Source organism: Ruditapes philippinarum, unplaced genomic scaffold (genome assembly GCF_026571515.1).
Source record: "Ruditapes philippinarum isolate M1 unplaced genomic scaffold, ASM2657151v2 ctg3144_1_1_1_1, whole genome shotgun sequence".
Classification (NCBI taxonomy): Eukaryota; Metazoa; Mollusca; class Bivalvia; order Venerida; family Veneridae; genus Ruditapes; species Ruditapes philippinarum.
Window position 1 is genome coordinate 65,427 of NW_026861601.1, and position 72,089 is coordinate 137,515.

A 72,089-nucleotide genomic window follows, 5' to 3' on the forward strand; every position below is an offset into this window, starting at 1 on the left:
ATAACTTAAAATATAAACATATTATATAGGGGCAACTAAATTTAGACACATCATCAACAACAACAACAGATAAAAACGCATGTAATGCACTGCTGTATAAAGTTGAAACATTAATGACCAACAGGCATTCATAAAACATCACTGTCGTCAAAGGGGTCGAATTTCGTCTTTGACAATTTGCATGTATTAGCCTGTAGATACAATTAATGCAGTCCATGGCTCAGTAATTATTATATTAAATGCCTGATCATATTCAGCTACCGATCGAGGCGTTGCACATTGTGACTGCTGTATGTAGATCTACAATGTTATATCTAACTAGATATATAGTGTCTACATATATATAATTCTAATCTATGTTTTTTTTTATTTTAAATAAATATTCTAATATTCGTAAACAGCTAGCAACCCTTATTCTTAGCACATATCCAAGGCCAGGCCTATGTATATGTGGAATCACGGCTGTATATATAGTCTAGAACTTTTGCATTCATAACGCGCGTGATATATTTTCAATTAGTCTTTTATTACTTTCAAACGGGGCATAGAAATTCTGTTCAAACAGAATTGTGTTGAACAGAATTGTGTGACATAGATTTCCTAGCTAACTCAAACGTTCAAAGTTTATAAAATGAAGTAGTCTTGATCACAGGATTTCATGCGTTTTAAATTTAATTCACATATAAATAGAATAAGAATGTATACATGTACCTCTGGAGTCAATGCTAAGCTATTGTCATTTTTATATTCAATTAAAAAATATAAACACTCGATTTGATTGATTTTTCATGTATACCCGGTATACCTGTACGCCAATAAACGAAAACTTACCCACAGGTATATTAGACGTAATCCGTATCAATTAACGGCTACGGTTCATTCGCCAGATCAAAGCGCGCCTAGCAACCAATCAAACTTCGCCAAACAGTTATGTACATGTTTGCAAATATGGCCGCCTCTGTGTAGCGGTATACGTCAGTTCGGTGATAAAATTCAGTATTAACATACGTGTATATCTTAAAAACTGTGAAAAAAGATCGGATAACAGTGCCAAATTAATTCAGATTCCACGATGAGTGAAGGAGAGAATGTTAAAGTGGCTGTCAGGGTGCGACCATTCATATCCTTTTTTTTTATTCGTTAATTGATGAAATCGGGCACCGGCTAATGCAATTAACGTAATGAATATTCGATCTTTTGCACAGTTGCATGTTAATAAAATTGTTGCACATTTTATCAAATATGTGCATTGCTACTTTTCATGTTAAATGAACAGATCGACTGTTTTGTGTATGGGAATTTATTGAATTTTTAGTAAAATTTTCAAGTGGTGACGCTGGCATGACTGAGCTTGTTGTAATGAAAAATAATTGGTTTATTGTATGAGTACTATACACACAAATGTTTGAAGAGTAAAGACCAGTACTCTTTTTGCATTATCATGATGGCTAAATTTAAACTTTGCAGTGATGTGAAATGGTTAATATTTTTTTCAAAGTATGAAAATAGGGCTATACATTGTACATGAATAACCTGGATTAGACCCTGGGGTCAAAATCAGTAGTATATCTACATGTACATAGAAGGCTCAGTCTTTATTGATCTGTCAGTCTAATATTTTTTGAACAAAATTCTGAGGCATTTTAATTGCATGTAATAATCATACTAATCAGTTATTATTTTAAGATATAACAGCATTTACTGTATCATTTCCAATTATTATTCAGAACTTAATTACAATTATTCTAAGAGAATGGAAGCTGGGAGCAAAATGTAAATGTTGTCATACTTGGCAGACATTAAATTTTATACGTATTTCCCAGTCAATTTATCCAGGGCTTTCCTTAATCTTTTCGGGTAAGGGGGGACTTTGACTAGGGAAGATGTTTTTATTTCAGAGATTGAGACCAGGTGACATTTGGATTTTTCGAACCTTTAGCAAAGGCTCTGTCTCAGGGGACAGTTAAATTGTAACATAGGTCTCAACTTAAAGACATATCTCATATGTCACCCATTCCGGCGCCAAAATAAAACCACTCTATTGCCCATCTATCCCCTGTCTTTCCCTGGGGATCGGGGTGGAAGCATTGGTTTAAATTGATTAGTTCAATATATGAAGAAAGTACTTGGAAGCTTTTCAGACTATTTTGGATTTTGATGCAATAAAGATATCTTTTTGTAAGAATTTTGTTTGCAGAATTCTCACAATGCCACTTTTTATGGGTGGAAATTCTGAAACTTTTGTGAAATCAAATTCCATCCTAGTATTCCATGAGATTTACACAGAGCTGCTCACAATTCTCAATACTGTTACAGTACCAGGCTATTGTTAGAATCATGATCAAATACTGTACTGATAGCTCACAAGTCATAATGTCATTGCTAATGCTAAAGAAATAGATTTAGGAATGATGGTCTTGAAAGACACTTTTTGGCAAGATTTCCAGAATAAATCTCATTACAAATATTGAATTTGTGAACCACCTTGCTGGAACAAACAATGATTAGCCTATTCCACCAAGAGCCAGGCCAGCTTGCACATCAGCCCCATCTGACCAGACTCTATACTGTTAGCAGACTGACATTGATCATTCCAAAATTTATGATGGACAGTTTCAAAAAACTAAAAAAAAAAACTTGACAAACCTATTAGATAAATTTAGCAAGTTGACTCCTTATACCTTTCTGGCTAAATACTTGAGGCATTTTGGATCCAGAAAAAATTAACTATTGCTCACTGAACGAGCTTTTATAGTGTTATACCCAGGGTAAACATATACATATCATTTTACTTATTGCATATATCCCTCCCCTTCTTTCACTGCCCTTGTGTCTTCTCCCATTTTTAAATTGGTGCCTTCTTGGTGCCCTACAGGTGTGCCTGGATTGTGTCAGGGGCTGTGTTCTGTGAATGTTACCTTGCCTTGCCTTGTTGATATTTATTTTCATTTTTTTATATACATGTAGATATTTATATTTGCTGCCTCATTTTTCTCTCAGCATGCAGGCTTTATAATATACACAACCATACAATTATATGTTATATTCACTACATACACAACTATATAATTGATTTCATTTGAGATACCTGTATTAAATGAATTGTATAGATTTTTTCTGTGGGATATATACAGATACTTCTCATTAGGAATATCAATACTGTCATAGAGGATTACCGCTTGTTCTCCTAAATAGCTTTCATCATAAAACACTGCTAATAACCATCATATTAATCATCACTTCAACCCTTGCTTTGCTGAATTTTTTAAATGGACTTGACCAGTTTCTATTTTTGGAACAGTCCATTTTCAATTTTGGGGATATCTAGAGTTAGCTAGCAGGATAATTAATACACCACTGACTATTCATTTGTCTTTTGTGTGTCTATGTAGAGAATATAGATACTCAGGAACTTGGCATATGTTTGTTCCTGGGGTAAAAACAAACTTTTACAATTTTTAAATTAATTAATATATATATCGATGATAAGCCAAAAGCTTTGACCATTCTATTGTGAAAGATGGTTGATTAAGCTATAACTGAGAAAGTTTGTACCATCAGATTAGATGGGAAAAACTCACATTTGCTTAATTCTGGATAATAATTATTCTTTTAAAAATTAATGGATCAGATGTCAAAACCCCATACCCATATAAGTGAACTCTCCCACTTTTAGGGGGAGACTCCCACTTTTTGTAGCCATATTATCGATGATTTTTCTTAAAATAAGGGGTATTTTCACAAATTAAAGAAATCTCCCTATTTTTGATGTAAGAACTACCTTCTTTGTTTATTGCAAATTCTAAAATCTCCCTCTTTTCAAAGAAAAATCTCTCACTTGATCATCAAAAAAAGTTCAAATGTATGCCAATACCTTGGTATTATATTTTCTTACCAATCTTCCAGCAGAAAAATTAGGATTGAATTGATTATCAGACACTCATACCTGACTGTTCTATTGTCTTTCTATAGGTTGCATCCTATGAGAAAAAATAATTAAATGGTCATATAGGTAGCTGACCATGTGTTACTATAAAGATGTAAATGTGAATTGGTAGATAATTTAATATTAAATATATTAGAATATCAGACTGAATGATGTCCCAACACCTCTGAACTGCGACTACATCTGTTATCATAGTCATGCTACAGTTTTAAAACATATTGACCTGTTAGTTACACTTGTTTATATTCCTTAACAACTGTCCACAATGGGCGTGAGAAGGAGCGCAATGCCACCCTTATTATTGAAATGAGTGGTGCTCAAACTAAAATAACAGACCCGTCTGGTGCGAATGAGGAAAAGAAGTTTACATTCGACTTCAGCTATTGGTCACATGATGGCTGCAAGGATGACGGCTCCGGATATTTTGCACCGGACACTTCCCATTCCAATGGAAAGAAATTTGCAGACCAGGTACACAGCAAGTCTTTTTTATGAATCTGTATTTGTTTTTATTCCTTTGTTTCAAATTTTTGTTATTCTTTTGGTTATTTGAAATCAATTTCTTACAGATCAAATTGTCATAACTCTTTTGTGTGATGTGGGTGTAGAATTCAAAGAAGTTAATGGTAGACCTAAGTTATTTCTATATCAAACTATTGATATAAGTTCAAATATGTTTTAGGCCAATATGCCTTAAATTTACTGTAGTGATATTACCTTGCATAAAATAGGAGCCGAACTGCAGAACATCTAAGGTCTATTCCAAAATGACATAACTGACCGAAATCCCTTATTAAATCTTGAAATTTTCCCAGAAACCGTTATAGGATTCTTCAAAACAGGACAAAACTTTTAGGCATTGAATGGCATCTTATAAAACATTATTTATAAATAAGTTGCTCATCAGTTTCAATGTGTTTTTTTTTATCTCTTTTGCAGCAAAAAGTGTTTAATGAACTTGGTGTAGGTGTACTGAAGAATGCCTGGGAAGGTTACAACTCAACATTGTTCGCCTATGGACAGACAGGATCTGGCAAAAGTTGGTCCATGGTCGGCTATGGAGTTAACAAAGGTGAGCTTTGATCTTGTATGACCCAAGATGTTCAAACATAAATTGCTTGACCACAAAATCTGCTCTAAACCGAGGTAAACTCCCCGATTTTGCGTAATTGACTGGTGATGTTAAAATTTTGGAAATAATTGTTAAAATGAGATATTTGGAGTTAGATTACAAAATTTTAAGATTCAGCTCTAGACAGTTATAGAGTATAGTATATTGACTAAATATTGACTGTATTGCTAAATATCTCAATGGCTATTATTTATATGGAAGGTACAGGGAAATCATTTGCAGCTAGCTTTAAAACTTAACCTGCTGAATTTGAATAATGGATTTTTCCTGCTTTGAATTTGGAACAGTCCATTTGATTTTTAAGGGATTTTGATAACAAAATACAAAACCTGAACTACAAACGGTTAATAATTGAGCTTGGTCAGACTGGCTGGTTCAGCTGTATACTGGTGGCAAAGCCTGCATGAGTAATCACTGTCTATTCCAGCCTGATAAAAACAAAAATCTTTTGAGTGTTGAAATAAAATTCCTTTACATTTTGATCAAGTATCTCTTTCTTAGTAAATACATTTTCTTGCACAATCTTACTACCGGTATTCTTTGCTTTATGTTGTGTTATAATAATTATGGTATGTGGTATAACGGCTCCACTTGTGTCACTTTAAATTATCAACTTCTTCTCATGCAAGACAGTGAGTCTGTTAAAGATTATAGCAGAAGTTCCATTTTATTTTTCATTTTTATTTTTTTCCCCAGGTATTGTTCCTCTGTACTGTGACATGCTTTTCAAGGACATTGCCAAGAAAAAGGAAGAAGGTGCAAAAGAACAGTTTGAGGTGAGAAAATAACTTGCATTTTTTTAAAAATATTTTGCAATTTCAATTTTGTCAATGTTTATGACTGTTTTCATAGGAAAATGCAAAACAGAGTTTATGCAAGGAAGGGAATGGAATAAGTTATGTTGTTAGATGTGGTGAAATGATGCAAATTAAGGTTAATAAAAGTTAAGTTCCAGTAATCAGTTAATGAAATTTGGCATTTCTAATTTTGATATTTTGCTATAGGATGTGTACCTTACTCTGCAGGTGTCGCAACACTTGCTTAACCTTTGTGAAATGGATCAGCCAAGATTCAAATTTAAAACAGTCTATTCAAAGTTAAAGAAATTTTAAATTCAAAGTACAAAATTAAGCTATCAGCTTTATACAGCCTGGAAACATACATGTGAACTTTTTTGGATGACCAAGTGGGAGATTTTTCTTCAAAGAGAGGAAGATTTTAGAATTTGCAATAAACAAAGAAGAAAGTTCTGACATCAAATTTCTTTAATTTGTGAAAATACCCCTTATTTTAAGAAAAATCTTAGAAAATATGGCTGCAGAAAGTGGGAGTCTCCCGCTAAAAGTGGGAGAGTTCACATGTATGCCTGGAAAGACTGCACAGTTTGTGGCAAAGGTTTGTCAAGTTTGGTTCCAGAAGGTTATGGTTGCTTTAGTGTGAATTTGGAAAAGCTCCTTTATCCACGAATTGATAATAGTTAGCATGCTGGTATAAAGTCACTAATATGAATTATAGAGCTCTTTCTAATAGATGTCTCATGGCTCTCTCAAATAAGTCATTGCCCTGAATGTGTTTTTAATAAAATATTACCACATCTTTTAGGAAATTATCAATTCTTTATAGGTACAATAAACATTTCTTGTTTTATTACAGGTAACATTCAGTATGTTGGAAATTTACAATGAAAACTGTAGAGATTTGTTGGACTCCAGTGGCAAGAAAGCTGCTCTTAGAGTCAGACAACATCCAAAATCTGGATTTTATGGTAAGTCTTTTTGCATATTCTGATTTGCTTTGAGAGCACCTTGATATATTAATTCTTGATAGGCTATATATATATTGATTGGACTTGACCATCTTTCAATTTGTCATAAAAAAGTAAATCATTTTAAGGAGCTATTTGAAGAGAAGAGCAAAAAAAAGCAGACCCATCATCAGATGGGAAGGATGTGTTGGCTGATCTTGGTCTGCACTGGTCACAGTAAAACCATTTGCTTCCAGCAGACTAAGTGTTAATTTTATAGTACTGACCTTCTTTGATTTTGGAACAGTCCATTCAGTGTAACCCTTAACTTGCTGGAACCAAAATGGAATAGCTGTGGCCACCAGTAGGGAGCCAGGCCAGCCTGTACATCTGTTGTACTGGGATGGTGTACTGGTCTGCCATTTTAGCTGTTTAAGCTCTCTAGAGAGGTAAAGGTTTATCTAGAGTTAATCTAAAGGTTAACCAGAATATCTGTAAATAATTATTGACTAATGCTTTAGCAAAAGTGATAAAATTAAAAAAGAAATGTCATTAAATTTTCAGTATTTTGTATTATTTAATACTAGTATGTTTCAGCTGACAATTAGATCTTTTGGACCTGTGTAGAATAATAAATGGTTAACATCAAGTCATTTAAACCCTGTCAGCAGCAAGCCATGGTTTTCTTGAGCCGGAAACACTTTTTGCTTAGTACTGGTTGGATAAAAATTGCATAAAGCCTGGTTAGAATACAAGGATGTGCAGGTTGGACTGGCCTTGGTCTATATTGGTTATTGCTTGGCTGATGTTAGTGCTCTGGGAGTTGATCTTTTAAACATTTGGCACCATTACACATTTAATGATTCTGCGATACTGGTTTTCTTATGCATGCATATTTTTGTGTTTACACAGCCGATGGTCTGAATGAGGTGCCAGTTGGTAGTTACGAAGAAATTGAACAGAGGACAGCTGAAGGTACACGAAACAGAACTGTTGCCTCAACAAAAATGAACGCCACCAGCAGGTAAACATTGCCTTATCTATTTAATGTACACAATAAGCCTTTCACAACCTACTGATGTCCATTTACATCACATTTCAGGCTCCTCACAACACAGATGTTCAATTGTAGCATGGATTTTCATTACTGTACACTTCAAGCCCCTTATACAGCCTGAAAGTTCATTTACTGTACACTTTAAGCCCTTTACAGCATGAATTTTCATTTATTGAAAACTTCAAGCCCCTTACATTTAAAACAGCATAGACATAAACATATGAGCCGCGTCAAGAAAAAACATAATGGCTTTGTGACCAGCATGGATCCAGACCAGCTTGCGCATCCGTGCAGTATGATTAGGATCCATGCTGTTCGCTTAAAAACCCTATAGCAAGTAGAGAAACTGATACTGAACAGCATGGATCCTGATCAGACTAAGCGGATGCGCAGGCTGGTCTGGATCCATGCTGGTCGCAATCGCACTATGTTGGTTTTGTCTGGCACAGCTCATATTGTACAGTTCAGGCCCCAATATGCACAAACTTTTATTGTTGTACATTTCTACCACTTACAGCATAGATGTTAATTTGCTTGACATTTCACATCCCTCACAGCATGTATATTCAATTGCAGTACACTTCGTGACTTTCATGACATAATCATCATAATTATCTTGTACATTTTAGTGCTATTATAGCATGGATGGTCATATAATGTACACTTTAGGCCCCTTACAGCATGTTCAGTCGAAAAAAATCCAACTAACTCATTAGTGTCTCTTCTATTAAGAATCTGAACTTTATGCTCTGGCATAGACTCATTTAGACTGTAGGTCTGCGTCCATCAATAAAACTGGAATGTCTCCTTATGAGCCGCAATGCTTTTAAAGTAAAAGATAATTATTGAGTTGTGTAATAGGATGATGCCACCTTGTTTTGTGAAATTAACATAAAGGTAAGACAAATAATTGTCTTGAACCCATGTCAAAAATATTTTTGTTACCTGCTGTGCCCTGAGACCTTTAAAATTAGACAATATCTATACATATATAAAATCAATATTATACATGTATATTTCTTTACCTCTTATATTATTGTGTTAAATTAGTTTTGTTACAATTATCACATTTGGCTGTTACAGTGGTAATGGACTTTCAATGTGATAGGTCATTTAAGTGCTTTGTACTTAATGCACTAGACAGTTCTAATAGCTGGTACAGAGTTAGTAAATTAATCATTTGAAATATCTGAATCTGACAATCATTTCTGATATGAAATAATTTGATAAATCTTTTATCTGTGACTTAATCTTACAAATATTTCATGTTTTGTAACAGACAGATGTATTTGTATCAGAGAAAATGCAGGTCTGTGTAGGATTCAAACTCATGGCCTGCCCAAAAACAATGTAAATATAACCTCGACCTATATGTCCCTGCAGATTTCACCATGTACATGTACAAAATAAATGCCTTCATCATATTTTTAACATTTTTATAACTTCTGCAGTAAATCTGGATACTTAATTGGTAATTTACTGGTTCACACTGTCCTGGTTCAGACTGTCGCGGCCAAGGTTGAAGCAACTTTTAGTACAGAGCTACATTGTGGACAGAAATTCGGATCTTAATTTAGTTATTATAAGTGAAATCTCAATATTAAATGTGTTATTTTCTTTGCCAATTCAAAAAACAAAAATAATATTTACCATTTAAAACCAGTACGCCTGTGGGTCATTTAAAAATACAATTTAAAGCATTAAATGTGATATTTTGATTAAAAAAATTGCCCTGGTCATTTTGAAATACAATTTAAAGTATTTAATCTGATATTTTGATTTTTAGCCCTGGTCATTTTTAAATACAATTAAGAGAATTAAACGTGATATATTGATTTTGCCCTTTAAACGGAAAATTTTTTATTACTTTTTTTTTGTAAGCTTGTACGAGTTGATGACGTGTTAAGCAAAGATTATTCTATAATCTCTAATAAATAGATCTTTTGTTTGCATTGAGCCTCTATTGTTCAAATATGCACTGGAATAGAAAAAATGTACGCAATAGTGAATTATATACGCGGCTTGTAAATGTATATATAGATCCGTTTACCTGTACGGGGTTTATTTGTAACAGTATACAGTCGTAGTCCCATGGTGCTTGTAAATATTTTGCCAACAGTATTACAGAATATTATGGATACGGTCACGACTACATATATACCAGGGGTTAAAATATATAATATGAAATATTAGTGTACAAGGCTTTAACAAATAATGTTATATGTACTTTAAGATTGATTATTGGCAGATTTTTTCTTTATATATAAATGAAGTTTAAAAATGAATCCTTTATAAAGAAAATTGTACATAGGTCATGAAATTTTCAAATATAGGTGTTTGGGAAGGGGTGATTAAGGGTTTGGGTAGTGTGTGGGGGTATTTTTTTTTTTCCTTCGTTAAAGCCTTTCATCAATACTGTATGTGCTAATATAATATAATTATGTAGATAAAGTTGCTATTTTTAGACATTTACTGATAATATTTTTTATGCTTATTTCATAAACTTGTAATGTCACTAAAATATAAAAATCATACTTTGAGACACAACAGTATTTTTTTTCAATATTGATAAAGTCTTCCTTGTCATTGTATTGGCAACACACATTGAATGTTTTGACAACATAGTTGTGGAATTCACCTTGTGATTACTGAATTAAAATATAGGACATTTTTACCTACTTAAGATTGTCAAATGTTGTAACTTTTTCACATTGATAGGACAGAATATTAAACAGGCTTTTCTATGTGTGTGACAGGTCTCCTTATAAGCATAGTGGTAAGAGTCACAGACTTCAAACCACTTGTCCCTCACTCCTTTAGGTTCAAATCCCACCAAAGACTTTGAAGGTTTTTTTTTCTTGCAAGAAATTACTATTCAGCTACTTAATATGCAAGGTTGGCACATGTAAATGTCAAAAATATTGCACCTTGACAAAACGCAGCTTTTCGAACTTCCGCTGGAAATACTCAAAATTCACTCTAATGGCCTTTACGTTGATGATGCGACTTTATAGGCAAACATGAGACGAAACCAACATGAAATATCTTTAAATTATAGAATATTGAATATCTGTCTAAATTTGTTTTAATAATGTATGCTGCCTGTAAAAACATCTGGTTCTTTTATCACCAAGCAAAACTGAAATATTAATAACAGCTTAATTTGACTTAAAGAGAATGCATTGATTTTTTTTGTCCAATGAAAATAACAGAAATAAGCTCAGTATTGTTTATCTGTTGGACATTCATAATGTATTGAATAGTCATGAAGTTAACTTGATATCTCAGTAAAAGGGATACAATTCCGTACTTGAACCAGTTTTAATTTGAATATACTTTGTAATTGATAAATTCAACAAGTGTGAAAATAACAGTTACATATGTGAAAGTTTAGAATTTCGAAAAATAATTGCTTTAATCACAATTTGAAATTGTAAAAAGGGAGATAATAATTTAGAAAACATCGCTCCAATAAAATAAAATGAAGATTATCTTTATCTATCTATCTATTATCTATTTAAGTGATGGTATTATGTCCAAAATTAATTTGATATATTATATTTTGTTGAAATTTAATTGCAATATGCTTACAAAATTTCAATGTTGTTCTAAGTTATAATTATTATAAACCAAATTCCTATACCTTTAAGTTAATCAGATATAATGATTTCATTACTTAGGGTACATAGGGTTAGTAGGTGACAAGTTCGAGACCAAAGGGTGGCACATTTCTGGAGAACATGTTTCAAATCCTAAAAGCACTGCACTGCTTAAAACAATTGTTTCCTGTAAAGAAGTTGTCAATTGCTTGCCAGTTGTTTGTCAGTTGTTTGCTGAGAACTGATTAATTTTTGGTACTGAGTGCTCAGTGTAAATAACTGCATGTATTTTTGTGATATATTTATGGAAAATTAAAACGGCTATTTGACAAGTTAACACATTTTACACCCATTTTCTTATTTACGTTATCAAGGGTGACAAACTCATTTATTTTTACAGATGAACAAAAGATGTTTTGCAGAAAATTCTGATAATTAAAACCACAGATGCCATTTTACTTTGTGTTGCTATTTCCATATATGTTACATGTAATTATCTTCCTAATATACATTCAATTACAGCTTTATATTTTAGCTGTTCACATGTATGATTCATACAATTGATAATTCTGTCCGGATAATTGACATAAAATAATTATATTTATAGATACTGTATTAACAGTTAGTGTGATATTGAAGGTTGGTCAATTTTGTACTTATAAAGTACAGGTCTAGGTGATACTGCTAAGTTTTGATAGATGAACAAATTAAAAATGCCCAAGTAAAACAAAATTTGTGTGAAATGACAACATGTTGAATTAAAATATATCATCTGTGTGAATGCATTGAATATTATACCTGGCAACTGTCTTTTGGCAAAAAAAATTGGCAAAATTAATGAGATAAAGTTTAAAGTTTAAGTCCTATCATTTAAAAGGCAATAATTTATTCTATGGAGATTAACCATTTGCATGTTTGTATGAATTTTTTTTTTAATGTAGACTACATTCTATTCTAAGTACATAAATTTTATATCAAAGCTCTTGTATTAAATAAAAAAAGAAACTACATAGGATTTTAAATCCAGAAGAATTTAAATGCCAGGCATGTTTAAAGCCATATTTCAAATACGGTAAAGAAGTGGCTTATGTATGAAAAGCGGGAGGAAAAAATCTATAAACTATACAATACTCTTATTCATGACTTGTCTTTATAAATTTACATGCAGAAATTAGAAAGCATTAAGCAGAACGCATTAAAGGAGAAACGAATAACCCCCACATACTACGTGTTAATCAATAACGCAATAATAAACTAAATCTACTTGGTATGTCAAACACTCCAATAAAGTGGTTGTTAAATTTGTACTTATATCTGTATGAAAGTTTGAACATGTCAATATGAATAGTGACTTAGTTTAAAGATATTCAAATCAATTTATTATGATGAAAGCTTGAAGTTTGTTTGAACAGCTCTCGAGACTGGTTTCTGCTACTTACCAGTTCTGGTGTCATATGAAAAAACATAGTTGTGACCCCATAGGGCTTGAACCCATAATCCCTTCACTCCTTGTAATAGGGTTTCTAAGCAAACAGCATGGATACTCAGATCAGCCTGCCCTGATGCACAGGCTGGTCTGGATCCATGCTGGATACAAACACACTATGTTGGTTTTGTCATGGCGTGACTCAAATACATTGTCTCTTTCTTTCTGTGGTTTGGTGCCTTTTGTCTACTTTCTACTAAATCAGTTGTTGCCAGTTTGAATCCCCTGGCAAGCAGGATTTTGTTTTTTCCAAACATATTTGCATCTTTCTTTTGCAAATTTGAAATGTTTATAAATCAACTTATACAAATTCAGTTGGGTCAGGTATACTGGTTAATGTGATAGCATTGCTAGTGTTCTGAATTTCACTTTAAAGGACAATTAATTAAGCTTTATATAGTGAAATCTACTACATGTACAAAGATTACAAAAACTGTAAAATCATGCAATGTACAAGAAAGCAGGACAAAATATTTGATGACAAAATATTCAATTACCATTTTTAGCTGGTTTTACCATGATTTAACACGTGGTCAGTCTGCTTTATTAAAAATTTACAAAACAGCATACTCTGGTCAGATTTTTATCAAGACATAAAACACCAGTCATAGACAGCCTAATAGGTGTTAAAGCTTTTTATTTCTTTATTAGCTTGTATTTTTTGAGAGGAAAACTCAAGCTATTATGATTGCTGTGTACATGGTGTAGTTGTTGTGGTCATCGCCATGAAAAAATTAAATGTAGCCCATTATTCAAACATTTTTAGCTCGACTATTCGATAAGAATAAGTAGAGCTATTGCAGTCACCCGAGCGTCGGCGTCGGCGTAACCACTTATGTTAAAGTTTTTGTAATAGTTCAAATATTTTCAAAGTCCATTGACATATGGCTTTGAAACTTTGCACATTTGTTCACCATCATGACCCCAACCTGTAGACAGGAGAAGGTAACTCTATCAAGCATTTTGACAGAATTATGCCCCTTTTTCGACTTAGAATTTACGTTAAAGTTTTTGTAATAGTTCAAATATTTTGAAAGTCGATTGACATTATGGCTTTAAAACTTTGCACACTTGTTCACCATCATGACCCCAACCTGTAGACAGGAGGAGGTAACTCTATCAAGCATTTTGACAGAATTATGCCCCTTTTTCGAGTAAGAATTTGTGTTAAAGTTTTTGTAATAGTTCAAATATTTTCAAAGTCGATTGACATATGGCTTTGAAACTTTGCACACTTGTTCACCATCATGACCCCAACCTGTAGACAGGAGAAGGTAACTCTATCAAGCATTTTGACAGAATTATGCCCCTTTTTCGACTTAGAATTTACGTTAAAGTTTTTGTAATAGTTCAAATATTTTCAAAGTCCATAGACATATGGCTTTGAAACTTTGCACACTTGTTCACCATCATGACCCCAACCTGTAGACAGGAGGAGGTAACTCTATGAAGCATTTTGACAGAATTATGCCCCTTTTTCGAGTTAGAATTTGCGTTAAAGTTTTTGTAATAGTTCAAATATTTTCAAAGTCGATTGACATATGGCTTTGAAACTTTGCACACTTGTTCACCATCATGACCCCAACCTGTAAACAGGAGGAGGTAACTGTATCAAGCATTTTTTTTACTATCAAGCACTAAGAATAGTCGAGCGTTGCTGTCCTACCGACAGCTCTTGTTTAAGTTATCAACATTAAACTTGAAATACTTGCTTTATATTATCTTGACAAGGTGTAGACATGGGGCATAATTCTGAAAGCTATATTTTTTGGAGTTATTCCCCTTTTTAACTTAGAATCTTTGTCAAAAGTGGTTATTTTAACAGATGAGTATTCAGACTGCATGCAATGTTCTTAATTTACCTGATATAGAATTTATTCTCTATTTTCAGTCGTGCTCACACCATTGTATGTATCAAGTTCATCCAGAAGTCAGTGAATGATGCTGGAGAAGAAATGGCTAAATCTTCTGAGGTCAACTTGGTCGATCTTGCTGGAAGGTACCGTACTATGTTAAATTTCAGTCAGAGTTTGTCATGGCATAATAATTTATGATCATTAAATATTTCATGTGTTTACAGTCACTGCAAGGAGTAAACTGCCTTGTTTCAGTACATTTTAAAAGCATTTGAGTGACAAAATTTTCCATTTGTGAAATCTAAAAGTTGTAAAATAAGCTTTATTTGGTAAAGATGAGTCTGTTCAAATGTAAGATTGAGAATTTTTTATAAGATTTTAGAGAGAAATAGAATTTTTTATTGATTGGAAATTGATTCCTAAACCAGGCATGTATAAAGAAGAAAAATCACATTGTTTCTGAAGATTTCCCCCAGGTAGCCTCTAATATTACGATCACACTTTTTTCCAGTGAGAGAGCTGAAAGTACCGGTGCCACTGGTGACCGTCTCAAAGAAGGTGCCGCTATTAACCAGTCATTGTCCAGTTTGGGTAACTGTATCGCAGCTCTTGCGGACCAAGCTGGTGGCAAAAACACACGAGTGCCTTACAGAAACTCTGTACTTACTAAACTGTTGAAGAATGCCCTTGGTGGAAACAGTAAAACTATTATGGTGAGATTTTATCTTTAATTTCAGGTGTTTAATGATTAGATTAAAATCCAATAAATTGAAGGAAATATGTTCGCCCGGTTTTTCATTTAATTTTAGTACAAAAACATCCTCAATGTTATCATTTTTGATTTCAAATTACTCAATAGTAAAGAGACTGACCCAGGTAATTCTTACAAGTGCCAACAATATAAACTTAGGCAAGCTTGCATATCTGTGAATAGGCTGTATTAACCTTGAGTACATTTATTGCTAAATTTAAACGTATTTTACATTGCACATAATTAAAACATCCATGACTTCTTGGAGACGGGAATCAAGATGACGTCAATGTATAAATCAACGTCACTATTGCTTTACTTGTATATTATTGAGATAATAAAAAGATAGAAACAAGACACAACGGAAGCTTACATTACTGTACCCCACAAGAATATTGTCCAGAATTATAAAAGAAGTGGCTGTTGATTATACATGTATATGTTCTATTTATAGATTGCTGCGTTGAGTCCTGCTGATATCAACTATGATGAAACTTTGTCCACCCTTAGATACGGTAAGTCTTATATCTGACATTGCAATATAGGCATTTTACCTCTTATTAAAGGAACTCTTCTGAGGTCTGAAAACTCTAAAAGCATAAAATTTGAGTTTCGTTAATAGATCAGCTGGGTCACTTTAAAACAGAAAGATAGAAATATACTCAGAAATAAATTGAAAATCATATTTTTGTGCTATTCATCGCCAGATTTGAGTACAAAAGTGTTGCAATACTTATTTTTTACTTGAAAATCGGAGTGAGCAAATTTGAAATTTTGCAGACAAGTTATTGGTCTAGACCTACATTGAAAGAAACATTTAAATCCAGGAAAATTATTTCCAGTCTAGCCATGTCAAAAAACCTCAGTGGAGTCCCTTTAAGTTTTAAGATCCTCGTATAAAGTGTATTGTTCTTACCTACAAAAATATATTTCCAAAGACTATATTATGTAGGAAAATTATTTTTTTGAGATACCTAGGTGTCTTTTTAATATAGAACAGAACATACACTTTATTATGCCCCCATTTCGAAGAAAAGGGGGTATATTGCTTTGCACTTGTCGGTCCGTCGGTCCGTTGGTCCGTCGGTCCGTAGACCAAATGGTTTCCGAGTGATAACTAAAGAACCCTTAGGCCTAGGAACTTCAAACTTGGTATGGTGATTGGTCATGACCAGTAGATGACCCCTATTGATTTTGGGGTCAAGGGGTCAAAGGTCAAGGTCACATTGACCTTGTAAGCAAAAACGGTTTCCGATCAATAACTAAAGAGCCTTAAGGCCTAGGAACTTCAAACTTGATATGGTGATTGGTCATGATCAGTAGATGATCCCTATTGATTTTGGGGTCAAGGGGTCAAAGGTCAAGGTCACATTGACTTTGTAAGCAAAAACGGTTTCCGATCAATAACTTAAGAACTTTAAGGCTTAGGAACTTCAAACTTGGTATGGTGATTGGTCATGATCAGTAGATGACCCCTATTGATTTTGGGGTCAAGGGGTCAAAGGTCAAGGTCACATTGACCTTGTAAGCAATAATGGTTTCCGATCAATAACTAAAGAACTTTAAGGCCTAGGAACTTCAAACTTGGTATGGTCATTGGTCATGATCAGTAGATGACCCCTATTGATTTTAGGGTCAAGGGGTCAAAGGTCAAGGTCACATTGACCTCTTGGGTAAAAACGGTTTCTGATCAATAACAAAAGAACCCTTAGGCCTAGGAACTTCAAACTTGGTATGGTGATTGGCATGACCAGCAGATAACCCCTATTGATTTTGGGGTTAATGGGTCAAAGGTCAAGGTCACATTGACCTTGTAGGTAAAAACGATTTCCGATCAATAACGAAAGAACCCTTAGGCCTAGGAACTTCAAACATGGTATGGTGATTGGTCATGACCAGCAGATGACCCCTATTGATTTGGGGTTAAGGGGTCAAAGGTCAAGGTCACATTGATTTTGTAGGTAAAAACGGTTTCCGATCAATAACTAAAGAACCCTTATGCCTAGGAACTTCAAACTTGGTATGGTGATTGGTCATGACCAGCAGATGACCCCTTTTGATTTTGGGGTTAAGGGGTCAAAGGTCAAGGTCACATTGACCTTGTAGGTAAAAACGGTTTCCGATCAATAACGAAAGAACCCTTAGGCCTAGGGACTTCAAACTTGATATGGTGATTGGTCATGATCAGTAGATGACCCCTATTGACTTTGTTGGTCAAGGGGTCAAAGGTCAAGGTCACATTGACCTCTTAGGTAAAAATGGTTTCCGATCAATAACTAAAGAACCCTTAGGCCTAGGAACTTCAAACTTGGTATGATTATTGGTCATGACCAGTAGATGACCCCTATTGATATTGGGGTTAAGGGGTCAAAGGGCAAGGTCACATTGACCTTGTAGGTAAAAATGCTTTCAAATCAATAACTTAAGAACCCTTTGGCCTAGGAACTTCAAACATGGTATGGTGATTGGTCATGACCAGCAGATGACCTATTGATTTTGGGGTCAAGGGGTCAAAGGTCAAGGTCACATTGACCTTGTATGTTAAAAACGGTTTCCGATCAATTAACTAAAAACGCTTAGGCCTAGGAACTTCAAACTTTGTATGATGATTGGTCGTGACCAGCAGATGACCCCTATTGAGTTTTGGGTCAAGGGGTCAAAGGTTAAGGTCATGACCAGTAGATACTTGATAACCCTTATTAATTGTTTGATCACTGGGTCAGAAGTCATAATAACCTTATCACATGACTAATTGGCTGCTGATAGGGGGCATACATGTTTTACAAACATATCTTGTTACTTTTAGAAATGAGCCAGCATGATAATAATCAAATGGTCAAAATACATTAAATATACAATGTTATTGTTCATTGATATGTTGATCATAGAGACATGTATTTGTATTATGTCTTGAATTATTGAAATGAACAAAGCAAAATTCACTAGTTGAACTAGACAATAACCATATAACTTTTTATGCCCCCGGGCATATAGTAATTGAACCTTCCGTCAGTCCGAGCAGACGAGAGCTACATTATGAGGTTTAGGTTTATGTACAGGCACTCTGTATGGGGTTCATTCCGTAGAGACATGTATTATGTGGTTAAAAATGCTCTTATGGGGTTAAAAAAATTTGCTCTTGTGGGGTTAAGAGATCAAAGGAATAACCCCACAAACACGTCTGCTAAGTAAGTCCGTCCGTCTGTCCGTCTGAGGTTAACCTAGAACGGCAAGTTGGATTTTTCTTAAGTTCTACCTGTACCAATGGCTTCTAAGTTTACACACTTACTAATCAATACAAAGTACATGATCTGGGCAAGTTACATAACTCTGGCTTTCATATTTACCAAGTTATTGCCCTTTTCAGCACTTAGAAAATGAATAATGGTTAACCTAAAACGGCAAGTTGGAAATATCTTAAGTTCTATCTATACTAATGACTTTATAATTTCCACACTTACTTATCAATACAAAGTACATGATATTGCCAAGTTATATAAATGTGTCATCCATATTTCCCAGTTATTTCCCTTTTTTCACTTTGAAAATAGGGCCTTGTCTGGTTAACCTATTTCGGCAAGTTGGATTTATCTTAAATTTCTCCTAATTGCTTAATTTGTTTAATGATATCTTTCATATTTAGTAGGTGGATACCTTTGATGGTCCTCTAATTTTTTGTGGAGTTAGCGGTCTCTAGGGTCAAGGTCAAGGTCACTGGTCACTGGTTTAAAAAATAAATATAAACATTTTTGCTCATACAGCCTTTATTTTTTAGTTGATGTCTTAGTTTAATACAAACATGCCAAGGGAGGTCCTCCTTCTTTGGGTGTAGTAAGGGGTCATTTGGGTCAAGGTCAATGTTACCACTGTCAAGGTCACCAATGTTAAAAATAGATTTTTACATTTTTACAGGTGTATTGACCTTATTCTATAGACAGATGTTATTTATAATTGATAGAAACATAAACTTTGATGAAGTTAGTGGTCAGTTGGGTCAAGGTCACCAGTGCTAAAAATAGATTTTTACACATTTGCTCATACAGCCTTTATTAAGTGACAGATATATTTTATATTTGGTAGGAAGATAACTTGCATGGTATTCATCCTTTTGATTGGGGTACGGATCAGTGGGTCAAGGTCACTTGTGCTAAAAATAGATTTTTACACTTTTGCCCATACAGCTTTTATTTATTGATAGATGTATTTCATATTTGGTAGGAAGATAACTTGCATGGTATTCTTCCTTTGGATGGAGTAAGGGGTCAGTTTGGTCAAGGTCACCACTGCTAAAAATAGATTTTTACACTTTTGCCCATACAGCCTTTATTTATTGACAGATGTATTTCATATTTGGTAGGAAGATAACTTACATGGTATTCTTCTTTTAGATAGAGATAGGGGTCAGTTTGGTCAAGGTCACCAGTGCTCAAAGTCGATTTTAAACTTTTGCCCATACAGCCTTTATTTAATGACAGATGTATTTCATATTTGGTAGGAAGATAACTTGCATGAAGTTAAATATTTTTCAACTTCACAAGTCAGAGCAATGACTTGGCAACTTATATTTTTTTACAATTACAAAATCCCATGACTTTGTCAAGCTAAGCTATATAACTTGTGTTTACAATTTTTTGGCAATTTTTCTGTCCATAACTGAGTGAATGGGTAAACATTTTTTGAAATATTGCTACTGACAAGAATCTGAGCCGGGGGCATTTGTGTTTAACAAACACGTTCTTGTTTATAATAATAATACAACTAAAAATACAGTAGTAGATATTCTAATCTACTTATTATTGAAATAATATGATATCATTTATCTACAGCTGATCGTGCCAAGCAGATTAAATGTTCTGCCAAGGTTAACGAGGATCCGACTGCCGCACTGATCCGAGAACTGCAAGAAGAAAACGAAAAGCTCAAGCAGATGTTGGCAACAGGCAAAGTGGACGTGTCTCTCATGGAAGGGGACGATACTGCTGACATGACTGATGAAGGTTTGTTTTTATATAGATTATCTCCCCTTCAAATAACAATTATGAACTAATCAGAAAGGCTCTATACAGGAAATGGCTGTTTATTTTTACCTTCATCATCTTTTATGTTTTATAAGGTTCATCTCTTTAGCAACAACTTGCAATATTGTTTTGCTGAATAACATCAAACAATTCTTGCAGTACCATTTTCCTTTGCAAATACCCAGTGACGGGCATTTTCTATGCCTTTTATACAGATTTTGGTTTTTTACATAACTTTTTTATTATTTACTTGATATGTATGTATTTCCTTCAATGATTTGAGTATGGCAATTGAAAGAATACGATATAAATGTTAAAATGAAATTTTTTAGAGAGAGCCGCCATGAAGAACGAGCTGAAAGAAGAATATGAGAGTATGTTAGAGAAGAACAAGAAGGACATGGACAATATGGAAGCTGAATTCCAGAAACGTCTCGAGGAAGCCAAGCTCACGGTAAGTTATTTAAACAACATGGAGAGGTGGCCTATTGACTAAAGTGTATACCTTTTAACTAGAGGATACTTATGTTGATGTGCAGTAAAACCAAACAAAATAAAGAAACAAATATATATTTAATACAAGTACTGGTGAGTTCCAGGAGGCAGGCTTGAGAAAGGGTTAATTATGGTTAAATCGAAGTGTCTGGCTTTCATCCTTTCAAACTTTATCTGAACCACTACTGACTTTACTTATAGGCCTTTGAGCACAATTGTTAAGGTTATGACTTTCAATTATTATTTTTCCAACTTTATTGTGGCTTGTTTTTCAAGAGCACATTGAATTATTTTGTGTGAGGAAACTATTCATCCAGCTTATGGGGAGGTTAACCATAATACCTAGATGTCTGTAACCTTCCTTCTAAATGCATGAAGGAGCTTAATATTCCCCATGATAATCTTCATCTTATAATGCTAATTTAAGTTTGACCATGCGAGGGAACTGGTAATATTCTTATTCCATTACTATGAAAGTTTCTTGTTTAACTATTTTATCAAGAGTTGTATGTATCATAATATTATTATAGAGTGACTATGGATCTATAGCTGAGATTAATGAGAAGAAGAAGAAGCACCCACATTTGTATAACTTGAACATGGACCCACAGATGACTGGTAAAATTATACATTTTATCATCGAGGATGACTGTACAATCATAGGAAACGGGAAGGGTGAAGGAACCGACCTCACTCTAAGAGGTGGCAGGTAAGGGTCGGTCACATTGGTTAATTGATGTTTCATGTTTAACTACTTGATGTTTTATGTTACACTAATTAATGTCTGCACAAAGAGAAAAGATAGTAATGAGTACCTTTTGCAGGGTCAGGGTTAAACTTGCCGATATCAATTCAATTTGCACCCATGGGTATGGGTTCGAATCCTGCAAGGACAGTTTAATTATTTTATGTTGGAAACTTACTCTGCTAGTGTATTAAAAGGTTGATTTATAACTGTGTAATTAGCCAATCCTGTAATTATATAAATAGAAAGAATCTGAGGCCATCAGGCAATCAGGTCACCTCACTTAAGGTGGAAATTTACGTTGTGACACTGTTTTGCCATTTTGACTAAATAGACAGTCTCCAGAACCTAATAAAAAATATTTTTAATGAATGACATTTATTTTTTTACAGCATCATTGATATTCACTGTAAGATCAACCATAAAGATGGTGTGTTCACACTGGAGACATTCCCGAACGCTCGTACATTACGTAACGGTAAAGCCGTCACAAATGAGACCAAAACACTGAAACATCATGACCGTTTGGTGTTCGGTACAACCCAGTTTTTTGTGTTCGCAAATCCCTTGGATACCTCTGGATGCAAAGTAGAAGAACCGACATTTGAAATGGCCCAGGCAGAGATTGCCACGAAATCTGGTGGATTTGACATGTCTGGTGCAAACAAATCCAGAGGTTAGTCAAACTATATACCCATGTAAAGCTGTTGTCTTGCTCTGTGCAGAGATCAAATCTTTCATCCAATATATATAGATCACAATTGTTTATTCCAGGATTAATAATATCTGTCATATGTTGCGTTGGGCGGGTTCCCGAGGGACAGATATACCGATCCAAACCGCAAACATATGTTAGATATTTTTTCTTGCATATTCTGCCATATTATTTCATATTTAAAATGGTTTACCTCAATATGATATATGTTCATGGAAATTAAAGTCATTTCATCCATAACTATTTTCTTACAATAGCGTATGAACTTACAACTTAAATAACAACGGCGAGATGACGTCATCCTAAGCACATATTTCTCTTCTAAAACGACGTCATTTTAAAGCGGTTCATTCAAAAAGTGCGCTAAAATGACGTTGTTTGGCACGCGACTCATCTGGCACCCCCCCATGCCAGAGGAAATTTTCGGCATGGGTAAAACTCACGGAAACGCCAGTCTGCTATGCAAGAGTAATCCATCTTATCTAAATGATATAATAATGTATAAACCTAGAATGAATTAGATCTTGAGCCTGGTTGCTACAAATTAGATTTTGACCCTGGATCTAATTGATGTACTTTGTATGAATTAGATTTTGACCATGTATCTAATTGTTTGATAAAAGATAATTATATAAAAATGAAAGTTAAATATAATTTTTTATGTACACCTTTAATTGCAATAAATGTAATATAGCATTTTGTATTAATATAAAAGTTATTTATGACACAATGCCAGGACAATGTTCATTCTTTACTGATTGATTTCAGAGGAGGCCCTTCTTCAGCAAGAGTTACTGGAGATCATGCCAGCTGTTGAGGAAGCAAACAGTGTATCAGAGGCTCTTGGTAAAAAGAAGAGATTTGATCTGATGATTGTATCTCCCGAGGCTCGAGGGGAGTTAAATGGCAGAACAGAGGTTAGTCAGGATGTCTTCATAGCAAAAAACAAGTCATTTGGTGGCTGGGTTGGGATGGGAGTAAACTGGTAGACAGGAAACAGGTCCATTGGATGGCAGGGTTGGGATGGGAGTAAAATGATAGACAGGAAACAGGGTCATTTGGTGGCAGGGTTGGGATGGGAGTAAACTGGTAGACAGGAAACAGGTCCATTGAATGGCAGGGTTTGGATGGGAGTAAAATGAGAGACAGGAGAGGTCCATTGGGTGGCATGATTGGGATGGGAGTAAACTGGTAGACAGGAAACAGGTCCATTGGATGGCAGGGTTGGGATGGGAGTAAACTGGTAGACAGGAAACAGGGCCATTGGATGGCAGGGTTGGGATGGGAGTAAACTGGTAGACAGGAAACAGGGCCATTGGATGGCAGGGTTGGGATGGGAGTAAACTGGTAGACCGGAAACAGGTCCATTGGATGGCAGGGTTGGGATGGGAGTAAACTGGTAGACAGGAAACAGGTCCATTGAATGGCAGGGTTTGGATGGGAGTAAAATGAGAGACAGGAGAGGTCCATTGGGTGGCATGATTGGGATGGGAGTAAAATGAGAGACAGGAAACAGGGCCATTGGATGGCAGGGTTAAGAAAGAAGTAAAATGGTAGGGACAGAGAACAGGTCCAAAGTTGATTCAAAGCCCCACAAACCACAGGTTTTTTGTTTGCCAGTGAACTTCACTTGGACTAGATTTATAGTACATAGAAGTCAGTAAAGTCAAAGGAACAGCTTATCATGTATTAATGAGAAATAGCATGTGACTTTTACATCAAGATGTGTAACCTAAGTTATGTGAAATAATTCAGCTATCAATACCTTTACTGAATTCATGCATTCACACAAATTTCTCAAAAACATGAAACCAATGCTACATTTTGAAAAAGTAAATGATTTAACAATATCAAAAACTTAAATATCATTTATTATTTTCCCCATGCTGATGTTAAGATATTTCATTGACATTTTCTCGTATAGATATACATGTATCTTATCAGTTATGAATGAAAATTGTGATAGTTTTCAGTTAGTTACTTTAACTATAACAATGAACATTGCTTCCTGGTTGCTAGGTAACAATTTTGGTTTCTATGGTTACAGGTGATGGTGAAGATGACATGCACAGACACAAAGCATGAATGGATTTGGGATAGAAACAAATTTATTGACAGAAAATGCATTATGTCTGAAATGATGGACAAGTATGAAGATGGGCTTGAATGGCAAGTTCCACAGGTATGAAACTTACTTAAATGAGTAACTACAGCCAAAGAAATTTAATTTAAAGCACTATATTTATTCTAAAGTTTTATATTTAACCCAAAGAATTGAAGAGCAAGCCAAAGATTTAGGGCTTGAAAATAATAAGACATTTCAAAGCATTGCCTTGATTCCTCAAATGATTATCTCTGTTTGCTTACATCTTAAATCTTTAAACAATATAATATATGAAAGTAATTTGAATTATTTATTAAATTTACAAATTTTTATTTGTTGTTTGATGTATTTCAGGATAAAGATCCATTTTATGATGATCCCAAAGCAGATTTCCACATTGGCAGTGTTAAAATGTGGTTACAATCTGTGTCCTATATGGTAAGAGCTTGGTCAATTATCTTCTTAGTGTATATCCCTTACTGAAAATGTCACATTTTAATCTCTGAGTGTTGACATTGTCTTACATAAGTGGAAAAGAATTCTAAAGTACTTTTCCTAGAAGCATCTTAGCAAGAAATCTTCATGGACAAGTGATGCAAAGCCAGTTTCTGCTTTCTTCCAAGAGAATTCCATTGAAAATATTTCATTCTCTACAGATTTGAGATAAGAAATATTGTACTGATGTGAGACCAGAAATATTGCCAGAGAGACTGTATCATAGCTTTTTAAAGCTCATGCTGTTGTGTTTAAAGCTTAATGAATACATTGTATTAATTTATAATCAGCAAGACTTTAGTCATGTTTTCCTTTGCCTTCCAATGCTCAGTCAAATGAATTAATAAAGATTAATTAACCACCAGCAAGGAGGCAAATTTACTCACCAGGTTATGTGATATTGGTGGAAATTGGTTTCAAACTTGTTTGCTTGTATTTCAGATTGAGTCCAATGAAACTCTAGATGTCACAGATTTTAAAGGTTCCCCTGTTGGCAAAATGAGTGTAAGTATTTAAGAGCTTTTTGATTCTATTAATCATTCATTACCAAGACCTTTATAATTATAGTAAATTGATGTTGAAACAATATTTTGCTATAAGTATATTTTATTGTTTTATCTAGAACTTTATAAAGCTCATCAAAAATATAGTTTTACAGTTAGAAGCATACAACAAAATGTGTTGTAGAGTCTTAATTATGTTTGTTTAAATAGCATTTCATAAAACATGGTGTGGAGTGGAGTTGTAAAGAGCTTTCTGTTGATACTCATTAAACAAAGTATTAATTTGTAACAAACTAAACTTTCAATAGTTTATAAATAATTTGAGTTAGTGTCATTGTTTAAATTTATTATCTCCCCTTATCAGATTGGTGTTTTCCCATGTGATCCTAAAGGAAAGGAATTCACAGAAAAGGATGATAAATTTGTTGAAGATCCAAATGCTCTTGTTGGCAAGAATATTGACTTTAAGGTGAAGATTGTCAATGCAAGAGGACTACCAAACAAATATACAGTAAGTTTGGAGTAAATTTGAGAATTTATTGCGAGAAAAAAAGTTTTCTTTCTTGACAAATTATCGTTTTTCTTGTTGTTGTTTAATAATTTGGATATAATTGTTGTTAACATTCAAAATCAGAGAAGTAATTGATTATATATTAAAAAGAAAAAGTATGCACTTGTGATGAAGGATGTATTTTCCATGTCATTTCAAGCATATTGGCACATTGCCAGTAGGCCAGAAAAGTAAAAACAGGTGCAATTATGACTTGAGAAAAATACTGTGTGACATTGCAGAGGGGCCCTCTGTATTGTAAATACCTCTTTTCAACAACAGTATCAGTTTTTTCCTAAAGTTAGATTGAGAACAAATGCAATATCTCTAGATCATAGTTTCAGCTATGTCTCCCAAGGGTGTTGCTTTGTTGAGGTTGTACTGTAGGTTTTAGTCAGTATGGCAGCATTAAAGAAACTCCAGTAATGTCCAAAAGCCTAAAAGCTAAAAAATTTATTTTCTTGCATAGATCAGCTGGGGCACTTAAAACAGAAATACATGCAAATGATAGTTAAGAAATATACCAGGTTCCCAGTATAAATTGAAAATGGTATTTTTGTTAACCTTCTTAGTTCAATTCACTTTTCAATTTTTGGTCATTTGTCAAAATTTGAATAATTATTCTGGAAAATGGAATGAACGAGCAACGATTTGAAATTTTGCACACATGTTTTTGGTCTAGATCTACATCAAATGGAAACATTAATCTCCAAAAAATATTTTTAGGCCCGTCATTTCAAAAAAACTTGGTGGAGTTCCTTTAATAACATGGTGTTTTATTGGTCTGACTTGTGGCTTTGGCATTACTCTGTTGTAGTAACAGACAAGAAAGTCATATGACCATACGAGCACATGCAATTTGACCAGCCTTCATACTTATGTCTGAAATACTTTATCATGATAACGACCAGTTTTAAAAGGGATGTCCAACAACTTTATTAAGGTAATTTAGCAGGTTAGTATTTTAATGAAAGCAAAAGTGCCCAGTCTGCCTTGAGTAAAAAAGCATATCACCAGTTGTAGCTATTATATATGTAATATATAAACTATTATATAATTTTTTTTTCAGGATGTCTACTGTAAATATAAAGTTTATTTGGAAGACAAATTCACACAGACCAAAGCTATCAAAGATACAACTAACCCGGATTTTAATCATGAAAGAGTGGTCTCCATGCAAGGAACTCAAGAGGTAAAAACAAATTCTTCAAAAGAAATGAAGGAAACCAAAGTTCATTTCTTTTATTTGATTTTTTACTAAGAGATTTCATTACAGTGGCTTCTAATTAAAATGTTCTGGTCATGTATTTTACAATTTTAGGAATGTAATATTGGCACATAATTTATAGTTGTGAAAGGGATATTAATCAATTTTGTTGCAATGAATTTTACCATCAGTATAGTTACCATAGGCTAGCGGCCTTGTGGAAGTGTGCCTGCCATGACTGTGTCATGATTGGGTCTGATCCTTGGCTAGGTTTTGTTACACAATCTCTAGAGTGGGGAATTTTTAAGAGGGGAGAGATTGTGTAGTGATAGTGTTTGTCTCTCAACCAGTACTGGTTAGTTCCAGGAAGTGAACTTGAATATGGTTCAAATAAGTTTAAAGCTTTCATGATAATCATTCTAGAATAAATATGTGAATGTTATAGAATAAATACATGAATGTTGAAATTGTACTAGTACCTGCTTCTGTTAAAGGGTTAATAAGGTTGAGTTTCAAGTCATTCCTGTGTTTTCAAAAATTTGAGAAGATAGCCTGTCATAAATTTTGTAAATTAATGCATATATAGCATGGTATATTAATTAAACAGCACTACAAAAATGGCACTTCTACAAATCATTCCTGAGGCATGCACATTGCAGAATAGGCATATAGCAGGTAAAGTTAAAGTCATCCTAAGTTCCAGTGATGATTGTTTGACCTGTCATGACAAACTCGGTAGATTTTATATTTAGAGATGCTAAGATTCCACAGCATATGCAAATCTCCAGTTATGTCTTTGTAATAAAATGTATTTGATTTTTTTTTTCAGAATGTAGATTTTTTGAAGACAGGTGCATTTATTGTACAAATCTGGGGTAAACAGAAAGATCAAAAACCAAAGGCAGGTAACAAACTCAAGATGGCTGCTGCAGGAGGACAAGGTTTACATGTGGTTAACACAAACCAACAGGTGAGTAACTGTAGTATCTTAGTCAGTGATTGCACTGAGTAATGATTAAAGAAATACTATGCTCATCTTCGGGTATAATCATTTTATTGCAGAAATGTATAGAAATCTTGTATATTCTTCCTGAGTATGACTTATCTTAATAAGTGAATGTATGAACTATGCTTTGGAAGCTGCATTTTGTATAACTTGTCAATTTAATTTGGTGTTTTCTTATAAAAACTGCCAGTTTTTTAATGACACTATGTAATCACACTGTGATTACCTGTAGTGTGAAGAGTTTAAAATGTAACATATTTATTATGTGTGTTCAAAGATGGTGTTTTTTTTTTTTCAAATATAAAAATTTAATTTGAGCATTATCTGGCATTATCTTTACCAAAGTCAAAGATTTTTTATTACAATTTTCGGAAAAGGTTTTGGTATCTTATACTAATAAATAAAGCTTATAAGGGTGCTATGATTAAGTGCTTAAGGTCATTGCCCGGAATCACTTGTCCCTAAATTACTGATTTGGGTTTGAAACACATCAGAAAAGACATACATTGTACATGTGGCACATTTTACTTATAAAGATAGTTTTATTTATTACGTTTCATCTTGCAGAGATTTGATCCAGAAAAGGTGAAATACATGATGGAAGTCACTGCATTGAAAAAGAGACAAGAAAAAATGGAGCATAAACTTGTGAGTTTATTATAATGTATCTATAATTGCGATAATTTATTGTAATAAATAATTTCTTACTTTACTTGAAAATAGGAAAATAAGTGAATTTTAGTTTCCCTGTAAAATTGTATTATCAAATGTTAATTATCTAATTGTATGTAGACATGGGACATAATATAACAGCTCTCTATGAAACACTATATTACAAGCTCACTTTGTAACACTATATTATAAGCTCACTATGTAACACTATATTATAAGCTCACTATGTAACACTTTATTACAAGCTCACTATGTAACACTATATTAAAAGATCACTATGAAACACTATATTAGAAGCTCAATATGAAATAATATATTACAAGCTCACTATGTGACACTATATTACAAGCTCACTATGAAACACTATATTACAAGATCACTATGAAACACTATATTACAAACTCACTATGAAACACTATATTACAAACTCACTATGAAACACTATATTACAAGTTCACTTTGTAACACTGTATTACAAACTCACTATGAAACACTATATTACAAACTCACTATGAAACACTATATTACAAGTTCACTTTGTAACACTATATTACAAACTCACTATGAAACACTATATTACAAACTCACTATGAAACACTATATTACAAGTTCACTATGTAACACTATATTACAAACTCACTATGAAACACTATATTACAAGCTCACTATGTAACACTATATTACAAGCTCACTATGTAACACTATATTACAAGCTCACTATGTAACACTATATTACAAGCTCACTATGAAACACTATATTACAAGCTCACTATGAAACACTATATTACAAGCTCACTATGAAACACTATATTACAAGCTCACTATGAAACACTATATTACAAGCTTGCTATGATTGTAACACTATATTACAAACTCACTATGAAACACTATATTACAAACTCACTATGAAACACTATATTACAGGTTCACTATGTAACACTGTATTAAAAGCTCACTATGAAATACTATATTACAAACTCAATATGAAACACTATATTACAAACTCACTATGAAACACTATATTACAAGTTCACTATGTAACACTGTATTAAAAGCTCACTATGAAACACTATATTACAAGCTCACTATGTAACACTATATTACAGACCCACATGAGAAAAATGATTGAGGTAGCTGAGGAGCATCAGAAACGTAAAGTATCAACAAAGTTGATCAAGGACATTTACAATGCACCTACCAATGACCAGGCCGAGAAGTGTATAGCTCTTATACCTCTGGAGAAAGGTAGGAAACAGTGGTAGGTGTCACACCAGCCAACCTCGTGCTACCAAACTAGAATTGATTACAATATTTTAACAAAACAAATTTTGTTAGACTTGTTGACAAATCTCATGATGGAGTAGAAAAGGGATTTTTTCGGTCTTCCAACATTAAAACTTATACTTTACCATATTTATAGTGCACAGACAGTCCCGCCGGGATTCAGGTTCAAATCATTTTTGGGACATTTGATTTCTTCACGTAAGCAAGCTATCTGGGGTGGGCTAGATGATAGAAAGTCAGTTGCGATATTCGGTGCTTGCAAGTGCCTTACATACAATGTAGTGCCATATGACCTGTACAGTTTTGGTTTGACTTTAAAGAAAAAAAGATATTAATAATATCTGTTACATGTTAAGGTTTGGATTGGAAAATCAGACAACTTTATTTAAGTAATCTAGCAGCCATGTAATGTATTGATGAAATCAAAACTGCCCAGTCAGTGTGTGAAATTATCTTCCAAATATATTTTAATATTTACGTCATGAAATTTCTAGCATGGGTAAAACTAATGGACACACCACTGTGATATGTAAGAAATTTAGATCTATAACAATACTGACTTGGGGAAAAATAATTACAAAATATCATTAGAAGTGGAAAAAATAAGCAATAAGAGTTCTAGATTGGTAGCATGAGTGTTTCCAAGCATGTCTATAGTGAGTTACATGCATTGGAAAGTTTTAATCTCTTATTTTTATATTTAAGAAAAAAAAATCTGTAGAGCTGGTAGGCCTACCAATCAAATTTCAATATTTTTACTATTTCTCCAACAAAATAATTATACAAAATTGTACATTGGACTGATGTTTCAGCTGAATGATCAAACCTACAAGAGTGATAAACATTAATAAGATAGTACAATAGCAGTATTAGAAATTGAATTGATGAATTTTTTAGAATTAAGAAAATGAAATATTTATGACAAGCAATATGTTAAACATTCATTTATTTTGATAACTCTGACTTAAAAAGTGATAACTCTGGCTTAAAAAGTGATAACTCTGATTTTAAAAGTGATAACTCTGATTTAAAAATGATAAAGCTGAAACTTAAAAATTGATAACTCTGAAACTTAAAAAGTGAGAACTCTGGCTTGAAAAGTGAGTACTCTGATTTAAAAAATAATTACTCTGACTTAACAAGCTGCTATTATGTGGTTAACATATTTCAATTTTTTCTTGGTATTGACTTTTAGATTAAAAATCAATTTTTATTATTGAGAAATATTTCTGGTTTAGATTCGGATGATGAAGATGGTGACGGGGGAGGAGATTGCTGAAACAATAAGGAAACCAATTGGCTCTGGTTCCCCCTAATAAACAAGACAAACAAGATACACAAGGAACCGATGGTAAGAAAAAACATAAGAGATCAGGATCAAAATCTTCTCACAGCTCTAGCTCCAGCAGCAGCTCTTCAGATTCCTCCGATGACGAGAAAAAGAAGGCAAAAGGCAAAGAAAAGAAAGTATCACCTAAACACAGTGCGCAGAAACAAAAACGTCCTTCAAGTCCCAAGAAGAAATCAAGTGCTTGTGTACTTCTTTAAGTTTAATTCCATAATTATTTTCTGTTCATCTTCTTGATGATGAAGTTTTTGTCTAAAATTAAAATACGGAATATATTTTTCATTGTTATAAGAATAATTCACTTTAGTCTTAAAATGATATGTAACTGATAGAAACATATCTTTGTTTATTCTTTATTGACCACTTAAATTTAACTTTTAAAGCTTTGGGGTTGTTTTTAGATATTTGACTTTAATTTATCAATGGTGAATCTTAGATTTTTGCTCCAATGTTATTTACTTTTACAAATAAACAGTCTTACGGTTCTTGTTATGTCTTGTTGACGAAATCTTGTTGGTTGTGTTATTTTGTATATAAAACTTTAGATAGTGACCTTATGGGGTAATTATACTCAAACTGTATCAGACATTAATTTAAAATGCTTTGTTGTGCGATGAAAATGAACTTGAATCATACGAAATGGAACAGATGTATATGTGAAATATGAACAGATAGATACATTTTGTGCTGATTGTACATGTATGTCTGACCTTAAATTATAATTGTTGACCTTTTTGCTTTTGTTGTATAGTAAAATATTTTTGCGGTTATATTTTTATGTAGATAATTACAATTTGTCCTTAAAATCATTCCGTCCAGTGAATTATGTGTCAGTATTTTAAGTATGAAATTAGTGATTTTGTTATTTCATTGTGTTTTTCTTATAATTATAAATGTAAATATTTCCTAAATTATCTTTATATATACATATATATGTATCAGGTTGTAGGTGTGAAACCATTTTAATTTTATATGAAATACCGTGAAATTTGGAACTGTCTGTAATTCGGCCTTATCAGTGCAGGTATAATGACGCAGACTTATCAAGATTATGTTCATCCAATTAGGAAAATGTGCATCATAATTTCTGCACTTCAATATAATAACAGTGATGTTTCTCTTTAATATACTGAAACAAGATATTGATCACTGAGTTCTAGGTATGCTTTTCCTATTGTTTTAAGGCTAATTTGAGAACTACACACATTTTTTTCTTCGCTTTTTGAATATCGATACTATAGTTTCAAATAGTATTTGCGAGCATGTCCCTTAATTGTACTTAGTATCTTCTATTTGGACCACACATAGTTCTACATACATAAATATATTAATGTACCGTATGTGTCACCATTTCACTCATGTAGTTTAATATAACCTTCAGAAACCATGTTAAATCATATGATGTCATCATCTATTTATAGCAATGTTTATTTTTAGCTCAAGTTTACACATAATATAACATATTCCTTATATGTTCTGTGTACTCAGATGTCATGCAATACTAAAAATGATCTTCATTGATTTATACATGTTTTTTTGTGCTCAATATTTCTTTTTTCGTTGAAAATGAAAAAAAAAATCTAATATGGTTAGAAAAATTTAGATATGAAATATAATACCTTTATATGCAAAGCATAATAGAAGAGGTGAAGTTGTATTACCTTGTATTATCCCCTTTTTCCAATATATATTATTTAAAGGGACATTACTGCTGTGTTATTCTGGAATGTTTACTGCCATATTTGTACCCATGATGACATAATCTTTTTTTTATGCACTTGAAAATTGTTGACATTTGTGAACTGTTTTAGCAGAGATGTAGAAAGTGCTTTATGTTTTATCATCAGCCTAAATGATCAAGTGAGACTGACTACCTTATGTAGTCATGTGAAAGACACATTTAGTCAAATTGACTATCAAGGTAGTCATTGGTCCAACTACTATGTTATATAAATAAACATTCTCATTTTAACTGAAAATTTATTAACCAATTAAGTAGGTAGTCATATTCGAATTTGAGAAAAGGCTAATAACAAATAAGGTAGCCATATGCTAATTTAAGAACACATGATCAATTAAGTAGTCATGTGTTAAATAAAGATCTGGTAGTCATGTGTTATATAAGATCCAGGATAGATTACACATACAGATAAAATGTTGGGGGATTAAACTTTCCCCTGAGAAATGTAATAAAAATGACGGTAAAATATAAATTAATATATAAGTTATAAATTTATAAAATTATCTATAAACATAAGTAAATTTTATAGCCAATATTAACATAGTATTAAATGTGTGGTTTCTTTGTATTCTTCCTTTTCATCTAGTATTTAATCAGACAAAATAATGGTGAAAACCATTCTCTTGAAGCGAAAACTGTGATACGGAAATGTATAACACTAATAGCTATTCAATTCTCATATAATCTTTCTTGAAAAATTAATCAGAATCTATTAAAATGAAAAATTAGTAGTAAATCTGTAGTATTAATTCACTTATATCAATCACATGTAGTAAAATTGATTAAGTAAAAGTAGTAAAATTGATTAACCAGTAGTAAAATTGATTCAAATATAAATTAATTAATATAATTATGGATTAATTGATTGATTAACCTCACTTTGGAAGCATTTTCTGTGATACAAATAGATAATATATGTAAAGTTAGGTCAATATAATAATGCATAGTGCTAGACTATAATTTAGCTCTAAACTTTTGAAATTTGCTGACTCGGCAATTTTCAAGCTCATGGGCAATTTCTGTGATAAAATATACATGAAATATATATATTTCTTCTTATATGTAAAGCACTAGTTAAAATTTAAACAACTTGTATTCTTAGGGAAACTCAAATAGTGGTTTGATAAAGTTTTCAGTCTGTTTTTTGAAACAAAATGTATTTGAATAACATTTTTTTTCAAGCTCTAGAAGCCGAATCTGTGATATTTAAGGCGCTGTGATACATGTGGTTGCAGGTGTTCAGTTCGGCTTGATTTCTTACATTTTACAGGCTTAGAAGTGAAAATGAACCAATTTGCCATGTGCTTTGATTGCAGCAGTGCTACATTGCCCTGGCTCATTGTTTTTGCAATGCAGACTCCTTAAAAATGTGATTGAAGGACAATTGTTATTTTTTAGGGGTTTAAGGGGTGCATGGATTGGCATTTTGATACTTATGTAATTTGTGAGACAATCAAGAAAACTGCCCTGCTAGTATAATTTGTGTGATGTATTTTTGTGTCTGTTTGTTTCCTAGCATCATGTGCTGGTATATGTGGGAAAGTTTCATATGTAAAGAAGGTCATATGTGGAATTATGGTACAAATGATACAATGGTGTTAGGCTGAGCGGAAAAGAGTGGGTGGGACAAAGATTGGTTTAGCTTCTTCGGGTGTTGGTAATAGGAAATGCTGAGCGGTAATTAGGGAGATTGCTGATTGGGTAAATTTTTGAAATGTTCGTGGGTATACCGGGGCCTCGAGGGGGCAAATTGCTAAGTGGGGATATTGGAAAATTGATGGGTAATAGGGAACTGATTGGTGGGTAATAGGAAAATGATGGGTTGATAATAGGGAAATGCTGGGTCAGAACGGGGGAATGTATAAAAGAAATTTGGAATGAATGGTATTTTCTGCAAGTTCACATTATTTTTGTTTATCATTTTTGTTTTATTTATTATATTTCCATCCTAAATCCTTTGTTGTTTTTTTTGTAAATATTATATGTTATAACAGTTATTTAATTTAATAACTCAAAACTTTCCACCCAATATTTGTAATAGTGGTTTTCCCTGTTGTAGAACTTTTGATTATTTAACTATATGCTTTGTAAATAGTGTGCTTTATTTAACACAGACATAGGTTGCAGTGAGTTTTTTCTTTTAACTAAAAAACACAATATAGTGCTATTCAAATATAAAGTTGCTACTATTTTATCCATTATAACTTTATTAAATTTGATCTGATAAAACTATCATCAATGCTAAAAAAATAAAGAGAGAAAAAAAATGAGTCAATTAAATACTTTATTGCGAAGATTTGAAAAAAAAATATATGGAAATGCGCTCGTATGAGTGACAATTTGGTATGTGAGCTTGAAAGATTATCTTTTGTTTTTATGTTAGTAAAATACTTTATTTATTTAAAATTGAATTTATTTATTTGAAGTAAGTTAACTTATGAAAATTGGGCATATCTAAGGAAAAAATTCAAACATCTTTTGAGACGTGATATGGTTAAAATAGTGTGACAAGTGACGTAATTTTGTAGTGGAGTAATATGTAGTTGATTTACATTCTTAATTTTCAACCTTCCGGTGAACTATTTTTCATTGGGTTTACATTATTTGTTTTGAAAAAGGAATGCACATGGAATTTTCTAACCATCTGTCAACATCAATTTTGAACAGAAATTTTGAAAATTAAAAAACCAATTTTTTTTTACTGGGTTTTCTGAATGAAGAATGTATTAATTACTAAGTTTTTTTTTTTAATCATCAAAATTAAATGAAGGATGAAAATTAAGGATGCTAGTGTTGGTAAGGGGGCCATTTGGAACACTGCCAAAATTTGAATTTTTGAAAACTTACCCATGCAGAATGCTGGGTGAAAAGCTTATCAAAGCAAAACTGTGATACTTTGTAAATAAATCGATTGGTCAGTCATTTCATTAAAAGGAGATGTTTAAAAGACTATGTCTTTTTACATTGTTAGATTTCATGGACATTCTTTTCGCCCAATTTTCATTTCATGATCATTAGCAAAATGTGGTACATAAAATATATACTCAACAAATGACCCTCCGGTGAATAAAATATATAACATCCCGCCACTCGCACGCTCTCACATATTGTAGCCACTTTATTAAATGTAAGCACTTTAGAATGTTTATTATAGTAAATGAAAAAAATCAGTTTTTATCTATATTTATTTTTTTTTTCAAATAGCTGAGTTAAACATGCATAATTTTGCTTAATAGTTAAATAAGACTACAATAAAATGACTTAATGTATGATAATTATAAACAGCAAGAATATGAGTAATCTATCCTGGATCCATAAAATTAAAAATATTTTAAAATGTGTCTTTCTCACCTAGATTAGGCTGATGGACATATCAAAAGAGAGCACTTTCAATATCTAATATTCAACTGCAATAAAAAAAGGGAAAGAAATCCGTAAGGACCTGAGTTGAAAATCTATTTTAGGAATAGATCAGCTCACAGAGACAGTGGAGGAGAAAATGGTTCCACATAGTACTATTATGTCATGGGTGTTATGAACTAAGACCCTTTGAACAGTACAGTCATTCCAGAATAACAGATTTGTTTGTTCAACTTATTGACACTCATTTATCATGTCAACTTCCTAACATTTCATATCTTTTCATGAACGTTGCTTTGTTATGGATTTTGATTTATTGTCTAGATAAATAGTTTCTACTTTGTTATTGTGTAAAATCATAAAAATATATGTGAATATCTTCTGTCAGAAAAATAGTATGCTGAGTTATGAAACTGAGGCAGGCAACATACAAATATTGCTCTGCTATTGGTCGAATTCAAATTCAAATTTTTAAACCAACCAATCAACTGTAATGGTGACAGACTGGTTATATATTTCAATTTTTTTTTCATCATTTTATATTTTAATACATTCATTGCAGGCAATGATTTTTATATGATTTATAATTTTTACCTTGTAATAATTTATTAACATAACTATTTAAACACACTTACCTGTATCCATATGACTCGCGAGTTTTTCAAATTGGCTTGTTATATATAAAAGATTTTTTTTTTTAAATCTTTCATTGACTGTGAGATATCCAAACTTTGATTATAGTTTAGTATGATTGCCATGTATCATATTTTTTTTGGCATCCTGATCAACTTGTTGATCAACTTGCTTTTCTGAAGTTTGAACCTGATCAACAAATAAAAAAAAACAAAACAACATTCCGTCCATTTTCATTTATTGTATTTATACCTTTAAATCATTCTGAATTTTACTGATAAATATATTTTTACTCCTCATTACCGTCCACTGTTTGAACTGTATTTATTTCATTCTTGAAGACTTTTACTTTGTTCAATGCATTCCTTATATACATGTATATTATGTACATGACGTGTGACAGATTTTATAGACACTATTTTCTGCAATAATTTCAAGTGCACAAAGGGACCTGGGTAATATTTGACTTTTTCATAAGTATCATATTAGATCAATACTGTAAGAACTTGTTCCAAGTATATTTAACAAAATAATAATCAAGACCAGCCACACTCTACTGTCCTCTCATTGGTTGATTTCTAACGTGAGCTCAGCCAATCAGAGCGCCTCTAGCTTGAGACTGGTTTAGTGAACAAGTTTTTTTATTCAGTATTTAAGACTTGATATGACTTATAAAAGTTTGTTTGTGCACATTCCTTTCTCCATACTTTGCCTGTAAAAATTGTGAATAAATTTTGTGAACCAGTATAATTAAGTTCTTGTATCACACTGCTTATGTGCATAAGACACAAATTACTGGTATTTAATATGTTCTCTTTTGTCATATATATATTTATCAGTATCTTACTACTTACTCATATTTTAAATATTTTTGTGATTGATTGTTTTATTTAGTATGTACTATCAACAAATCTAGACAACTTGATTCTAAATGATCAAGAGGATATTTAATGTGAGATCTAAAATAGACAAGGATTAAAGTTAATGTGATGATTCTAAAAATAGTCTTGGATAGAAGTTAATGTGATGATTCTTAAAATAGACTTGGAGATAAGTTAAGACAATCATTCTAAAAACAGATCTTAGGAAACAAGTATTATTCTATAAATAGAATTTGGCTTACATCAGGTGGTATTAAATAAAACATCGCAAATTTGTAGAAAATTGATTTTTAAATTAGGAAAACAAGTTACAATACTGGTTTATGATTGAAAAAGAAATAGTTTTTGATCAAAACTTGCTATTTGATTATTTCATGAAGACTTAGATAAGTTTGTATTATTATTATTACTATTTAATATTTTCTTTTCAATTTTTGATTTAATTTGTTTTTTTCTAATCTACATAAGATTGGTTGAAGTTTAACTTAGGCACAACATTTATGTATCTGCACATTAAGCTGAACAGCACTTGAGTACAAAAAAAACTTTTTTTGAAAATTATTTTTGTAAAACATTTTATATTTTTTTTTAAAAGATCTATTTCCTTTTTTCAGTATTATATTTTGTACCAACTGGTTCAATCATGTGGAAACAGTATTTTATTTTGTAGTTAATTAAGAGAATTGTGTGTCTTAAAACTTTTTATAGAAATATATTATATATGGTATTAATTATCATGTTCAAGCTATGGAAATGCATTAGAATTCATACATCTGAACCATGGAATAAATATGGGTAAAACCATAGCATAATTGAAATAGAATTACGATGTGTTATTAGCTCAAAAAATGTTGAAAATTACATCCAGAATAAACCTTTCTTTTGTAATATTGAGTTATCTTTCTTTTTCATCCTTAAGGTATAGAAATAACACGCCTTTTAATGCCCAGATTAAGTCATGGTTCTTGCATCCAACCAGTTACTAGTAGTTGCATAGTATATTCAATTACTGATACTTGAATCCAACCAATTGCCAGTACTTGTATACAACCAATTACTGTTATTTGCATACAAACAATTACTGGTACTTGCATACAACCAATTACTGTCACTTGCATACAAACAATTACTGGAACTTGTATACAGCCAATAACTGTTACTTGCATACAATTTCCATTATACTTAAATACAAACAATCACCAGTACATGCATGCAACCAATTACTGTTACTTGCATACAAACAATTACTGTTACTTGCATACAAACAATTACTGGAACTTGTATACAGCCAATAACTGTTACTTGCATACAATTTCCATTATACTTAAATACAAACAATCACCAGTACATGCATGCAACCCATTACTGTTACTTGCATACAAACAATTACTGTTACTTGCATACAAACAATTACTGTTACTTGAATACAACCAATTACCAATACTTGAATACAAACAATTACCAGTACATGCATGCAACCAATTACTGTTACTTGCATACAAACAATTACTGTTACTTGCATACAAACAATTACTGTTACTTGCATGCAACCAATTTCTGTTACTTGCATACAAACAATTGCTGTTACTTTCATACAACCAATTACTGTTACTTGCATACAAACAATTACTGTTACTTGCATACAAACAATTACCAATACTTGAATACAAACAATTACCAGTACACGCATGCAATCAATTACTGTTACTTGCATGCAACCAATTTCTGTTACTTGCATGCAACCAATTGCTGTTACTTGCATGCAACCAATTTCTGTTACTTGCATACAACCAATTGCTGTTTTTTTTTTTACTTGCATACAACCAACTGCTGTTACTTGCATACAACCTATTACTGTTACTTGCATACAAACAATTACTGGCACCATACAACTAAGCAAGTGAACCAAATTTATATATTTCACATGTTTTCAGACATGTCTGACAGTGTGATATAACTGATATCTCACTAATACATGTATATCTCAGAAACTCAATAAATAACACGAGATAAATGAAGGATACTTTAAGTCTATGAAGAAAAATACATTTTTTAAAAAAAATTAGCCTTAGTGTCATTGGCCATGTCTCTTAATAATTGTGAATTATTCCCATAGTAGAGGCATCTACAAGGTATCTACATCCCCCTTGTGGTTGATGGGTTGCCTTTTAGGGCTGAGGCATCAGAGTTACAACCACTGTTTATCCCTGCGCAACTAAAATTGATTCAAATTATTGGAATCTCTGCATCTTTTAGCTCCAGCAGTTGATTTGACCCCTGGTGTTGCTTTATGTTTGAAATACTTGTAAGTTTAGCCAAAATTGTCTTTTATGTTTCACCAACATCACCTTAATTGTGTTGGTACATTGTAAAACCAACAAACGAGGTATCTACATAACAAGATCTACATATGTAAAACATGCATGCCCACCACTGCCAGCCAATTAATCAACCCGATTAGTTTCAGTGCAAAATGCCCATGGATTATCTAGTTATTGGTCGGGGGTCATTTTGATATAAAGGGTCAATGTGACCTTGACCTAGTGACCCCAAAAGCAATAGGGTTTATCTACTGGTCATGACCAATCACTATACCAAGTTTGAAATTCCTAAGCCCATGCATCCTTAAGTAATTGATCTGAAATGGTTTGGTCTTAATCTGCCAAACATGTACAAAGCAATATACCCCCCAATGCTTTCAAGGGGAGGCATAATTACAAGTACAAACAGGTTGCTTATATATGTAAACACATACTGTGAATTGTATAATACACACTTTCAAATTAAATACAAATGTATCTGGAAATACATGTATAATATGTTATGTTAGTAATAGAATACAAAACAAAACAAACACTTTTGATTTTGAAAAATATCTTTTTAATAATGTAAAGCATCAATTCATAGTGTCAATATTTAACATTATTCAATTAACAAAAACACTGTACAAAAGAAAAACCTGTACAAAAGTGAAGTAGCGTTAGAGACAATATATCCCTATAGGTAAACAATATATCCCTATAGGTAGACAATATATCCCTATAGGGATAGGTAGACAATATATCCCTATAGGTAGACAATATATCCCTATAGGTAAACAATATATCCCTATAGGTAGACAATATATCCCTATAGGTAGACAATTTATCTCTATAGGTTACATTCTTTGACAAGGCAGGCACTGGGAAAATATTCAAAGAAGGAAAACAATAAATTTACTAAGAAAAGGGTAACATGCTTGACTTTGATCACACGATACATACGTATTACACATATATGTTCCCAAACAATAACTTACCCATGTCAATTGCTGGGTCAAAAATGTCCATTGATAAAGTCTGACCAAACTCTACTGTTGCATGCCTAATTTACCTTTTCAATATTGAAAATCCTTACAACAATAATAATTTAAAATTCCAGAAATTTGTTTATTTTGGGAGCTGTACTATATACATGTACTAATAAAAGAGCTTGGCATTAACAAACACAAGACCCATAGAGTGACTGTTCTTATTATTGAGCCATGATATATGTCTAATGTCAGAATATCGGATAAAGTCATAACTAATACTCTCTTAAGATGTTTTTGAGACTATTCTCTTGTTAAGAAAGGGAAGAAAATGTGTAAAGTAAAGTAGACAAAACAATATTAAAACCTGTGTCAAAATTCATGTAACATCAGTGTCAGACAGCCATCATGTTAAAAATATAAAAATGTTCTTGAGACCTGTTACTTTATGACTTCACCTATTTTATACATGTATATTACTTTCGGAAGATGACAATAACATCGAAGATGATAAACTTTTGAAATAACTATTTTGTATGAATAATAATATCTTTTATGTGATATATATTTATATTATATCTTTATATTGAGTAATTATTTTAAAACTGAGACAATTTTTTTTTTCAATTGAACACAATCCAGTATAGTATATGGCATTTTAAAACTAAATGGTTTGTTTTACAACAACAATTTTTTAGGGCTATTATGAATGAATACATAACAATAAACGCAAAAATAAAACATACAAAATAGGAGAGCCAACAGCAACACTGTCCCAACATGCCCTATGATGCTATGGACCATGTAATGTCAAAACATTCTAATGCACATGTCAAAATAAACATACATGTATATAAATGCATAAATGTAAATAAAACTTTAGAAAAACTTTAAAAAAATTTGCATGTGTTCTTGTGGCAGACTTTTCTTCTTGTTTTATCTTAGCCACCCTACATATCTTAAATAGACTTGTCAATTTTTCAATTTGGAATAGACCACTCATCTTTTTTTAGGAGAAATTACAAAAAAAAACTGACCAAATGGTGAACAATGTCGGCCATAATCTAGACCGCATGAATATACCAACTGATCATGGTCTGCATTGGTCACATGGGTAAAATTCAGTTGCCACTAGCAGGTTTAGCGTAAAAACACGTGTTAATTTGATGAAAAATTTTGTCCACACAGATTCAAAAGTTGTAGGATCATAACACAACAAGCAAATTACATGTACATACATACAATTAACTGACATTATTTCAACCTACATGTGTATGAACATCCATTATTTAGAGTAAATATTTTTAAGACGATTTTCTAAAAAACAAAATATGGTCGAGATTCTATTCTGTATAAAAAAACATCTAAAAAAAAAACAAGTTTAAAAAATAACTGAAAAGAAAGAAAATGCACAGAAAACATGGACTTTCTCCACTGCATAATAACATTCATAAACAGTTATATTTATTTACAACAATACAGACACAGTACCTTTAAATTATTTGATGTACGGTGGTTTAATCCACTTGACTCTTCCATATGAATTTTTCACGAGAACAAAGATCAGTTCAGAATTAAATTCAAAATGTTTATAATAAACTTTTTGCAAAAAAACAAAACCAAAAAAAAAACAAGCAGATAAAAATTGCTTTTTCATGACATGCAATGCAAATATATGAGAAATGCATAATAACAACAACTACGAGACCATAATATTCTTCAAATAAAATAAAAAACAATTGTGCAATATGAGACCTTTTAGACTTTTCAACAAATGAGGAAAAAACATGTTAAGAATGCAAGCTCAAAATATTACTTATCAAAAATTACATTGTATTTAATGCTGCCACATTCAATGAGATTTTTAAATTACAATCAAAATATTTAAAATTCTGCATAATAATGTTGAGATATTCTAACATTACAGTCAAACCTGCCCTAGTGTTTTGCCACTCTGACAATGTTATGGCTTTGAGTCTGATTTCCTGGCTTTGATGACGGGGATTAGATCCCAAGACATTCTGTCAAAAATAATTTCTGGGAAGGACCAGCACTCGGGTGTTCCTGTATCTAATATCAGGATAATCTCCCATGATGGTTTTTATAAATAATAATTATGCAGGTTTGACTGTATATACATGTACATAACACAACTGTGATTCTTAGAAATTGAGAAAAATAAAAATAATATTTGTCTAAACTGAGATAATATAATGAATAACTTTGTAAAGTGAAAATATACAAGCAAACATATGTAACTAAAAAAATGATATTTATAATATTTTTCATGTAAAGTGAATGCATGCACAAAAAATATTCCTGCAAATTGAGAAATTACAAATACTAATTACTTGTGTAAACTGAGAAATTACAAAGATTAATTCCTTGTGTAAACTGAGAAATTACAAAAATTAATAACTTGTGTAATCTGAGAAATTACAAAAATTAATTTACTCATGTAAACTGAGCAATTACAAAGACTACTTATTCGTATAAATTGAGAAAATACAAAACATATTTTTATAAACTGAGAAATCAAAGAACATTCTAGTAAATTGAAAAGATATACAAAGAGCATTCTTTCAAACAGAGAAAATATGACAAATATTCTTGTAAACTGAGAAAATACAAAGAAAAATTTTTTCTTGTAAACTGAGAAAATACAAAGAATATTCTTGTAAACTGAGAAAATATGACAAATATTCTTGTAAACTGAGAAAATATGAAGAAAAATATTCTTGTATACTGAGAAAATACAAAGAATATTCTTGTAAACTGAGAAAATATGAAGAAACTGAGAGAAAACATAGGCTTTTCTTATAAACTGAGAAAAACTATTCTTTTTAACAAATATTCTTGTAAACTGAGAGAATACAATATATATACAAAATTTCTTGTAACAGAAAGATTACAAAGATTCTTTTGTAAGCTGAGAAAATGCCAAAAACAAGATTGCATTTGAGAAAAATGCTATGCCACCGCATGGTTCAAATTTCATAGCTGTACATCAAAGGACAAGAAAGTAGGTCACATCATCAAAATCTAGGTCACCTGATATCAAAGTTCAATTTTACAACTAAAACTGTGCACATGGTCAAAATGTCATTGCTGTACATCAAAGGACAAGAAAGTAGGTCACTGTCCCCTTGGGCCCAAGGGTTTAATTTCAAAACAATTTTGATACAGGTCCACCAAATAACATTTCAAGTCAAATATCTAAGCTATAGCTTTCTCCCATTCAGAAAACATTTGTTTTATTTTCTGTTTTTACTATGTGTACATAATGAGAATCACTGCCCCCGGGCAGGGCCAATTTTGACACCAGGGGAAAATTTTGAACAACTTTGGTAGAGGACCTATTAATGATATTATATATCAAACACCAAAGCTCTATGCCTTGTACCTTCAGACAAAAATATTTTTTATTTTTTCACTATATGTACATAATGAAAATCAATGACCCCCGGGGCGGAACCAATTTTGACCCCAGGGCTATAATTTGAACAATCTTGCAAGAGGTTCACTACACAATGTTTCATGCAAAATATCTTAACTCTAGCCTTTGTAAATTTAGAGAAGATGATTTTTTAAGTTTTTACTATATACATAATATAAGGAAAACCTATGGCCACCGGGGGCGGGGCTAATTTTGACACAAGAGGCAAAATTTGAATAACTTTTGTAGAGTACCTTTAGATGATATTATTTAACAAATATTAAAGCTTCAAGCCTTGTACCTTCAGACAATAAGATTTATTTATTTTTTACTATATGTATATATTGAAATAAAAGACCCCCAAGGGCGGGGGCAATTTTGACCCCAGGGCTATAATTTGAACAATCTTGCTAGAGGTTTACTACACAATGTTTCATGCAAAATATCTAACCTCTAGCATTTGTCAATTGCTAGAAGAATTTTTTTTGAAGTTTTTATTATAAGTTTTTACTATATACATATAAGGAAAACCAATGACCCCCGGGGCGGGGCCGATTTTGACCCCAGGGCTATAATTTGAACAATCTGGGTAGAGGTCTACCAGACAATGCCTTATGCAAAATATATAAGCTCTAGGCCTTTTGGGTCTTTACAAGAAGGTGTTTTAAGTTTTTACTATATGTACATATAGTGAAAATCAATGACCCCGGGTGGGGCCGATTTTGACCCAAGGGCTATAATTTGAACAATCTTGGTAAGGGTCTACCAGATCATGCCTTATGCAAAATATCTAAGCTCTAGGCCTTTTGGGTTTTTACAAGAAGGTATTTTAAGTTTTTACTATATGTACATAGTGAAAATCAATGACCCCCGGGGCGGGGCCATTTTTGACCCCAGGGCTATAATTTGAACAATCTTGTTAGAGGTCTACCAGACAATGCCTTATGCAAAATATCTAAGCTCTAGGCCTTTTGGGTCTTTACAAGAAGATTTTTTAAATTTATTCTTATAATTCCTTTTGGTTGCCATGGCAACCAGATTTCTGCATGGAATGAAATTCTTTGAACAACTTTGGAAGCACTTCACCCAAGGAACAATCCTGCCAAGTTTGGTTGAAATTGGACTAGTGGTTTTTCACAAGAAGATTTTTTAAGTTCACTATATAATCTATATAACACACACACAAACACACACACTAACACACACACACACAGGTGAATCGCTATATGCCACCGCATCGCAGATGCTGCGGTGGCATAAAAAGATATTGTAAAAGAAAACTCTGCGAAAACTAGAGATCTCTGAGCTTATAAATAAATACAAATTTATTGTCATAAAAACCTAAAAAAAAACTTTTGAGCTTTAAGAACAAATCACCTGGAAAGTAGATTAAGCCCTATCAAGAAATATATATTCTAATGAATTCTCTTACATAATGTATAATTATAAAGTTGGTATAAAATTGAATTTCATTGTGATTGATTTTTTCTTCTTCAAAAATTTAAGTTATGTTCATATAATTACAGAAATAAATTATTCAACTATGGTTTTGTTTGTTTGATTGGGTTCTACATCACCTCAACACAGTATTGGTGATGTTCCAGCTTTACTGGTGGAAGAAGGCCTCAGGTTCCATGCATTATTTCAGGCACAAACAGGCCCCTTAGTAGAAACACCGATGTTCCGTAAGCTAGCTGGATAGCTTCCTCACAAAAGTCATGAAAGAATCCAAAATCCCTGTTGGGATTCCAACCCACAGCGGTGAGGGGCAAGTGGTTTAAGTCAACAACCTTAACCACTCGGCTACGGGTTTTAAATGTTTTATTCATTGACAATTCTATCAAAAGTGCTTTGGCTTCACTTGTTATTTGCAACAAGAGATTTTGTTAAATTGATATTAACTGCCAAAATTTGATACACATCCATTACTAAGCATTATATACTTCAAAATATCAGTGAAAATGAAAATGGAATCTTTACCTAATATAATGATAGAGGGTCCACAAAATTGAGCAAAGTCAAGCCAAATAGCTCTTAATAGTAATTGACATGTACTTCAAATATACATGAAATGACATTAAAATCATTATGACATTATTATTGTATGATGTAATTTGGTCATCATTTACAGAAATTTTATTAAGAATTACAGGCATAGATATCATTAAGTTATAGATTGATTTATTGAAAATTAATTTATGTTCAAATTCATTTGATTTAATTGGTCTTGGGGAAACAAAAAGGATCAAAATAGCAATAAATGAATATCATACATCAACAAAATATTAAAAACTTGTTGAAACTTGATCTCCCAAAAATATAGATATATAAAAAAATGAATATATGTACAAATTAAGTACTAGTATGTGCATATTAAGCATGTTTACATAAAAATGTACATGTGTATACATATATGTATATAAAATTTTGCATAGGAAAAAAAATCAATAATGCATATCAATGAAAAAACTCATTAAAAGAATTGTATGAAAAGGTATACAACATGAAAAAAGTGGGTCCATGATAGTTCTAAAATGCTTAATAGTATTTCATTGTCCAAGATATAGAAATCAAAAACACAATTCTTGGTGCATAGCACAATTAAGTCGCTAAGTGCAAACTGATCTAAACGGCACAAATCTTGGTTTTGTTCCCTAGTTTACATGGAATGAGATTAACAGACTTTCTATGGCAGAATCCGAGCGATGGCAGAAGTTTAATATGAGAATATATTTGTGTCAGGAGCGAAAACAAACATTTCAACAGTATCAAGAAAATTTCAAAGAACCATTGCTTAAATCAGTAATGCTCTGGTTATAAAAACAACAAATATCTGTTATAAGTCTATCTTACACAATTTCTTTCAAATTGTGCCTCATTACTGTAAACATTTCCTTCGTAGTTTGTGTCATAACCAAAAACAATTTCTCTTTTTCCTTCTACCCAATGAGAACAACTCAAGACAATGTTCAAAACAAAATCAGCCTGTCCTTTCCTATTTTGCATCAAAAAGAATATTACTACAACAACAACAACAACAACAAGTACCAGTAATTAGATCTGATTTACAACATGTTCAATGTACATCACACCATTATATCAACCTGACTTTTGATTTGTACATAACCAGTATAAAAACTGGATGAAACATCAAAACAAGTTTTAACTAACCCTATATACAGACATTCCAAAAATGTCAACCCTGATTTTTAACAACAATCTAATGACTCTCATCCATTAAAATCTAACCTCAAACTTTTAACCCGATTGAACTGAAAGAGATTAGCCTTTGCCACAAATATAGAGCCAGGCCAGTCTGCAAATCCAGGCCATCTAACCAGGCTCTATACTCTATATCAGTAGTCTTAACAGTTTTACCTTGATATTAAACTCCTATTAACTTTAAATGATCTATTCCAAATTCAAAGATGGGCAAATCCATTTCAAATTCAGTAGGTTAAGAGTTTTGATTTATCAGATTCTTTTATCAAACATCGTCATATTATGACATAACGATCACCAAGAAAAGAAAGCCACTGCTATTATGACATATTAAGAAATGCTGACATATGTTGGCTAAAACAGGTTAAATCCAGTACTAAATAAACCTTGAGATGGTGTTGGTGGTGTTGGTAAATTACCCTCCAGATCATGACTGACAGTAAGGCACTTTGAATTCACCAGAGCACAGAAGAACATCTAAAAAACACATTTAATGGCTCAATGATCACAAATAAATGCCTGGTAAGAGATCACAGTACAATTGCCTTGGGTAAGGATATTACAGAGCTAAGATTCCCAGCAAATGTCATACAAAAGTCAAATATGGTTTAAATTACTAGTCGCCATACGAAAGTTAAATATGGTTTAAATTACTAGTTGCCATACAAAAGTTAAATATGGTTTAAATTACTAGTCGCCATACAAAAGTCAAATATGGTTTAAATTACTAGTTGCCATACAAAAGTTAAATATGGTTTAAATTACTAGTCGCCACACAAAAGTCAAATATGGTTTAAATTACTAGTCGCCACACAAAAGTCAAATATGGTTTAAATTACTAGTTGCCATACAAAAGTCAAATATGGTTTAAATTACTAGTTGCCATACAAAAGTTAAAATGGTTTACATTACTAGTCGCTTTGCCTTTTCATCAGTTCCATTTCCACATGTAGCAATGGATTTCATAACCTATGGTGTGTCTGGAATTATAACAATAGGTAGCAAAAATTGGTTCCAGAAACAACCATACATTATTTTAGTCTAGCTCAACAACTGACTGTAAAACAGATAAATAAAACAAACTTGCTTCAAAACATTAACATTTTCATTTGCAATCACTATAGTCCATAAATGTGTACCACATTTACCAAATCCAGAAACAAGTCTAATAATACATCCTTGACATAACCTGAGCTGTTTTTTCCTGCAAATGATTACCTCCCTTTACCTTCATTTCAATAATCTACATCCTTACTATCACAATGAGTATTTGGTCCCTGAGCAAAACTGCCCTCATATAAAAAACACCACATACCTGCGAAACAGTTTACGCAACAAACCATGCCATTCCATTCAATTACACCAATAATAACAATGATATCACAGAAAGATTTTAAATTCTTGCATTTTACATTGTATGACATCATTTTATCATACATCAACAATACCAGAGTGTAAGAGTAATCTCCTGACATTTCAAGCGGTCTATGTTTAAAATAAACATACATGTAATACACATATTGCTTCTTGAAACTTGTTGCAACAAACAAAATGTTTACCTAACAATGCAACCAACAAAATCTTTACATAACAAGGGGCTAGAGTTAGTTCAAAATTGACCAATGTTGTGACAAATTTTCCGTGACCTTCTTTGCCATCAGTTTAGAACAAGGGCGACCTACACATCCATGCAGTCTGACCAAGATCTATACTGTTGGCTAACAAACTTCAAATTTTCATCCTATATACATATCATACTTATATACATTTTTGTGACCAGTTACAAATAAATCAGTTCTATTGGCCGATTCAAAAATCATGCTCAGAATCAACCAATCAGATGCATGGGAATTTTAAAAATTTGCATATGACATCTTATTTTAACTATTCATCCTAATAACTGTAATATTGAAAATAGTTAAATATGGAAAACTGCCAAAATGCCTAATCAAGTCACATTGGCGATTCTTAAATTTCAAACATGAAAAAAATACATTAAGAAATGAAAGAAGCAAAAATGGTTAGAACAAAATGCCAGTTATGAGATCTTTCAATATCTTCAAAGATATCTTCTTTCAATCATAAAACTGAAGTAACACATGTTGCTTTGCAAGACTTTCAACAGATAAAAAAGGGTTTTTAACCTGGTATTTTGAGACTTATACAAATATTTTGTTAAAAAATATCTATTGTAAACATAATTTGCATAAATGAAAGGCATTCACAATTACCAGAGCAGGTTTCTACTGCCAGAATGATCATGTGTTTATAGTTAGTTAGGACTCAGTAATATACATTTTGAGAATAAACTGTGAAACCAGTCTATTTAATAAATCATTTCTATTGGCTGATTCAAAAATCATGCTCAGAATCAACCAATCAGACGCATGGGCTTCAGACTGGTCTTCTATCTCTAATTTAAAAACATTTACATACATGTTTCACTTAACAGCTATCCTCCTGAAAACACACTTATTAGTATACCAGTCTGCTAAGGCACCTCATACCAATGTACATGTTTATTGCTATTCTTTCTGATGCACAGTCTATTTAATTTGTAAAGAAAACATATTTTCAAACCCAGTCACAAATAATAACATTATATACACTTTGCACCAATGTGAGTTAAATTCTAGGCTATAACAGTAGAAAGCACTGTCCTTCCACATTTTCTTCAAAAACACTCCTATATGTTGTCTATACACAGGTCCAAAATATACCACATTGCATTCTTTTCAATACAACTTTACACCACCGGTATACAGCAAATCTACTATACGTAAGTAATAACGTTTACAAGCCATATTTCCGGTGTCGTCTGCTGCTACCAATCAAGAAATTCTTGGACCGTTCCTTCAAACACCATCTTACACATAGTGGTAAAGTCGCAACAATAGTTCATACACTAAACATTGAACATAACTATCACCTTCTCCTATTTATCTTCAACTCTCATCTTAGATAGACCAATGCTACTATGAACTATAGCATTTTTTCCTACCGAAAATATTTCTGCACCACATTTTTGCAACGTCTTCATAAACAGCACAAACAATACACACACTACGATAATTAAAGCTTTACACATCTGTTTTACTCTCAAATACTTGTGTTATTTTTTTGACAATTGTACCAAGCATACATGTACTATATTACCTGATTACACGTATGCTACAATTCACAGTCCAACTGCTTTCGATTCTATAAACATACACGTGTTTACTCATTCAGGTGGCATCAAACAAGTTACGCAGACTGTAAAAGTCATATAATCTGACCCATTTACTTTTCTGTACAATAACCAATTTATACCGCAGTGCACTTTACCATTTCCTGTACAACAATTCATTTACTGACTGGTGTATCAGATCGTCCGTCTGTACTGTCACTTTCTGAGGTGGAAGTTGGGGATAAGGAACTTGTTGTTCTAACACTATCAATATCACAGTCTTTGAAATATTTGTGTCGCAAAGCGTCACTGGCACTTATTCTTCGATGAGGGTTAAACATGAGCAATTTCTGTGTAAGAAAAAAATTAAATAAGATTGACTATTATCGCAACAACAAGCTTTTAAAAGTACAAGAACAATCTTTTGTTTCAGTAGCGTAGGATACCCATGGCCGAACCATTTATTAGACATGGGATTTTATGCTGATATGCAGGCGATTAGAAAAGTGTGTCAGCTTTTGGTGCCTCACAATTTCAAGAAGTGATTAAAACCAACCAAAACGTTTGTTCTATATGCCGTTTGGTGAAGTGTTAAAACTTAAAAAAATATCATTACAGTGGTATCTGCTTGTGGAAGAATCAAATTGGCAATAGTTTTTGCCTTTTATATTGGCAAGACACATAAAACAGGTTTTCACCGTGGGCACTATTTAGTTTCCAATTTTATACTCTTGTTGTTGAAGAATGAAAATTTTGTTAATACGATTTCATTGGTTGATATTTTAACCACCTGTTGAATATCAACACAAATTGATTCATTTTACCCACAGTTGACAACATGTTATGTTACATATTACTCAACTGTGAGTACCCGACAATGCTACTTTAAGAATAAGAGAAAGTAAAAGTATCACATCCTTGACCTTGAAAATCTATGCATTCGAGCAGTTTGGCCAGGCACATTACTACTGGCGGACAACTTCATCCTGATATCCCAAAAACTGATAATGGACTAATCAATTCAGAAAATTCCAACACAAACTAAAATAAATTTGTACAAACTAATTCATAAATTAAGCATGTTATAGATCAAATAGCTAAAATGTCACTTTTAAAAATATATATCAAATGTAACTAAAATGACTTGAAAGATATAATTATAATATAAAAGTATATATACCTCAAATAAGTCCATGCCATCTGGATCTATTTCTGGTATATAACTGGAGACAGAGCGAGGTGGAAATGCTTGAAATGAACTCCATGGCAGCGATACACTCTGTGGCCAATCAGATTCTATTGGTCGACCCCTGACCCTGTAACCATGACAATATGTGTAAATAATTATATATTCTTATGAACTTATCATAGAATTAATTCATTGCAGATGGAATTCAAAAAATACTAATGTGATTTTTTTTACACACGCCAAAACCAGTTTTACTAATAAATATACAATACCATATATGCCATGATTTCTAGACTGCTTCCGGTGACATTTTTCATGGGGATTATTGAGATTAGCAAGCAAGATGTCTCTTAAATTAGCAAAGTGGCATTCAATTGATAACCTACATGTATATTTACAATTTAAGTAATTAGCATCACTAAATCCAATCAGTCACAGAAAAAGGATAAGGATTTGTTACAGTGCACAATTTTGCTGTTTAGTTTTGTCAAAATAGCTTAACATCAATTCAATTAACTTGTCCAAATCAAATCTATAACAGCGTTATTTATTCTTTTCTAGATAGGAATATGAAGGTCATAAATAAGTAAATTTTTCTTTAGGCAATGCATGCATCTCAAACACTTCATGATTATACATGTATGTGGTGAAACAAAATCTTTTAATGAAAATATTGAAAACAAGAGCTGTCAGTAGGACAGCACGCTCGACTATTCTAAGTGCTTGATAGTAAAAGAGCCTTGATAATGTTAAATTTTCTAAGTTCACCAAAGGGCTAATCTTTTTTTTATAAATTCATGTTAAAGGCCATAGAGAGAGTCTAATTATACAGTATTGGCTTGACTATTTGGAAGGTAATGTCATTAGGGTGTTTTATTGAGTATAATAATACTAATTACCTATGAATACATAAATTTGACAGAAAAGGTACAAAGGCTTGTTATTAAGATGTTTTATCAAATAAATCACTGCTTTATTATTATGAATGCATAAAATTGTCCCAAAAAAGGCACAAACCCTTCAGTAGTTATGGAGATAACAGCTTACAAGCAAAACTTTACCATGAATTTCTAAGTTGAAAAGGGGAAGAAAAATCAGCCTAAATGCAAGATAGAATTATGGATCTTTGTCAGTGACCTACAATTCTGACCCTAAATGCATATGTGAAGTTTTAAATAAATATCTTTAATAGTTGAGATATGTAAAACTTGCATGTAAACATTAACCAAGAGACTAAGTAGAAAAGGGGATATGAATCAGCCTTAATGCAAGATAGAGTTATGGAACTTGGTCAGTGACATACAATTATGACCCTCAAATTATGACCCTAAGTACATGCGTAAAGTTTCAAGTAAATATCTTTGAAGACCTTTAACCTTTAACCAAAATTTTTAAGTTTCAAAGGGGCAAATAATTCTGCAAATATTGCAGACAGAGTTATGCAATTTTGCAAAAAGATGTACATTGTTACTATAAAAAAGTGTTGTAAATTTCAATTGAATATCTCAAGCAATAATTGAGATATTTGACTTTACAAAAAATATTTAACCAAAATTTCTAAGTTTCAAAGGGGCATAATTCTGTCAATATTGTAGGCAGAGTTATCCAACTTGTCAATCTGATGTACCTTGTTACTATCAATAAGTATTGTAAGTTTCAATTGAATATCTCAAGCAATAATTGAGATATTTGACTTTACAAAAAACTTTAACCAACGCAGACGCCGACGCGGACGCTGACGCCGACGCCGACGCCGGGGCGACTACAATAGCTACAATGAGCATAATGAGCATAATTGAATACCAAAATCTATGACATATAATGTACACTTTCCTATGAGCAGAGTTGATAATCATCAACAAGAATGTGAAGTTTCAAATCAATATTTCAATGTGGTGTAGGAAAATTGAGGTTGTTTAATTAAAACTTTCAACCTTTAACCTGCTAAAACATTAACTGATAAGCCTTTGCCCCTGTGAGTCAGACAAGACTCTATAACTTTAGCTGGCTTTCAATTTTCATCATGACATCCCCTAAATGATAATGGTTATATCCATAATCTGAAGTTGTCAAGTCCATTTTAACAAATTTAGCAGGTTAAGAAAGTTTTATGCTAATGTTAATTCGTTCAGCATGACATGCTTTGAAATACCACCTGTCTCCAAAGACCTATTTCCCAAGATAAATGCACACAGAACATTTTGATAATTCCAGTTTAAAGAATCAAAGGGAATCTGGCCACCTATACATGTATCACATATGTTTTCTTAGCCTGATGAGATATTTTCTCAAATAAAAGCCTGAAGTTCTGTTTTGTTTTTATGTGGACTGATGCCAGACTGTAATAGTTCTGTTTTTTAACAATGATTTTGCATCAGTTCTAATACAATTTTCACTAAATTGCTGCCAACTTTTCCTCAAAATTTCCTTCAACTTGTATTGGATAATGTATTGTGATGGAAATACTGTTCTCAGTCTGTTACGAAACACTTTCTGCCAGACTCATGATTCAAACTTGTTATTCTGAAGTCAGAATGCCTACCATTTACCTAAATGAACATAGCTTATGGTCATTGTTGTTTTTTCTCAACAAAACAATTTTATAAATTGGCAAGCAAAAAAACAACAACCAAGCTTACTAGGTGCATAGGGAAACTCTATAATGCTGGGACTTTTTATTTAAAATCATGCCAAAAACTATAGTATATTTTAATAACTGAAAAACTTACTCAAATATTTTTATAAGCTGGTCAATATCAGACTCTCCACAAAACAATGGTCTGAAAAAAATAAAATAATGTCATCCTTTTTACACATAAAGGGAAGTAATCATTTTTAAAATATCACTGTGTCATCATAATTACCTCCCTTATCAAATAAGCTCTTAAGAGTGCATGATTACCTGTTTATGTCAACAGTGAACCATTATACAATGAAAGAGACATACATCAAACCAATGAGTCTGAAAAACAATGAGTTTGAATCCAAGTGACAATTTATCAATAATAAACAAATGTTCATCAATATTGACTTTCAAATGCCATCCTAACTTTCATCACAATTCAAGGTAAATTAGATATGCTAAAATTAATCTTAGTTTTAAAATGGCCAATTATGAACTATAAACTTACCTTCTATTGAAGAGTTCAGCAAATATACAACCACAGCTCCATATGTCAACCGGGGTGGCATACTGTGCTTGTAGGATCACCTCTGGTGCCCTGTACCATAATGTTACTACCTGGAAAATAAACCCATTTTTTCAAAGAAACTTTTTTTTACATAGCTTTATTAACCCTTAATTTGCATATAGTAACAGATTTTACCCATGCACCCAGTGCAGACAAAGATCAGCGGGATGTGTATGTGTTTCATGCTTAATATTCAATTTCATCTTTATTATGATGAAAACTGGTGAATTATTTTGCAATTAACCCTTAACCAGCTTGAAATGAAACTGACTAGTCTTTGTCAACAGTATAAAGCCAGGCCAGCCTGCACATCTCTGCAGTTTGACCAGGCTGTACCAACTTCAAACTTTCATTTTGATATCCCAAAAATTGACAATGGACAGTTCTAAACAGACCATTTAAGAAATCCAGCAAGAAAAAGGTTATGTGGGGCACCTTCCACCTCTTATTGAAAATAAACCTGTAAATCAACTGTTCTTTTTCCAGACAAGAAGATGGTTAAAGGACAAATACTTTAAATCAAGGAATACATTCCTTATATTATAATGTAGATACAACTATGAAAATTCACCAAAGACTGTCTCGAAGCTAAGCAGTACTTTAAATATTGCTATCACTCACATAGTCTCAATACAAAAATTGATTTTCTGGATACAAATTAAAATACGGCTTAATAATTCAAGAAATTAGCATATTGACATCTGCATGGTTTTGACCTAGTTTTGTGACAACAAATAATTAAATAATAATTTCAGAACAGGTTTATTGTATTAGAAATACATAAGCTGGAAGGCAGTGAAGTCACCTTAGTGCAGTCACAGGTTAACTCCTATTAAAATTTAATAGGGGTTAACCCACTACTGCACTAAGGTAATGATAATCTTGTTGTTTTTGCAGAAAATTTAAAAACCCTTTATAGTCTGATTTCCAGTAAAGTATGTTAAGCTATCTCTAGAATAACAAAGTCTGGTAGTTACCTCCCTTAGTAGTCAAAGATATAAATAAACAAACCATAAGGTATATGACCTTAAAGGTATAGCAAATACATCACCAGAATGCAGCTGATTAAATATTAGAGCCCAATTTTATCTATGTAAGATTTTCAAATTTTATTTTTAGACTTTTAGACCTCAGTGGAGCTCCTTCAACCTTTTCCCCTTCCCCCCCCCCCTTGAGGCCTCAAACAAAATGCCCTATTATGGACCCAAAACCCGGTTTTTATTTGAGAAATGTTGTTAAAAAAAGTGACCACTTTTTCGGCGCGCCCCCCTATCAAAATTGAAAAAAATGTGACAGGCTAAAAATGGCCTCCGGTCGATCTTATGGTAACTAATAACCGACGCTGAAAAGCCTTTTACTCTTTCTTAATTCAATGAGAAGTTGCAGAACTTTGAAATCAGTTTTGATGGGAAAAAAACATGCAACATAGTGATTTTTCGCAATTTTGAGACGTCCCCCCGTTGCCATGGTAACAGAAAATTTAGGATTGAGCATGCTGTTACAGTGGCTATGGTCCAGTCAACGTTTGTGCCAAGTTTGATTAGTATTGAAGCATTTTTCATAGTTTCATAGCACTCTGAACTTGTAACAGGAGGCTTTTCAATGAAAACGGCTATTTTTCACAACATGCTCATGGGGTAAAAGGTTAAGGGATATGGCAATTTCCATTGAAATCAATGAAAGGAGTCAAAATTTTCTTGATGGGTTCTTTGTCATTAAAAGGATAAAATGATAACAGTAAAATGCTACAAAGTCATCACAACTAGAAAACATTGCTGCACTCAATTCAATCAAATCAATATTTATCTATTCTCTGACCTGATCATTTATTTAGGGATCACAATGGCTTGAAAAGTTTTGAGGCATATAATATAAAGTGTGTAAAAATAGTTCCAAGAAATAGACTTTAAACTTACAGAAGGCGAGGAATATCTACCGGTATATTTTAAAATTTGCATGAATATGGCCATTTTCAAATAACGGCTGCATGACTGAAGTTTATTATGAACTTTTAAGAAATACATTTTATTGAAATAATAAATCAATGTTTTTTCATATGAAAACAACAACAGATGATGTAAATGTGTTAGTGCAAATGTTAAGAGTTTTCTACAGACAGAAATGTTAAAAACACAGCTCAACAATCTTCCCATCTCCATGAAGATTACAAAATGGGGGGCATTAATGGCAAACAGAAGACTTGTTTTTATTATTTGAATATTTGTTGACATTCGTTTAAAAATCTTACCACTTGTGTTAGCGCCATCTGGAAGCCATATACTCTTGCCAGACCAAAGTCGGCTAATTTTAACTGACCATCAAATGATATCAGAACATTTTGTGGTTTTAGGTCACGGTGAACAATTCTGTTGGAATGCAAGAAATCAACACCACTCAACAACTGGAACATCAGGTCCTGTAAAAACAAAAATAAATGACATTATTCTATAGTGTATGTGTATTCTAGGCTTAATAAGGGCCCATCCACCCTTTCAGGCACTGAGAGTATGAACCCCCCCCCCCCCTTATACTATTCTTAAGTATTGTTTGTATTTAGGTTTATTTATACTCAGCGCCAGAATAACCATATGTCCGAGATTATAGCATCCTTGCCGGTCCACTATGGTAGTCACATCGGGGACGTCTTTTTCAAGCAGAATCTTCCTGGTAGCCCATTCTTCGTTCGTTGGTGGTAAAGGAGACGAGAATACTGTCAAGGCATCATGTTCCTGACTGACGACAACAAAAACGGCCTTCTTTAGCGCCAACCCTCCAGAGTTAGTCACGACAGGTCAACCAATCATCTCTGGTACTTGAGATGACTTGACCTTGACCTGCCGTGTGCCTTCTCCACGACGTGCACGCCTCTGGAGGGATTTGGAGAAGACTATTCTTAATACAAATGTAACAGCCATTATAGTTGGTTGAATTAAATGGTTTTGTGTTTTTTATTAAAAGATAATTTCACTTTGACAGCTTTTTTCTTTTGGGTAAAAACATTTTTCCAGCGGCACATATTACTCTCTGATTTTACAGCATTTCATATACCATATTAATATACATTGTATTCCATGACAGTAAATATTTGCTGATTTAGCAAAAACAATCATTTGATTACAATGCTGGATTGATTTATGACTATATTATATAAATGGAAGCTTCAATTAGACAATTTATAATTACTATTTAAAGCTTGGAGACTAACTTCAATATATTTCTATACAGTATGTTTTAAATTTTTTAATACAAACATTATTTTAAGGCCAATATTAAAGGCCAGATAAAAATAATTCATTGGTTATCAGACCTGCTGTTATGTTTTCATTCAGCCTATATTTAGTATACTTGAAATCCAATTATAACAAAATTATCTTCCTCACATGTTGTTCACTTGTTTTTTTTTCCAGTATTATGGCCTTTTAAAAAATTCATTTAATACAATTTTAAATTTGGCATGACTAAATATAAGGTAATATTAAAGTTAAAATGCTGCTAAAGATTCCTCCAACTTTAATTTCGACTTCTCATTTTACACACAAAACAAGAGCTGTCGGTAGGACAGCACGCTCGACTATTCTAAGTGCTTGATAGTAAAAGAGCCTTGATAATGTTAAATTTTTTAAGATCACAAAAGGTCTAATTTTTTTTTAATAAATTCATGTTATAGGCCTTAGAGAGAGTCTAATTATACAGTATTGGCTTGACTATTCGGAAGGTAATGTCACAAGGTTGTTTTATTGAGTATAATAATACTAATTACCTATGAATACATAAATTTGACAGAAAAGGTACAAAGGCTTCTAATTAAGATGTTTTATCAAGTAAATCACTGCTTTATTATTATGAATGCATAAAATTGTCCCAAAAAAGGCACAAACCCTTCAGTAGTAATTGAGATAACAGCTTACAAGCAAAACTTTACCATGAATTTCTAAGTTGAAAAAGGGGAGAAAAATCAGCCTAAATGCAAGATAGAATTATGGATTTTTGTCAGTGACCTACAATTATGACCCTAAATGCATATGTGAAGTTTTAAATAAATATCTTTAATAGTTATTGAGATATGTAAAACTTGCATGTAAACATTAACCAAGAGACTAAGTAGAAAAGGGGATATGAATCAGCCTTAATGCAAGATAGAGTTATGGAACTTGGTCAGTGACATACAATTATGACCCACCAATTATGACCCTAAGAGCATGTGTAAAGTTTCAAGTAAATATCTTTGAAGACATTTAACCTTTAACCAAAATTTCTAAGTTTCAAAGGGGCAAATAATTCTTCAAATTTTGCAGGCAGAGTTATGCAATTTTGCAAACTGATGTATATTGTTACTATAAAAAAGTATTTTAAATTTCAATTGAATATCTCAAGCAATAATTGAGATATTTGACTTTACAAAAAAACTTTAACCAAAATTTCTAAGTTCCAAAGGGGCATAATTCTGTCAATATTGTAGGCAGAGTTATCCAACTTGTCAATCTAATGTACCTTGTTACTATAAATACGTATTGTAAGTTTCAATTGAATATCTCAAGCAATAATTGAGATATTTGACTTTACAAAAAACATTAACCAAAATTTCTAAGTTAAAAAGGGGCATAATTCTGTCAATATTATAGGCAGAGTTATCCAACTTGTCAATCTGATGTACCTTGTTACTATAAATAAGTATTGTAAGTTTCAATTGAATATCTAAAGGAATTATTGAGATATTTGACTTTACAAAAAACTTTAACCAAAATTTCTAAGTTAAAAAGGGGCATAATTCTGTCAATATTGTAGGCAGAGTTATCCAACTTGTCAATCTGATGTACCTTGTTACTATAAATAAGTATTGTAAGTTTCAATTGAATATCTCAAGTAATGATTGAAATATTTGACTTTACAAAAAACTTTAACCAACGCAGACGCCGACGCGGACGCTGACGCCGACGCCGACGCCGGGGCGACTACAATAGCTCTCATATTCTTCGAATAGTCGAGCTAAAAATCCTAAAAATTATAAACAGCAAAACATTTAAAGAATTTGATATTCTAGCATAACCCTATCATATGATCGCATTTAATGTGAATTAATTATGCCATATCGCCATTTATTGGTAATTCACACATTTAGATATCTGCATTTGAAAGGAATCTTTTGATGAATCAATCAGGTATTCATATCATCCTATCTCTAATACAGCTATTGAAATGTTTATCAAAGTATACTGCCGGTATTGTAAGGTAACCCTAGGGTCAACCCCAATTCAATACATGTTGAACGCAATCTTTGTTGCCTATGACGTAAAGCCCAATGCTAATCTTAATAAGTCAAACACCTATATTAATCAAACCACTATGCCAATACCATTTTGTTGACATACAAAAATTTTAAGCCTTACACAGATTAAATACCTGGTGAACAAATGATTCATTGATTTACAATAATGAGTATACAGTCACTTAAATATTGTAGTAACACTTTTACTGTATTGCAAAATGTATGCTCTTTTTAACCCAATTAACTCTGAGCCTTCTGATATCTGGGTCAACAAGTGACTTTGAGGTACATTGAACAGGTACCACTGTAACTCACGGTTTCTTGATTGCCTCCTCCCAGCAAGATTCAAACCCAATACTTCGGACAATGATTTGAGTTAGCCGACAGACACCTTAACCACCCAATCTTGTTTCCTCTTCTGCTATTTTCCCAGTGAATTCGGACTTTTTTCCTTTTTTTTTTCATATAAAACATCAAACACAAATTAAGAAATTATAATAAAGTTTTACAAATACCCTGTAGATCTTAAGTTGTTCTGAACTATAGTTACGATATAATTCTGAAATGGGAGTGGTGGCCTAGTGGTTAAAGTATCTACCTCTCAACCCAGAGATCATGGGTTGGAGCCCTACTTGAGTCACAACCATATTTCTTCATATAACACCAGTACTAGTTGGTTCCAGGAAGCGGACTGGAAAGTGAATAATATAAGTTGCAGGCAGTTGTTTCGCAATCGAGCTTAAGTTAATATTTTTAATACACTTATACTGAAATATACTCACTTTGATTTTGTCAGGTCCAAGACCCGGAGACGGACATTTTTCCAGGTAAGTTGTTAGATCCTGATCAATAAATTCAAACACAAGCTTTAACTGTATCTCACCACCCAATGACTGAGTGTGCCTTACATCTAACAACCTGGAAAACATAAACAAAGTCAAGCTTTACGTTACACTTGTCAGCCACTCCATACTATTTCTGACCATTCAGTCAAAGGTCCTTCTTGCGTGTATATTTTTGCTCAATATATGAATGCACCTTTTACCAGGCTAAAATGAAGTCAAAGTTATTGCTGAATTTCCTAATGTGCCCTTTGCTGCTAAATTTGTGAATCCACCTTTTACTCTATTTGATTAAGACCTTGCACTTTTTACCATGCTAAATTTTATTTAAGTGCAACATTTAACTCTGCTTTTTAAGCATTATAAGGAAACAACAACCTTTGGGAGACAAGGATTTTTGTTGTGGCTGTGAGGTGTGGTAAGGTTCTAGAGGGATTAAAGAGCACTTCCAGTAATGGAAGTTTGGGAGTCATTTACTCCTTGACTTTGGCTTGTGAGTCATGACTTCCAAAGTGTAATGTTTTTTCTTCTTTACCTATATAATGTGACTTCTAATTTCAGAGATTTTGCAGTCTGTGACTTCCAAATTTTGGAACTTAATGGAAGCCCTGAATTAAATCTATTGTAAAGTCTTGCTCTGGGGTGAACTGAAACTGTTGTTTTGCTCAACAAAGAGTCACTTTGTAGCGGTTACACCATACTATTTCAAAAATTTCTTTCAATGGAAATCTCAACAAAAAAAAACAAGAAAATAATTAAAACAGTTGGGGACTTTTAAATGAAAATTAATTCAAGCAGTTGGGGTTTTAAAACTAAATACTACATAAATAAACAATTCTGAAAATACCTATTTGATAAACAAACACAAAGAATGTAAAAAACATTCATCAAATCGAGAAACCATTGCTTATTGCTTTTTCAAAAAAGGTTTAATTAAAATTAAAATGCATTTTCAATTGGTTTTTCTTCAAGGTATGTTTGTCAAGCATTTATGGGTACAATGTAAATCAATAAACCTATTAGATATCCTGAACCAATGCTAATCAATGATCTATCAAAATACAATAAGAAATTCAATAGCTGACTTTTGTTAAATTGTGCATTAAATCGGTAATATATTGTAAACTTTATTTAATTCATAATCCTTGCCAATAATTCTTTACATTTTAAAAACCATTTTCTAAACAGTCACTTGACTTAGTCATACAAACAAATCGTGTTTTTATACAGTACACAGTTTTTGCAGCAAGTTATAATCAGCCCAACTGGGAAAATTCTAAATTCTGAAATTAAATTAAATGGGAAAAATTGATTATGAACACTAGGACTGGTAAACTTGTGACTTTTTCATTATTATTGACAACAATTTGGGAAAAACTGGTATTTTCAGAAAATTGCAAATTCCTTCATGCAAGCGAAAATTCTGAATTCTGAAGTTAAACTGGGAAAAATTGATTCTCAACACTACCCAAATATTGTGATATTTTCATTATTATTGACAATAGTGGGAAAAAATGGAATTTTCAGAAAATAGCAAATTTATGGGTTCATTCATGCATGGGAAAATTTTGAATTCTGAAATCAAATAAATTGGGAAAAAAATTAATCTCAACACTTGACAAAAATTGTGATATTTTTTTCATTATTATTGACAACAGTTTTGGGAAAAATAGGAATTTTCAGAAATAGCAAATAGGTTCCTTCATGCATGTAAATAGGCAAGGAAAAAACACTGAAAACTGTACTAATATCTTGCCAAACATTATTCTTTGCTATGATTGCATTGTTTTAAGTCTAATCAACACTGCAACAGTCTGCTATAGATCTGTTGCTGCTGAATATCCTCAAGTGATCTTCAGTTCATTGTTTCAGACACAAGCCTACAGATTAACTAGTACCACAAACGGTTTAAAACCTTGCTAAAGTACCTCCCAACATGCAAAAAATCCAGAGTCCCTCGGTGGCCACATTTAAAACCAACTTGCTGAGAGATTTTGATTGCCTGTGACCATAACCTATCGGCTATTGTTCTGTATATTATATTTTACACATTTTTTTTCATGTATATAGTAATGTTGAAAAATGATTTTTCAAAAGTAATAAAATTGTCAACCTGTAACAACCACTTATCATAGCCAAACCAAAACAAAGAGGCTGAGCTGTCAGTAGTACAGCATACTGAACTGTTCTCATTGTTTAATAAGACCTTGGGTAACAAAGGAATTAATAAAAGGAATATTTCATTAAAAAAATCCAATAAAATAGGTCTTGGATATTGACAACAGAATTTTGTAAGTTCACAAAGGTCAATAATTCATTAAAATCCATGCCAAGTATTGTGGACCTTTGACAATGACCTCCAGTTATATGAAGAATCCTGAAGTCTTACATTAAGTTTCAAGTAGATATCTTTAATTCTGTAGTTTTGGAGATTTATTTTGCATTCAAAACCTTTATCAAGAATTTTCTTAGTTCACAAAGGGCTATTATTAAGCCAAAATCAATGTTCACAATCGGCAATAATTCTGTAAAATTCAAATGCTAGAGTTATGGGCCTTGTCTATTATAATCCCCTATTATGATCTCAAATAAGTGAATGAAAAGACAGGCAAATATCTTTTAGTGGTTAATAAGATATGATGTTGTACAAGAGGTTGAACATAAAAACTTCAACAAAGGGGCGGCCAAATTGTTATGCTGACACCGACACCCCTTCAAGGATATTGCCCCCCCCCCCCATCTGCAGTATTTTTGAAAAAGTCAACCTAAAAATAGTTTGGTTGATTTAATATTGAGTGTCATTACCGGACTATATTTGGATGCTCATAGGCCTCAAGTTGTTTCAACAAAGCTATTTCTCGGATAGCACTCATCGGCATGCCCTCCTCTGTGTTCTGAATCCGAATCATCTTCATCGCTACAAACTGACCTTCATTTTTAAGGTCGCGACCTTTGTACACTATCCCATATGCACCTTTCCCGATCAACGATACTTCTTCATATTGATGTTCCCCAGAGTCTTGCCGCCCCCTAGTAGATTGAGCCATGGCTTATGGACACATGTAGTGAATGGATTACATTATGGAAACTCTTGTGGAAGAAACACTGAAAAATAAATATTACAAGACATGCTGTGAATCAGATCACTATAGCGTCTATTCTAGGATTTGAAAAACAGGGGGGATTTTAATCGAAAAGTGAGAATTTATTACATTTGTAGATTTTTTTCCTTCTTTCTCTATGTAAAATTTTCCCCCTGCCTCTGATAAAATAGAGGGGAATTTTCAAAAATAGGGGAAAAACCCGCCATCTACCCTCCTAGAACAGACATTGTCACTTTAGTTAGTAGTTTTGTTGACTAAAAAGCACTTGATCTTAAATAGCATATAATGAATTCCCATAATGATATGTTATCAGAATTCCCTAAATAATGGAGAAGCAGTTTTAAATCAAGAGTAGGGCAAGTAGGCCAATGATACTTACATCTCATGTAACATAAATTAGTCCTTGCCCTACTTTTCCCCTCAATTTGAAAATTTCTCATAGTCTATTTCACATAAATTGCCATACTATTCTTTAAAACATTGCATCTATCTGGATAAACAGCATGCGTGTATGTAAAATAGGATAAGGACCTAGAACATTACGTTGTTACTTTTGAGCTGTTTAAAATTAAATCATTTCATTTTTTCTTGTTAGCGAAACATATTTTTGAAATGACTAAAAAATATCAATTTTGAAAATGACACAGATTTGATATCTAGTAACATTACAAAAATGCCTCCTTGACAATAGCAATCATTGCTATAAAAAATCATTTCACTTGAACATCGAGTTCCTCATATTTCAGTTACAGCGCTTTATATAACTAAAGTCGAGTAACTTAAACTTTGACAAAAAATAGTGACTAAGTGGATTCCATTACATAAAATTTCTATCTGTGCAGTGAATGAATCATTATTGAAGGATTAAATGCACTTAATCATTGTAACTTTATAATTTGTCATGAATGAATTAAAATCATCATCAACCCATTGGTTAATCTTCTGCTGCAGCTGTCTTTAAGCAAAAATAAATTATAAATATAAAGTCATTTACAGTTTAAATAATTGAATGGGTAACAGCCTGGAAAATTTCTATTCAACATGCAAGTTATAAATTTAAAGCTACAGATCATTGGTACACAGTTCATGATTAAGTTGAATTATATGATATAAATTCATTTACCAAAAAGCAACACTTTGAATAGGGTTATACTGCTAAAATTACATTGTAGTCTTAAAGATTAGACTCATCACAATTCTCAAGGAGACATCAAGACCATTTTGACTGGACAATATCTGACAGCTGAAAAATGGGTAAACCTGTTCATGCCAAAAAAAATTATACTAACAACTATAATAACCTATTTCAAGAAAACCTGGTGTGGAAGCTGATTCGACATGTATCATGAAATAGTTTAACCTTTAGCCAGCTGGAACTAAAAGTGATCTGCCTTTTCTACCAGTATAGAGCCAGGTCTGAGCCTGTACATCCATGCAGTCTAACCAAGCAATCTACTCTTGCATGTGAAACATTACATTTTTATTTTTGATATCCCCAAAGTTGATCGGACTGTTTGAAAAATGGAAGCCGGACAAGTCAATCTAAGAAATGCAGCAAGTTAATTAAGGATTATAGAAGTCAATTAAGGATTATAGAAGTCAAGTTAATTAATTAAATTCATTAATTAATGAATTTATTCCGACTCCTTCAACAACAAATTAAAAACCCAGACACCAGACATGACCTCGTTTTCAGCTTGATTAGCTTTTAGTTCAAAATGACTTATACGATTTCAATTATACAAGTTAATTGATTTGTATAACTGGCATTTCTTTTTTATCTTTTACTGACTTAACGAAAATTCTCTTTTTTTTTTAAACTTCTTTAAAAAAAAGAATGAAATGAACTTTGACTTATGTTTACTTTAGTTTCAGTTATTAACATTGAAATATCCTGTATAATTTTTCCATTATTTGGGACAAATTGTTATCAGATGGTACAGTTAACCAATTAATTAAAATCAATCAATTAAAATTTTATCAAACAACGTACGTACGTGCCATATCAGGGTCATTTACTTTATCAAAAGATTAAATACTTAAAAATTGTAAAATAAGTTCAACGACTTGTCACATTTTTTATTAGTAATAGAATAACTCTTCATTAATGTTCATTAATGTTTAAATATTGCAAAAATATTAACGATACGATTTTATGAATGAAAGCACGAGTGTTGCAACTGTACATTTTTAGCTTATTGACAACAAAGACTTGTTGCATGTCAAAAATTTATTGAAATAAACAGAACTTTGACAGTGTTAAACGTTTTCTTACCTTCAGTGTACATAGTTCAATTCACGCTTGAAAATCTGGTAACACTGTTTTTTCCGATTAAAGTCTCCTTCTATTTTTAATTATTTTTCTTTATTTTTCAATCATTCGCTAAAACCTCCTCGTGAACTTGCCAATATCACATGTACACACAAACCGGAAAACCCCGTTTCTGATTGGTCGAAAATTGCAGATGGCATACCATTGCAGGTTAAAGTTCAAATTGGGTAAATCCAAGTAAACAGAGAGGTAACATGGCGTATTCGATAATGTTAATAGGGATAAAGTACCCGACTTCATTTAAATAAGATTTTAAGTGAAAGAAATATCAGATTTTTTCACCTGTCGTAGCAGACACGTAAAACATGTTCTGGTTTGTTCATATATAAATTCCTACCTAGAATAGCACAGTTTTTTGTGATTAAAGTAGCGCGATTTCGCGCTTGCATGCATAGCATTTTGAACAGCCTCGGTCACTCACCCCAAAATGCGTTAATCAATAAGTTGGTCAATCAATAATTCTTAAGAAAAATGTTAATATTTCTAAAGTCATAGCAACAGTTTTTTTCCCCTAATATCAAAAGACCCCGACGAGTGCTCTGATTAAAACTAGGTCTTTTTAATTTTACTTTTTTCACATTTGAAATAGGCTAATAATGATAGATCTAATAATAATAATAGAAAATAATAACTATTTCTGTTTGAAAGACCCTGATTACATGTAGGATTTTTTTTAACAATACATTTGTGTATCTTAAAAAAAACAACATTTTTCTCTCAAACTTTGCATATACATGTACTGATATAAATAATCCATGGTAATAAAATGGACAATGCTTTTTTCACAAGAAAATAGATTTTGGGAGTAGTTTCCCCTCCAAGAATAATCATTTCACCTGTAAAATTATTTAATTGTATATTGTGTGTATATTTATACAATAAAATATTATTAAACTATCATTTCACCGACAAAAACGATACATCGAAGATGATACAGTCCCAAACTCGGTCAGTGTAGTGTTTCCTTTATTTTGATAGAACTTTAATTGTGTTGATTAAGCACGGCTTTAATTAACATTATAGAAAAGCTTCATAGCAGACTTGATGCTTCAGAAACGAATAAAACTTTTTTCTTTAAAAAGATATTTTTTAAGTTAAAAGAATGTTTAAATAATGGCTTTAGAGCATGTTTGATGCTTATTGCATGAACCTGAGACAAAAAAAAAATAAGTATTTTAAGTCCCTGCATGAACATAGTACGTAGAGTTAAATGCGACATTATTTGTCATAAAAGAAGCAAAATGTCAACAATGTAGTATTTTGACTTCCATACAAAATATTAAGTAACTATAACTGTATTAATTGCCAAAATAGCAACAAAAGAAAAAGATATTTAAAGTTTTTGGAAAATGAATAACTTTTTGAAATCTATAAAATGCACCAAAGATAAAAAGCATAACCAATTTGAAGAATGAAATAAAAGCATTTCTGGGGCATAATGGGCCTTTAAGGCAGGGTCTTCAAGGAAACTTGTAGCAGACGTGAGAATTATAGTTTATGATAAATGTCGACCCTCTGTCAGGATTTGAAAGACCCTGCTTCTCATGAAAGTAATCCTAGAGGACTTTGCCATGCAGATTTTCAAAACCCTGATAAAGAGCAGGGCATATTGAAGCCTCATTGTGAGTCGGGCATGTTATCCAATTCCTGTTCATCAAAACAAAACCCCTGCTTTGATCTGTACGGAAGAGGCATTCGCTCCCATCATGCCTGTATCAGGTTTTAATAGTAAATAGTTCATTTAAATCATTCACATCGTTTTAATTGTTATTATACATTTTCTATATACGGTGGCATGCACAGAGGTGACATGTGTGTGTTTTTATTTATCTCGTGCGCACGAGATACTATGTCGTGGCCACGAGTTACTAAGTCGTGCCCACGAGATAATTAAGTGATGCGCACTGGGACATAGATCTAATTTCTTAAGAAAAGCGAGTTTAGAACTATATCTTGAATTCTTTTCATAAGTTTTTTATTTTTCACACAATATAAAATAATAATTATGTGTGCGTGATCACGGCATAGTAGATCTATAAGAATTTGAGAAAATTAAAAATTTCTATATAGATAAATTTCTAGCCATGATATAGCTTCAAAGAATATAATTATGGAACAGAGCTATATTACATTGTATAACATGTATATATCTTTATCGTGGTACCTTCTTACTCTTTAATTAATTAATAAACTAAGTATGATTACGCACTGACTATATGCACTGCAAATTCATAATATTTTTAAATTTTTACGCGTTCTGAATCAAACGATCACAGCTATATTAAAAACTTTGTTGTACCATGTAAACAAATTTTTCAAGTGGCACGTTTTTTGCAGTTCCGCTAAAAAAAACTAGAAGTTGATGTTGTTAAACCTTTCGAAAATTCTTCCAAAAAATTTTTCATTCCTCTAATCCTGAAAATAAAACACGGGCGAAGTAAATTTCAAAAATTTGGAGAAAGAAAATTTAAAACAAAGGGGTTAAACAACATAATGGGCCCACTCGAATTTTTTGTACGGGTAAAGTGGGGAAAGTGGGGGGGGAAAAAAAGAAAAATTGGGAAATTTAAAATTTTAAAGCGTTAAAAAAACCTAATTTTTTAAAACCTAAAATTATTTTTCCCTTTCCTGGGTTCATATTAATTGAGAATATATGTTACTATGTTATATTTGTGTTTAATAGAGATTAGTGATTTCTAAATAACAGAATTGAAATTGAAACTTGTTTCCTATTTTTTTTTTTTTTTTTTTGAAAAAAGTTAAGTTGAGCTCACTGTAAGTTGAATTTCGCATTATCAGTCTATACACATTTAAAAGATGTTTATGTATGCATAGAACAAAAAAAATGTTAAACTCTTGAAGGTTTCCCTGAAAATTCTATAATGTTACACCAACTGAAAAGTTTTTTCTGCCTTTTTTGAAAAAATACCCCAAAATTTGCAGTTTACCATCTTGTAGCTAAATAGGTGGAGTGGTGAATTATGCAACCCGGTTCAATTTTGGGATGATGCAGGTCACTTTTAATTGAGATTGATCATTAAATCTTTGAAACAGTCATTCGCACTGTACCTCTGTTCAGGCATATACAGAAGTTTCATTTCGTAAAGGCGAAAACTCCAATTTTTCGTAGATACTGCCCAAAAATACGATTATTTTAAATATACAAGTATAAATGAGTTTTTCAAAAAAATTATAAATGATATTTACTTTTCTCTCTGTTAAACTGTAACTTTGCAAAACAATGTCCATTTCGTAGACGATAAGTCCATTTCGCGAAATGCAGTCCATTTCGCATTCTATTACTACCGAGTTTAAGGAAAGAAAGTATTTTTTTAGCACTTTATTGCGGGCATGCCTGTAAATTTTGAAATCAGGTCAAATTGTCCCTTGGTTATAATTAATCTTCACCTTCATGGCTTTCTTTTGGTCCACTCTTAGTCTCTTCACTTTGAAAGTCAACTTGTCCCCTACCTTTGGTAGTGTTAGTAAAATGTAGCAATTAAATTACATTGTGGAAATTAATTTTTTATTTGAACCTATCGAAAATAAAAACATGACAATTTTTTTATTTTTGTCTTGAAATACCATGTCACCTGACTGTTTATGGAAACTTTACACTAAGATATCAACCTGGATTAATTTCAATCCTCTTCAACAATTTCTCTATAAATGAACACAGAAAGTTGTTAACCATTATTTTAAAACTGAAGAAAAACAGAATAGAATAAAAACTGTTTATATTAAATCACTGTGAAAATTTAAAATCTTACCAAGTTTAAGTTTTGTTTATTAAAAAATCCAATTGTAGATAGTTGTCTAATAATAATTAGTTTTCTGACAATATTTGATGGATAATTGTAATAGTTAGTTTGCTTATAACAACTGATGGATAAGTTGTAAAAATAGAATGCCAGAAATGTAGGATGTATTGAATGTTTTAGCCAACCTCTTGTATTCATGCATACACATATTCACTTCCCATTTGATATAAAAAGCCACAAGAATCATAATCACTGATAACAACAACAACAGAGATAATTGTTATCCTTTATCAATACAATTTTTAACAGGAAGTAATAATTTTTATCAGACTTACATTAGGAAGTTATTACAGAATGTTATTTCTTAACAATCATGGCCATGGTCATTTGAATACAGTCATCAAATTTAGCACTGGCCCGGTGGTCCATAGCCAGTGAAAAATAGTTCGGGCCAGTGAAAATTTTAAGAAAATTTAGTTAATTAAATATATAGTAGAATAAATTCAAAACTGGAATTCCGGCTAGTAAATTCAAAATCTTAAATTCATTGATTGTGAATATTGCATTGGAAGTTACAAAGGTATTACGGAAGTTTTTCAGAGAGTTGAGGGATCTACTAGGGGCTATCCAAATTGTAATAATAAAACAAAAAGAACATGCATTGGTTACTGTATAAATTTACTGGACCAGTGGCAGTGTTCTATAATGCTTCAATAGTTAGCATAAGAAGTATATCACTCTTTTTCAAAGCACTTATCAGCCCTTAATGATTAATGTCCCTTTGAGTGGAGCAGTCATGTTAGAGGTACAATAAAACTCTAAAAATTGTGCAGGATTCAGGTACCATAATAATAGAATTGGTTCTTTTTTGTCATTCTTGTATCATGGTCTGCAGTGTAAGAAATTCAGATTTGAATCCACTAGGCAGGGCGGACTACTAGATTGGATTATTCACTAGCC

At 32.3% G+C, this 72,089-nt stretch overlaps 3 protein-coding genes across 3 annotated transcripts in view; 2 read left to right on the forward strand and 1 right to left on the reverse strand.

The window, feature by feature from the left end:
• The first annotated feature begins 916 nt into the window (after positions 1-916).
• Positions 917-31,638, forward strand: LOC132716273 (kinesin-like protein KIF28P). Its single transcript, XM_060699509.1, has 23 exons — positions 917-1,119; positions 4,210-4,417; positions 4,886-5,018; positions 5,775-5,854; positions 6,732-6,843; positions 7,735-7,846; positions 14,856-14,963; positions 15,332-15,533; positions 16,026-16,086; positions 20,398-20,568; positions 20,922-21,043; positions 21,615-21,793; positions 22,222-22,505; positions 23,313-23,461; positions 24,592-24,726; positions 25,003-25,086; positions 25,585-25,647; positions 26,011-26,157; positions 27,266-27,388; positions 28,233-28,373; positions 28,977-29,057; positions 30,188-30,339; positions 31,604-31,638. Coding segments are annotated over exons 1-23 (2,895 nt in total). The 5' UTR covers positions 917-1,072; the 3' UTR covers positions 31,605-31,638.
• Positions 31,639-49,040: 17,402 nt separating this feature from the next.
• LOC132716274 (cyclin-dependent kinase 6-like) lies at positions 49,041-67,534 on the reverse strand. Its single transcript, XM_060699510.1, has 8 exons — positions 67,312-67,534; positions 64,738-65,037; positions 61,873-62,008; positions 58,073-58,240; positions 55,765-55,874; positions 55,363-55,413; positions 52,625-52,760; positions 49,041-51,794 (listed from the first exon to the last, which is right to left on the reverse strand). The coding sequence occupies exons 2-8, from the start codon at positions 64,977-64,979 to the stop codon at positions 51,621-51,623; spliced, it is 1,017 nt and encodes a 338-aa protein (XP_060555493.1). The 5' UTR covers positions 64,980-65,037; positions 67,312-67,534; the 3' UTR covers positions 49,041-51,620.
• A 4,251-nt stretch (positions 67,535-71,785) lies between these two features.
• LOC132716277 (programmed cell death 6-interacting protein-like) overlaps positions 71,786-72,089 on the forward strand; it is a 14,310-nt gene continuing 14,006 nt past the window's right edge. The window contains exon 1 of the mRNA XM_060699513.1: positions 71,786-71,845. Within this exon, the coding sequence (XP_060555496.1) occupies positions 71,786-71,845 (60 nt within the window). The remainder of the gene's footprint in view (positions 71,846-72,089) is intronic.

Excerpts from the sequence above, each read along its gene's own strand:
- LOC132716273 (XM_060699509.1), top strand. The coding sequence starts at position 1,073 with ATGAGTGAAGGAGAGAATGTTAAAGTGGCTGTCAGGGTGCGACCATT. Across the intron at positions 20,569-20,921 it reads TGCTGACATGACTGATGAAG|AGAGAGCCGCCATGAAGAAC; the intron begins GTTTGTTTTTAT and ends GAAATTTTTTAG. Across the intron at positions 27,389-28,232 it reads CCATGCAAGGAACTCAAGAG|AATGTAGATTTTTTGAAGAC; the intron begins GTAAAAACAAAT and ends TTTTTTTTTCAG.
- LOC132716274 (XM_060699510.1), bottom strand. The coding sequence starts at position 64,979 with ATGGCTCAATCTACTAGGGGGCGGCAAGACTCTGGGGAACATCAATAT. Across the intron at positions 62,009-64,737 it reads GAGCATCCAAATATAGTCCG|GTTGTTAGATGTAAGGCACA; the intron begins GTAATGACACTC and ends TATGTTTTCCAG. Across the intron at positions 52,761-55,362 it reads CAGCTTATAAAAATATTTGA|GGTCAGGGGTCGACCAATAG; the intron begins GTAAGTTTTTCA and ends TCATGGTTACAG.